Source organism: Fusarium tjaetaba (assembly GCF_013396195.1).
Source record: "Fusarium tjaetaba strain NRRL 66243 chromosome Unknown NRRL66243_c0000109, whole genome shotgun sequence".
Lineage (NCBI taxonomy): Eukaryota > Fungi > Ascomycota > Sordariomycetes > Hypocreales > Nectriaceae > Fusarium > Fusarium tjaetaba.
Window position 1 is genome coordinate 562,597 of NW_023501305.1, and position 60,857 is coordinate 623,453.

General features: G+C 49.9%; 14 protein-coding genes across 14 annotated transcripts; 6 read left to right on the top strand and 8 right to left on the bottom strand.

Annotated features, from left to right (window-relative positions):
• Positions 1 to 3,503: 3,503 nt before the first annotated feature.
• FTJAE_5791 (uncharacterized protein) lies at positions 3,504 to 3,905 on the bottom strand (the record flags this gene model as incomplete). The annotated part of the gene is made up of 1 exon (XM_037352336.1): positions 3,504 to 3,905. One exon carries the CDS (start codon positions 3,903 to 3,905, stop codon positions 3,504 to 3,506), a length of 402 nt encoding a protein of 133 aa, XP_037207284.1.
• Positions 3,906 to 4,792: 887 nt separating this feature from the next.
• On the bottom strand, positions 4,793 to 6,526 carry FTJAE_5792 (uncharacterized protein; the record flags this gene model as incomplete). Its single annotated transcript, XM_037352337.1, has 4 exons — positions 4,793 to 5,465; positions 5,516 to 5,966; positions 6,011 to 6,376; positions 6,436 to 6,526. The coding sequence occupies 4 exons, from the start codon at positions 6,524 to 6,526 to the stop codon at positions 4,793 to 4,795; spliced, it is 1,581 nt and encodes a 526-aa protein (XP_037207285.1).
• An 826-nt stretch (positions 6,527 to 7,352) lies between these two features.
• FTJAE_5793 (retinol dehydrogenase 11) lies at positions 7,353 to 8,422 on the top strand (the record flags this gene model as incomplete). The annotated part of the gene is made up of 2 exons (XM_037352338.1): positions 7,353 to 8,257; positions 8,308 to 8,422. 2 exons carry the CDS (start codon positions 7,353 to 7,355, stop codon positions 8,420 to 8,422), a joined length of 1,020 nt encoding a protein of 339 aa, XP_037207286.1.
• Positions 8,423 to 11,096: 2,674 nt separating this feature from the next.
• FTJAE_5794 (sexual differentiation process isp4) lies at positions 11,097 to 13,890 on the top strand (the record flags this gene model as incomplete). Its single annotated transcript, XM_037352339.1, has 3 exons — positions 11,097 to 11,228; positions 11,330 to 13,636; positions 13,687 to 13,890. The coding sequence occupies 3 exons, from the start codon at positions 11,097 to 11,099 to the stop codon at positions 13,888 to 13,890; spliced, it is 2,643 nt and encodes an 880-aa protein (XP_037207287.1).
• Positions 13,891 to 14,336: 446 nt separating this feature from the next.
• FTJAE_5795 (non-ribosomal peptide synthetase) lies at positions 14,337 to 21,793 on the bottom strand (the record flags this gene model as incomplete). The annotated part of the gene is made up of 2 exons (XM_037352340.1): positions 14,337 to 19,247; positions 19,295 to 21,793. The coding sequence occupies 2 exons, from the start codon at positions 21,791 to 21,793 to the stop codon at positions 14,337 to 14,339; spliced, it is 7,410 nt and encodes a 2,469-aa protein (XP_037207288.1).
• Positions 21,794 to 23,167: 1,374 nt separating this feature from the next.
• Positions 23,168 to 27,393, bottom strand: FTJAE_5796 (NPS3; the record flags this gene model as incomplete). The annotated part of the gene is made up of 4 exons (XM_037352341.1): positions 23,168 to 23,797; positions 24,287 to 25,180; positions 25,226 to 26,674; positions 26,728 to 27,393. 4 exons carry the CDS (start codon positions 27,391 to 27,393, stop codon positions 23,168 to 23,170), a joined length of 3,639 nt encoding a protein of 1,212 aa, XP_037207289.1.
• Positions 27,394 to 28,946: 1,553 nt separating this feature from the next.
• FTJAE_5797 (subtilisin-like serine protease) lies at positions 28,947 to 30,230 on the bottom strand (the record flags this gene model as incomplete). The annotated part of the gene is made up of 3 exons (XM_037352342.1): positions 28,947 to 29,498; positions 29,544 to 29,894; positions 29,943 to 30,230. The coding sequence occupies 3 exons, from the start codon at positions 30,228 to 30,230 to the stop codon at positions 28,947 to 28,949; spliced, it is 1,191 nt and encodes a 396-aa protein (XP_037207290.1).
• A 790-nt stretch (positions 30,231 to 31,020) lies between these two features.
• Positions 31,021 to 33,387, bottom strand: FTJAE_5798 (tuftelin-interacting 11; the record flags this gene model as incomplete). Its single annotated transcript, XM_037352343.1, has 1 exon — positions 31,021 to 33,387. The coding sequence occupies one exon, from the start codon at positions 33,385 to 33,387 to the stop codon at positions 31,021 to 31,023; it is 2,367 nt and encodes a 788-aa protein (XP_037207291.1).
• An 808-nt stretch (positions 33,388 to 34,195) lies between these two features.
• On the top strand, positions 34,196 to 34,639 carry FTJAE_5799 (40s ribosomal s22; the record flags this gene model as incomplete). The annotated part of the gene is made up of 2 exons (XM_037352344.1): positions 34,196 to 34,398; positions 34,450 to 34,639. 2 exons carry the CDS (start codon positions 34,196 to 34,198, stop codon positions 34,637 to 34,639), a joined length of 393 nt encoding a protein of 130 aa, XP_037207292.1.
• A 1,760-nt stretch (positions 34,640 to 36,399) lies between these two features.
• FTJAE_5800 (spindle pole body component alp14) lies at positions 36,400 to 39,088 on the top strand (the record flags this gene model as incomplete). The annotated part of the gene is made up of 2 exons (XM_037352347.1): positions 36,400 to 39,009; positions 39,062 to 39,088. The coding sequence occupies 2 exons, from the start codon at positions 36,400 to 36,402 to the stop codon at positions 39,086 to 39,088; spliced, it is 2,637 nt and encodes an 878-aa protein (XP_037207293.1).
• Positions 39,089 to 39,586: 498 nt separating this feature from the next.
• Positions 39,587 to 41,149, bottom strand: FTJAE_5801 (Halomucin; the record flags this gene model as incomplete). Its single annotated transcript, XM_037352348.1, has 3 exons — positions 39,587 to 40,453; positions 40,507 to 40,773; positions 40,826 to 41,149. 3 exons carry the CDS (start codon positions 41,147 to 41,149, stop codon positions 39,587 to 39,589), a joined length of 1,458 nt encoding a protein of 485 aa, XP_037207294.1.
• Positions 41,150 to 42,433: 1,284 nt separating this feature from the next.
• Positions 42,434 to 52,095, top strand: FTJAE_5802 (uncharacterized protein; the record flags this gene model as incomplete). The annotated part of the gene is made up of 2 exons (XM_037352349.1): positions 42,434 to 48,897; positions 48,945 to 52,095. 2 exons carry the CDS (start codon positions 42,434 to 42,436, stop codon positions 52,093 to 52,095), a joined length of 9,615 nt encoding a protein of 3,204 aa, XP_037207295.1.
• Positions 52,096 to 54,664: 2,569 nt separating this feature from the next.
• FTJAE_5803 (CNT family concentrative nucleoside transporter) lies at positions 54,665 to 56,669 on the top strand (the record flags this gene model as incomplete). The annotated part of the gene is made up of 2 exons (XM_037352350.1): positions 54,665 to 56,314; positions 56,367 to 56,669. 2 exons carry the CDS (start codon positions 54,665 to 54,667, stop codon positions 56,667 to 56,669), a joined length of 1,953 nt encoding a protein of 650 aa, XP_037207296.1.
• Positions 56,670 to 57,342: 673 nt separating this feature from the next.
• On the bottom strand, positions 57,343 to 59,605 carry FTJAE_5804 (AHMP1-like protein; the record flags this gene model as incomplete). Its single annotated transcript, XM_037352351.1, has 2 exons — positions 57,343 to 58,766; positions 58,822 to 59,605. 2 exons carry the CDS (start codon positions 59,603 to 59,605, stop codon positions 57,343 to 57,345), a joined length of 2,208 nt encoding a protein of 735 aa, XP_037207297.1.
• Between the last annotated feature and the right edge of the window lie 1,252 nt (positions 59,606 to 60,857).

The window sequence follows — 60,857 nt, forward strand, 5'->3', positions numbered from 1 at the left end:
CAACATTTGATCCACTCTATTGCGTTGAGCCGTTGACCTGAAAGGCATGTTCTGTGAACCATGAATGGCATCAACTCAGAGTCTGGACCTTGATAACACGGGTTTGAGTTGAAACTAGGTCTTTTCACATATCAACCAGGCAGTTTACTCGCAAGATTTGCCAAGTAGAGAAAAGAATGAGGATAATTGTCTGTTTGGCTATGGCGTATAAACACATGTCAACGAGATTATCTACCTGGCAGAACAGGATCATGATCCCTACCTGTCACCGGTAATAGGATGTTTTCACAAGCAATTCCTAACAAAACAAAACTCTCAGACTCTCCAAGTAATGAAGATCATATCAGATCATGCTTGTCCTGTCCTTTGCGTCGTCAAGTATCAGAATCTGGTGCCCACGGCCGAAGAAACCTTCTAGAACGGAGGTGGTTACCGTTCGCAGGACCTCCATCCGAGGGCCGAATTGGGTCGGAGGGGATTATGTGTGTTTTCCGACCATTCTTCTTTCTGACGTCGATAGTTTCTCCATATTCGTTAGTTTCACTCTAGTTTAGTCAATCCGCGATGCTAAGCTAGCTAGCTAGTCTAGCAAAGTGGTTCCTGGTCTAAAAGTGCCGTCCTTTTGACATTCCGTCAGCGGAACGGCAGTGCCTGTTGCATTCAACTGAACACCACTAACCGCAGAGTTCAGTTGTGACACTTTCTATCTGAAGTTTGTTGGTTTGTCATTCCTTATCAATTCTGCTACGCCGTCGCCTGTTAATTTTACTTGTGTCTCTCTCTATCTGCTTTGCCTCCCACTTGAAACTCTCTCTCTCCCTCCATATCACAGTGCCGTTCTCGACCTAAATAATCTCCGGCAGTGTTGCCTTTCTCCCTCTTCTTCTTCACGGAACGGATGTAACCTTGGGACCACAAACGCACCCCACTGCTGGTTCCGGAAACCGAGGCCGTGCCGCGCCGTCGTGAGGGGATCGTGGTCCCCCTCTTCCCCCTTGACATGCCTGGACCATTTAGCTTGTGGGGGTGTTCTTGCGATCGAACTTCAGGTTTGGGGCCAGGCGGTAAGGCAGGACAAGGGACGGAGTTTTGACATAATCGCCCTTGAAAGTCGGTACGACGAGCAGGGCCAAGCATGGTTGAACGTCATGAACCCACCGGGGCATTACAACCCACAGATAGATCATCTCCGAATTATAGATAGTTAGGTACAGTATATGGCATGGCTCCGGAGCATTTTGAAGCAAACATGATGCAGCTTGGTAGGGCTAGCCTTGAAGGACTCTATCAGAAACAGGAATGACCGCCGTTGACGAAGCTGCCTTATGCAAGTGAATGGATATTGATCAACAAGGAGCCTGCCCAAAGCAATCACAGGAGTGTCATTGTTGTCGTCCTCGTTTCACTTGTATTTCGGAGGTTTAGGCAGAATAGGGCACGGAAAGGACGGGAATTATGCTCCTGCGTGGTTGCAGAAGGGGGGAAATTTGCCTTGTAAACGGGCCGTTTATTACCAGACTGTCGGGTCTCGCTGATATGCATGCTTCGGAGGATTGAGGGATAAGCAGTCATGATGCTGCTTCTGGAAGGACTTATTACGCGAGGTGTTTGAGGTTCAGTCTCTGACTGACTCGGGCATGACTAGATGATGAATGGGAGATAGACTTGTGGAAAAGCAGTGCTGATGTAGTGTTGATATTGGGTCTCTGTGCTGTGGTCCCGGGTAATGACCGTGTAAGTCACGATGATGGACTCTCATGGCGATGGCAGAGGTGACTGTATACCCTTCGGTGCCCCTCACTCGATTCTCATCGTAGACGGGTCCCTGGCTGCTTGCAATCTTCTTATTGAGATCGTCGTTAGTGCTCGTCCATGTGGTATACTTATCTGTGCTTGAGACTCAGTCCTCAGCTGATCCTCGGATGCCACGGAGTAGGCACTCCATAGCCTTCTCGAAGCACGACGGAGAGAGACGGGTAACCAACTTTGAGCTTCGCCTTTGCCTGGTGATGCATGATGTTTGGGGGGGAGTAAAGGGCCGCCAAGTCGTAAGCCCGTCCGCGGCGTTCAGACTGAGTGTAGCATTGGTGGCATTGAGCAACTCAAGTCATCCACTAGATGATAAGAAGCACAACGGGGGTTCAGGTAACAGTCGCACCTCAGTCAAAGAGCTTCTATCTGGAGTGATTGCCCTCTGTATGGACGCATAAGCTCTCTCTCACATTCACCCACCTATCAATAGCGTACCTCGAGGCCGGGACTTGTTCTTAGTATAACTGGCAAAGCCCATTTCGATTCGAAAGCTGTAGCTATCCACGAGAAGCGTCTAGAGCATGAACCCTCAGACGCATAGGATAGACCGACCAAGGTTCTCGAGTGCTCATGATCCATCGTCCTTGTATCCATACCGCAACTCTACAGGGGGGCGCACTCGTCACTAGCTGTTTTCTCTCTCCAGTCCTCAATGTTGATTACATGACCTGCTGAGCATTGACTTATTGCAAAGTAACTTTTGGAAGACTTGATCAGTATGGTGCGATAGAACCGCGCTGCCACGTGGGATTCTCATAACCTTGAATCGAAAAGACACTACCTCCCAAACGTGAGCAGCGTATGGAATCATTAGACGCTCGATACTCGAGACATGGTACTGTCTGAATGTCGAACGAATAGCGACTCCTGTATAGAGCTTCAGTAGAAACAGGGGAGTTGTATCCTGATGATAAGACGGTGATCCACCAGAATTCGGATGACAATGAGAGAATACCCTGACACAAAGCCATCACTGTTGCCTCTTATATCGAGGGCATATGTATTCATTCAAGTGTGAGCAGAAAGCTCTCATAACAGCTAGTCCAAGCAATTGTACTAGATCACAGATCCAATGTGTAGAGCACAGAGGGAACTCATCCACATCTCAACGAGATTCAACTCCCAAGCCTTTCGATATGGCAGAACTGTAGGAAAATCATCTTTTTTTTTCTTACCTGTCTATAGTCTCTGACTCTCTGGCTGGGGAAGCGATACCAACGGAGCGTCACGTTACTCGACTATGACGCTGGCGATACCATCACAAGTAGGAAGCAAGCTGGTGAAGGTCGAATGACACTCTATTGCGAAAACGCACCTACAACTCTATCATAAATTTATGGACATTGCTTAGATATTCAGAAGTGAGGCCTGAGTGAACATGGATACTTCATGCCAGCGTTATCTCTTAAACCTGTCGTGCCATACCAGAGTAGAACTGCTCACAAGACAGGCCAAAGGCGATCACAAGAGATGAACTGTAGGTTTTTCCCCAGCAAAACCGTGTATTTATGCAATCTAGTACCCAACCGTCTATGTTTCCCAATTCCAAATAATGTAAAAGACTCAAATACACTAACCGTCCTATGCAGATCTCCGCCTTCTCCTAATTCCTTCATCGCATGTTCCCCCTGGGTTCTCCTCCCATTTGCTGCCACAAACCCTTACTCAATGCCGAAGAGTTCAAAGGCCTCCTAGCCACGGTGCTTCAAAACCCAAACCAAAAAAATCCCGTTTAAAAAACCCAAAACACCCAAAACACAGAACAACAAGGTTTGGTTGCGCCGCCGAGCTCTCTTCAAGTCCTCCTTTCGCAGACGAAGGATACCATTCATGTCCTCATGAATCTGAGTGATCTGACCAAATAGCTCACTGGTGGCCGCGTGGAGGCTGGCCCAGAGTTGGTTGGTGGCCACGTCCAGCTCCCACTGCTGGACGTTGCGCGAGTCGAAGATGACGATCTCACCCGTGGTAGTGTTCCTCATACCGTGGGCGATGAAGCGCATGCCATTTTCTGCGTTGTAGAGGGTCCCCGGAGGGGAGGTAGGGGCAGTCTCGTAAGGTGAAGAGGAATGGGTGGGGGAGTGGCCGGACATGGTGACGAGGATATGGTCACTTGGTTGAGTTGGTGGTATGAGAAACTGAGTTGTTTTGTATGATGAAACGAGGTAGTTGTGTGAGATGTCTGTAAGTGTTGGTTTGCTCTTGACTTGATTGAGTGTTGAGGAGAAGAGGTTGCGTTTGAGAAACTGAGTGATGGTCACAGACTGGTATTTATACCTCTCGAAATAGCTTCAATGATATAATCCGTCAATGTGATATATCGCTTGCTAGCCACTCCTATCTAAACTTCTAGAACTGTTTCTTTGTTCGCAGACATTCACCGCCAGACGAAAGCATAGCATTAAATAAACATCTAGACTCAACAGCAAGATACAAAGAATGAGACAGGTAATTGAGGCATAAGATAGCATGGTTATGACAAGTCATTGCGGACAGCTACGTAAATGTAGGAACCTACAGTAGTGAACGTGAAAGTTGTCCATAGCTCCATGCTTCTACCCGGAGAACAAAGAATACTGGCGCAGAAGGACTGAAGATTCAGCATTTCGACCAAGAGTAATTTAGGTTTATTCAATGAATATACCGGAATTGGCAGGCTGAGTCGTTAGATATTGCTTTTGCGTACATCTGGTTTGTTTGAACGGCGTGGTTCAATAACCTTCATTAGGCTCTTTGACGATGTTGTCATTCTATTCTTTTCCCAAGATGAGGTAGAAAACTGGCCTTTCATTGGTCATGTCTTTATGCAGCTCTTGGCTGAGAATGACCTGGGCCTTTGAAGTGACAGCTCGGCCCATCATTTGCTTCACAGAGAGTGTGTCTTCAAAGCTCGCCATAGCTTCTGCTCTCCATAGTTTCCCAAGGCCGAACTAGACACGAACTTTTGCACAAACAGCCTTTGTCACGCTTCGCTCCCACTTCATATATATGATTGCGCCTCTTCAAAGGCCTTCCGACCAGGGCCATCATGGATGACATCAATCCACATAACCTCCTTCACACGCTCCCGCACCTCCTCCCATCTCTGCCGTCCAACCAAACTATTTATCGACTGCACAAGCCAATCTTCACTGCTGTCAAAGACAATGATAGACCCTACCACAAGAAGCCAAAGCTTGATATTGGCCGTCGCCTCTCCTTGCACAGGCGTAGCCTGAATGGCATCGCGCAACTGTCGACTAAACGAATCAGACTTTAGCTTCGTGCCCTGTATTTGCAAGAAGATAGTCGACTCGTAAGCAAGCAGTCCAATACGCAGCGCTTCTTGTATCGGCGCTGGATCTTGCGAAAAGTCAAGCTGTAAAAGTCGATACTGTATTGACAGCATGATCTCCTGGAACGCTTCAGGTTTGAGCTTCTTGGCACTCGGGGAGTGTCTGTTCGCTAGTACGGAAAAGTCTCGAAGATCTTTGAAGGTGTTTTGTAATCTCCAGTCCCAGGTGTAGTAGACGTTCATGAAGTCTATGGATGGTTCTTGAATCTTGAAGGAGCAGGCTACGGTTCCAAAGGCTTCGAGGAGAGGTTCCCATGCTGGCTTGCCGTCATAGATCTCGGGTTTGCAGCCGTTTCTGATGGACCATCCGAGGTCGACACTGCATGATATTAGTGGGATTTTAATACCAGATCGGGAGGCAGAACTCACCGACAGAGTTTGATCTGTAGTTGTCGGTTATGTGTGTACCCTTGTAAACCACCTCTCATCTTGACAATCCGCCGAAGGCCATTTGAGTGAGCCTCAAAAGCCTGGGCGTCCTCCATAGCATCAGCCATCATGGCCAGCGATATGATGGTCGCTGTAGTTGCATCCTCGACTTGTTTGGCAGGGTCTTTCAGCCTTTCTTGTAAAAGTTTGATGGTATGCCGAAGCCGATTTCGTGTTGATGCTGAGAACTCTCCGCCCCATCCAGTCTCGTATTTCCCACGTCCCAGTAATGACTTCATGTTAATAAGGTCTTGAAACGCGCTGACCATAAAACAGATGCAGTGAAGGTAAGCCGGATCTTCGAGTAGCCAGCGGAACCAGCATGCCTTCTCACCGTCGGGGTCGAAACACCATTCTGCAGGGTACATAGTCTCCTTGATGGTAGTAAGAACTACAACATAAGCTTCATCACGGATCATAGGGCTGGAACCTTACATCTATAAATATAATACCTTGAATTTTTATCAAGAGGTGTAGCAAAAGTGAACAGATCGAGATCAGGCGGGGGCTTGACTAGTTGCGCCATAAGAGAAGGCGACTCAACCCAAGCTCTGTCTTGGCGAGCATGTGTATGGCCAACAGTCCACATGGCATCTGTACAGCGAGTGATCGCCAGGGGTGCAGGGCGATCTAGCTCCTCCACATCGTCACTAGTAGCATCGACTTCAACGTCCAATATGGGATGTCTTGGAGGTGACTTTTTCGTATTCTTGCCGCGCATTACATGGCTGCGGATGAACTTGCGAGATTCAGGTGCTGGTTTGCCAACTGGGCCTGAGGAAACAAACTCGAAAGTTTTAGCTACACTTGGTCAGTATCACTGAGTGATGCCCGTCATTTGTGATCCGGGGATAACTCACGACCCTGTTGACGAGGCTTTCGAGCTCGTGGCTTGGCCCGCACTGGGAGTGGTTCTGGGACGGAGACTGGCTGTAAGAAGGGCTCTAGCATGATGACTCGGATATAAGACAAAGGTATCCTCTTTCAAATTGATGACTGGTATAACGCTACAGGCTGTTGAACGAAGTTTAGAGTGATGAGTAAAGGTTTGAGTTGGGATGAGTTGAACCAGATGAGATTGTTAACTCTTTACGGAAAGCAATCGAGCTCCTGAGAGGACCTGTCAGCATCATCTTGCCAAGACATCGATTGTTTTCCTATTCCGGTTAGAGCACAGGGCTTAGTGTCGGGTTGGCGATTGAGCTTAAAGCCGATCGTTGGTGACAGAGGCTGACAGAATAATAGAGTCATCTTCGTCTCGAATTCTACCATCTCACTGCTGCCTGAGTTTTGTCTATCTCTCGCCCTAATGTTCATCCGAGATGCATCTGCCCCGCTTCCTCCATCGTACTCAAGCCAACAGCCTCGGGCATTGAGAGCCTGCCTGAACGTCGAATAGGACGTAGACAATGTCAAAGAGGCCCGCAAATGCAATGCTTCTTTCGATCCTTCCAGAGAGAAACTCTTGGCGTGAAATCTATTGCTTTCCTAAAGCGGTTTCCAATCTGCCTCTGTCATTGTCGTCAACGGTGGTTTGCGATACTACTCAAGACCTCATAGAGTTGACAACTGTTTCCCTTTTTGGTTTATTCGCGAATATGTGCTTCATCTCCATAAGGTTTAATCTAGTTGTAAAAGACATAAAAGAGATGGACGTCCACATCTTTATAGCATGTTCAGAACATCACAAACACAATCATCAGCTTTATAATAACAAGACTACAATACCAATCAACCATTACTACTCTTACTGTAACCCGCAATCAATATCCACACAATGGCTCCCAGGTCTCTTGAACTCGCCCCAGATAACTATCGCTTCTTCCGCTCCCAAACCACCAAGCCCGTCCCCATCCCCAAGGACATCTCCCTCTCCGACAGCACCATCATCATCACCGGCGCAAACACAGGCATTGGCTATGGCGCCGCAGAGCAGTTCCTCGCCATGAACCTCAAGCGTCTCATCATCGCCGTCCGAAGTATCTCCAAGGGTGAAACCGCCGCATCAACCCTCCGCGCCAAGCATCCCAAAGCCGAGATCCTCGTCTGGCAGGTCGACATGAACTTATACAAGAGCGTTCAAGACTTTGCGAAAAAGTGCGAGACGCTTGATCGTATTGATCTCGTCATTCTCAACGCTGGTATACAAATGACAAAGTTCGAGCTTAGTCCTGAGGGCCATGAGGTTTCTTTCCAGGTCAACTATCTCTCTACCGTTCTTCTCGCCACGCTGCTTCTTCCTACACTCAAGCAAAAAGCTCCAGCAGGTCAACCTGGACACCTCACCATCGTCAACTCCGGCACATCTCTTATGGCTGATTTCCCTAACGCCAAAGACGAGAACGTCATGGAGTTTTTTGACAAGGAAGCTTTTTTCACCGGCGGTGTGAATCCCCTTCCTACATATTCTAGAACCAAGGCCCTCGCGCACTTCTGGATCGTCAAGCTAGCTGAGCGCGTCAAAGCCGAGGATGTGATTGTCAACCTCGTTGATCCAGGTCTAGTCGGCGGAACTAGCTTGACACGAGGTCAGGGAAACATCATCATTCAGTACATCTTTGCTTTCGTCAACTGGATTGCTGCTCGGAACATCAAGAACGGAGCTAGTACATTTGTGCAAGCTGGTGTTGTCATGGGCAAGGAGACTCATGGGTCATACCTCCAGGATTGGAGGATTCACCAGTAAGTTCGGCGATACTATTTAGATGCCGTCAGTCACTAACGATTGGTAGTTATACTAAGTTCTTGTACACGAAAGAGGGTAAAGCTTTTGCGGACAAGGTGTGGTATGAGACGAACAAGCTACTGTCCTTTGCCAATGTCGATGGTATTTTAAACTCGCTCTAAGGAATGAAGTGATGCATATTTTGAAGGAGTTCTAAGGGGTTTTGTTATCTTGTTGGATATAAGCAGGACTGGGCATAGAGGAATAGATGGATAGACTAATAATTAATCTCGTTGCTTTGTTGTCACCTCACATTATAAATCGGAGATGAGTGTCAAACAGTATGTACATAAACTATTATAACCCAGACATTCTGAACTACTAGGATTTTAGTTTCCCTCTAAGACGGAATGCAACGGCCACTTTTGACGTGTGGAGTGGCTTCTGATACATGTGCAGAACCTCCACCGGGTAATTTACTCACGTCACTGACAGATACCGTAACTGAACTATCTGAGGACACATGGATAACTCTGGCTTTAGTTGTAGAGTCCCAGATCAAATCGCATTAGTTATCTGATTCAAGAAATGCTCTCCATTATCGCATGTGGAACTGTTAACTATATGCTACGACATGCCGAATCATGAGTGGTGTAGATGGAAACACATTCTACTACCTAAGCGGTTACTAGGTAAGTACTTAACTAAGCGTATACAGAACACTCTATTTAAACAAGAGTTCTCTGGCACTACATATCAACACATTTGACACAAGCTTATTATTAGTCTTCTGACCATTTGTGTAATTGATGGTGTCAAGTGAAGCAAGCGTACGAGTGGTTGTGATGTGAAGTCGGACAAAGCTACCCACCCTATACCACATGAGTCAGCTCAATGCTGATCAGCCGACAGACTAAAAGATCTACAACCAGGTCTTGGATGACTTATCGCCAAGAATACTGTCATGTCAGTCGGCATGGTCTTGCCATGCCTTGGTGTGCCGTTGTCGTACCATCCCATGGGCGCACATACGATGCAGCTCGTACCTCACATTGAGTCCTACCCCACAAGAATCACAATCACGACAATTGTGAGCAAACAAACAATTGAAGAGTCGTGCCGAGACCCGTGTTCTTTTTGAAGTTGTTGATGATCAGTGCAAAGAGACCAATGAGGAGCAAGGGGCATGTTTCGTTGATGTTACAAGTGGAAAGGAGACTGTAGATTTCGCTTGGGGTGGCTTGATGCCGGGTAATCGGCGTTAGAGGACAGCGAGCGAACGAGCGACAATCAATCGCTGTGAGAGCTGGAGAGGACAGGACAGCGCCGAGACGAAACAGGCCGGTAGCCGTGCCGTCAGTTCCGAGGAGGTACGTACCCGACATCTGTAACCACGACACAACAACAGCAGACACGACCAGGGGATATAAGTTGATCAAGACAGATATTCAGAGATTCAATTGATGATATCTGAGATTATAGATTATCTCAGATTGATCCTCTTCAGTCATCATCAACGGAGTGGCCGTGTAGTTTGCAGTTGGTGGTGGTGGCTTGTTCCACTTTGACGATAGCGCCAAGACATGGAGAAGGGGACCAACCAGGAGCCAAGGGGTAGTGACTGATTCCTCCCGCCTCATTCGCAGCCATTGCCAAGTCTGTCTCGACTGTCTTGTCTTTCAAGATCAAGGAACAGAACACAGTGGAAAGTAGATGCACAGTGGACAGTCAGTAGAACCAAGACAGAATTATAGTGAGCAGATACAGAGACCAGAGACATTACCTGCTGCTTGATGGAGAGGTACTGTACTGCATCCATATATCTCTCAGTGATACCTGGCAAGTATCTTCTGCCGTCTTTGCCGTTGGGTTGCTTGCTTTTGGACTACGGCTCCCTAGTTCCGAGCCCTAGCCTTTTTTTGGGGGGTTCTTTGCAAGCCCAAGCCCCCCGGCTCGTGTCTCTCCAGTCCAATCACATCTCACGTAGCCTCTCCCAGTTCCCCACCGAAAATCCTGACCTGCCCTGTCTTGCGTCTGTTCTGTCCAGGTCCCGCCACAGACCACTCACTCAATCCCCTAACGCTCCCCGTGTCTTCTCACTGTAACTCTCCTTCACTTCAGCGCCCTAGACTAGTCCAATTGCTTTGCGAATCTCGTCCATCCCGTCATTTCCATTTCGCTCACTCTCCCTCACGCACGCACGCACGCTTGACTTGGCTCTTTGCCGGACTCCGATCTTCTCCTCCCGTCCTCTCTTCTTCGTCACCTCTTTCGTACCCTTCACAGGCCTCTCTCCTCCTCGGCTTCGCTTCCATACTCTACTCTGCTGCGTCTTTCATTTCCCCTGGTCTTCCTTTTTTCGCGATACCTGCCAGCTGAGAGAGAGAGAGTCATCTACCGACGGCCAGCGCCACGCGTACCTTGTTCCACTCGTCTAGACTCGACTCGACTCTCGATCCGACCACCCACGCAACGTGCCTACGCTAGAATACCTGCTTTTTTTTACCACTCACTTCAACCCGTGCGTGGTAAAACGTATTCAATACCGGCTACCCCCGTTCTCGTTCTTCCGCGAGCCTTGTTCCGTCGCGCCATCTCGTCACTCTTTCGTTTCTTGCCAACCGCTACAATCATCGCCTCAATAGCACCATCACGACCACTTCGAGTTCCTTGACACGATTTGAATTAACGCATCGACGTTTTTTCGCTTGACCATCATCATCGCCTCAGCCAATTCTTCCGTTTCGCGCAATCGACTAAAGACGCACAAAGAGCGACCCCAGGTCGAGGGACTTTGGTACGGCTATTGAGATTGGTGGAATTCAAGATCCATTTGCCTAAAGGAGGCCTTCGGCCATGGCCGACAACGAAAAGAGGGTTTCCACTGGAGTGGCTCAAGAGATCCCTCTTGACCCATTGCCTCCGGCTCAGCACCAGCACCAGCACCTGCACAATGTCGCCAGCGATTCATCATCCGAGTTTGACGAGGTGAGTCTAGTTACATTGCCTTGCCTTGCTTTGGGCTACTTGCTTCATTTGGACATGCACCTACTGTGGATCAATTAGACTGACATATAGGACCTCAACAGTCTTTCTCCTACGATCAGGATGACATGCCCGACTTCCAAACAACCGAGCAGGACCTTCACGTAACCGAAGATGACCTACTCGAGGCTCGCGAACTGGCCTCAAAGTACACACTAGAAGATGTGCGCCACATAATGGCTCGCGTCTATCGCATCCACGAGAAGGACCCCAACTTCCCACTCGTAGTTATCCAGAAGATCAAGGCCTTCCTCGAGAACGATGAACTCTTTACACATCCCGAGAAGCACGAGAGCCTAGTGCAGGAGATGAAACTCGAGGCTGCTCTGATCACAAATAACAGCCCTTACGCCGAAGTTCGTGCCGTCGTCGAGAACAAGGATGATACTTCCATCCCTTCATCAACCATTCGAAGTTGGACAATTGGTCTCGTCTTTTCAATGCTTCTTGCTTTCACCAACCAGCTTTTCGATATTCGCCAACCTGCCATTCGCATCATGGCCAATGTCGCTCAGCTGCTCTCATATCCAATTGGCAAAGGTTTCGAAAGGTGGCTTCCCGACTATGGCATTACCCTCTTCGGTGTGCGCCATTCCCTCAACCCAGGTCCCTTCTCCAAGAAGGAGCATATGCTTATCACCATCATGGCCAACGTTGCGTATAACACTCCCTACACCAACTTGATCATCTGGGTCCAGTATCTGCCCCAGTACTTCAACCAGCCATATGCCTCCCACTTCGCCTACCAGATCTTGATCGCGATGAGCACCAACTTTATCGGCTATGGAATGGCTGGTGTCTGCCGTCGCTTCCTCGTTTATCCCTCGTACTGCGTTTGGCCTGCGTCTCTGGTTACTATTGCGCTCAACTCAGCTTTCCATACCGACAACAACTCCCCGGTGCAGGGTCCCTTTGGCAAGATCTGGCGCGTTTCTCGTATCAAGTTCTTTTATGTCATGTTCGGCGCTATGTTTGTCTGGTTTTGGTTCCCCAACTACATCTGGACCTCGCTCTCCAACTTCAGCTGGATGTCTTGGATTGATCCCTACAACCGCGACCTCAACACCATCACCGGTTTCAACAATGGTCTTGGCATCAACCCATTCCCAACCTGGGATTGGAACGTTCTCCTCTGGGATTCTGCTGACCCGCTCATGGTTCCTTTCTTCAGTACTTTCAACCGATTTATTGGCGCTTTCATCTCCATGTGGGTGGTTCTCGGCCTCTGGTACTCCAATATCTACAACACTGGATATCTTCCCATCAACACCAACCGTGTCTACGACCGATGGGGCGAGCTGTACAACGTCACTCGAGCCATCAACGACCGAGGACTCTTCGATGCCAAGAAATACGCCGACTATTCTCCTCCCTTCCTGGGTGCTGGAAATGTCGTCATCTACATTTTCTTCTTCGGTATCTATACTTCGACCCTTACCTATGCTCTTCTGTTCCATCGACGCGAAATCGTTACTGGCTTCAAGGGTCTTTTCAACAGCATGAGGAGGAAGTCAAAGCGCACTGAGGAAGTTCACGATCTCGATGTTCACACTCGTCTCATGAAGGCTTACCGTGAAGTTCCCGAGTGGTGGTACATGGTTTGCCTTGTTTGCGCTATTGCATTTGGTATTTCTGGTATTGCTGGCTGGGACACGCACACTTCACCTGGTGTCATCTTCTACGGTCTTGCGCTTTGCCTTGTGTTCGTCATTCCCGTCGGCATCATCAAGGCCATGACTGGTATCGAGGTCACCCTGACAGTCCTTGCCGAGTTCATTGGAGGTTCTTTCGTTGAAGGCAATGCCCTGGCCATGAACTACTTCAAGTCTTTCGGCTACGTCACTTGCGCCCACGCTGTCATGTTCTCCAACGATCTCAAGCTCGCTCACTACGTTAAGATTCCCCCTCGACACACCTTCTTTGCTCAGATCATTGCTACTTTCATCAGCACCTTTGTCTGCGTTGGTGTTCTCAACTTCCAGATGACCCAGATCGAGGGAGTCTGCACTGAGGATGCTCGATGGAAGATGACTTGCCCCAGTGTCAACACTTTCTTTACCGCTTCAGTTCTCTGGGGTACCGTTGGACCTAGCAAGATCTTTGGAAAGAACGGTCTCTACACTGAGGTCTTGATCGGTTTCCCTCTGGGTGTTGTGGTTGTTCTGGCTGTTTGGGCTATCAACAAGAGGTTCCCCAACTGGACCTGGACAAGACAGATTCACCCTGTTGCTATCATGTATGGAGGTATTGTTTGGGCACCCTACAACATGTCGTATGTCTGGCCTTCGGTCCCCATTGCATACTTTTCCTGGATTTATCTCAAGTCGCGCTACCTCGGCTTGTGGTCTAAAGTAAGTTCCTCTCTCATCAGAAACTCTCGAACCAATACTAACAGTTGCAGTACAACTTCGTGCTCTCTGCAGCCTGGTCCTGCGGTATCGCCATCGCAGCCATCATCATCTTCTTCTCCCTCCAGCTCGAAGGCACCGAGTTCAACTGGTGGGGCAACACAGTTGGCTACGTGGGATGCGAGGACGACGCCTGTCCTCTTCAACCCCTCGAGGGCACGGATTACTTCGGCCCTCGAGAGGGTGAATTCCACTAGCCGCCTCAACAAGGGCAATCACGATGAGATGATTTGGCGCAATGTATATGGGATTTTGAGCGTGCGTTTATTTGTATTGGGACATTTTTGAATTACCTGGAAGATTTATATACCCCGGTTGCATTGACATAGAGATTGTCTGTTGGGACAGATATTGTATAAAAAAACCAACAGGTTGTAGTCGAAGGACAATTTGTTTGCAAAGTTTTGGTGTTTGGCATGTGATATAGTGAAGCCGGGGATTAGCATGGTGTTAGTTGAATCAGTTCGTTCAAAATCAGTTTGGGCTCATTTACAAGTATGGTCATGGGGGTTTACAAGCGAGCTGGAGTTGGTTCAATGGGTATCCTTCATTATTATCTACATATTAACCAAAACTAAGAAATAAGACATCATCATCATTATCCATCAGGCTCAACAAAACATAAGAAATCACAACGTGTATATCATCTCGGTGACTTGTTTCCAAATGGTGATCGCCCTCTCATGGGCAGTTCAAACATACTTCCCCATGTCGACACCCTCCGTCCGGGACTCACTGGGCTAACGGGACTCATCAGACTTCCCTCTTCAGCTGTTCGCCACGATGATCCTCCGCTACTTCGTCTATCGCCGAGAATAGGACCGCCATCGAGTTCATACATTGGCCCGCTTGGACTAACGGGTGTATCTGAAGACCCAATCTCCGGAATCACAATCATCGGGATGGGCGAGAGGACTTGAACGGGTGCTTCAGATACTGTCTCTGGGATGACGGGAACAGGCTCATCGTCTGAATGCGCTGTTGAAGGGCGCTTATTCTTAATCCAGCTGCTTTTGAGACTTAGCATGCTATTTCTGTTCTTGAGATTTCGTAGGCCGTTGCGAAGTGCTGTTGTCGTTGAGCGCTCAGGACCAGATTTTGACTTTGGGCGGAGGAGAGATCCAGAGTCTGATTTGGGAGGGAGAAGACGTGTTACGAGCTCGAGTTGGGAGTGCATGCTTGGATGGGCTAGAACATCTTCTAGGGTGATGCTAACGGGGAGGACGTTGTTGAGTTCAGCTGTGAGAGTGTGTGCGGGGAGAATGCAGCCTGAGATGGTGTAGAATGGCGTCGTGGGGATTTTATCCTTGGGGATGCTTGTGGAAGAGGGTTTTATGACTTTATCCCAGGCCTTGACGATAGAGATTTGAAGATCCTTGCGTTGAGAGGCATCGAGTGATTCAACTGGTGGTCCTTGAGGGGATTGCTTTGCGGGTAAAGGGATCTGCCTCTGTGATCTCGAAATCTCATCTGACGAGTGAATCATCGGCTGATGAATTGTTTCGGGATGCGTGATAGTCTCCCAAGCCGCAACAAGCAGACTCAGGCAATTCTGCACAAAGGCAGCGGTAACTCGCTCCTCAGAGTACTTGATCTCCAGAGCAATACGATCATTCGCCTCTACGCTCGATCTTACAAAAAGATCTGGAAAATCCCTCGTCCACGCTTCCACCATCTTGTATGTAAACGTCGCACCGTCAATATTCATCGTCGACGATCCATCCTGCGGCCCAGGAATGTGATGCTGTACAACGGTGCTAAAGCGTGTGCAAGCACGCCAATTCGTGCACTTGTTGACAAGTTCTTGAAACCCAAATGTCTCAAACCGAGAGTGAGATTGGCGCTGGAGTTGGATGCAGTTCATGAGATCGAGGGGTGTGCTGTGACTAGAAGGGAACTGAACCCGTACAGGAAGAATGTTTGTCATGGGACCGACGATATCAGGCGTTGAAGTGTGGATTACTTCGCCGAAGAGAACGTCGTGGGAGGTTGAGAGTGTAGAGAGGACGATGGCCCATGATGCCTTTAGCGCTGCGTCGGGAGTCATGCCGTAGGAGGAGAGATGGCCTAGAGATGTTGTATGCTTTACCGTTCGGATCTCAGATAGAGATGCTGGAGCGACGGGGCGTGTGTGAGCGATGATTTTTGTCATCTTTGCGTTCTCAAGTTGAACATTCCAGTATTCTAAGCCTTGAGTACGAGTAACTCGTGAAGCGCGCGTGTAGTCAAGATATGAAGATCTCGGCACATCAGTAGTATCGTCTCCTTCGTAGAGAGAAATAAGTTCGTGAACGAGTAAATGAGCTGCTACATAGTCGATCTGAGAAGTACTCAGTCGAACAACCAAAGAGCCTTGTTGCTCTGCATTTAAGAATGTAAAGTTCGTAACAGGCGTTGTTGGATCAAAAGGTAGGGATTGATGTTCCTTGATGAGACTCTGCGTGACTTCCTCAAGAGAACCTGTACTGCAGGAAATAGTTGAGAACGGGGGCTTGAAAGAAGCGCAGTGGACTTGATACACGGTGTGTAAGTGAGTAATGAACGCTACGTTGAGAATAGCGTGCATGTCGCTCAGGCCTTTACAAGCTGTTTCGAGACGCGCTGTATCGATGGGACCGTTGAAACGAAGGGCGAGACAGACTATATCAGCTCTGTTTGGAAACATTCCTAGTTCAAGAGCGCGGATTTGTTGGGGGGATGCTTCAGCGAAGTCGAGAACATCAGGTGAAGAAACTCCAAGTTGTGGCGCGATGACTTCCTTAACGAATTTCGAGTCAATCTTTCTGGCGACTTGTTTTCGAGCGGAGGGTTTTTTGTTGGAGGATTCAGCGGAGCGACATATCTCGGTAAGTGTACGTTCACTCAAGAGATCGGGGAGTAAGATGTAAACACCACTTTTGCGAGCTGTGATGACGAGATGAGCAGCGAGGTATTCATTCCCGCCCACTGATGAGAAGGTACTTGAGCCTTTCACAGCTGAGACTGAGATACCGAGGGTATTTGCCCACATTTCTCTCATTGCTTCTTCAGGGCCTGTGAGGGGAAGAGGTTTCTGTGAGAGAGTTACACGTTGGATTTCGCCGGGGTTAGGAACATGCGACATGAGAAGAACATCGTGAGTCGAGAGATTAGCGACGTTGCGCTGAAGTTTTCGGCGGTTCACCTTCAGAGACGTTGACATTGGAAATGCTCTGACAGGAATAAACACTGCAGGGATAGAATGTCGTGGAAGACGGGGTGTGTTGGAAGTTGGGTTCTCGAGGGATGCTTCAAACATCTTCTTTGCAATATACGTCCGCTCTCTAGTCTCAGGAGTGAGATTGTGAAGATTCTCATTCGGTTGCATCGCGTGACCGAGTTGAAGAAACGCAGCGAGCAAAGGACCTGTGTCGCGCATGGTGACGGAGTCAACGACTACATCGATTCCTTGTCCTAGACAGCGGCGCATGAGTTGTTCGACTTGTGCAACGTCGACCATTAAACCGCCGACTCTGACCTCGTCGCGAACGCTAGAAATGAACTGGACGTTTCCATCGTCGAGATAGCGTACACGATGACCTGTTTTCAAGTATCGAGGTCTCTGTCGGTTATCGTCCAGATCTGGTGCAACGAGAGGTCTGTCTAGTGCAAAGCGATGAGGCGTGACGAGAGGACTGTCGATGGCCAATTCACCGATCGCACCGACAGGCATGAGCTTCTTGTGATTATCAGGATTAAGAACCCAGAAACGACCTGTAACCGGTGGTGTAATAACATCCAAACTGTTATCCTTCTCAACTTCTGTGACCGAAATACCAAGCGGACAAATATCCGGTGCGCCATACGCAAGAAGAATATCATGATCTTCCAGCCACGGCATATATGTATCAGGATCAAGTTTTCTCGTTCGAAAGCACAATGTTCGTAGACTTGGTACTGAATCTGGATGGATGCTCCTGGCGATAAGACTTGTCATGTAAGACCATGTAACGTCCATTCGAGCCATAGCACTAGCAATGTCGTTACTTCGTTCCTCAGGTGAGGGAATGCAGACACAACCGCCGTGAACTAACGTTCCGAGAATTTCCACCAGCGAAATGTCGACGTTGAAGGCTGAGAGTTGGAGAACGCGGCTTTCGCTGTTGAGTTTGAGCGCTGGGCCTTGGGCGAAGAACGCAGAGAGCAACGACGAATGCGTGAAGAAAATACTCCGCGATTTCTTGGGCGTGACAAATACACACGCTGCGTGGTCGGGACTAGCTTCTTGTCCCATAGTTGAAAGATACGGGGTAAGCATTGCAAAGAATGTATCGTTAACAATGACAAGGTTGATCGCCAACGAACTCAAATCCTTCCAAGCCGTCTCAGTCGCTAGAACGATATGAGGATTGAGGTAATCAATAGTCGACTTGACCGTACTCGCATCCTGCGAATCCAACGAAGCGAAACTAGCACCAGCTGAAAGAACAGCGAGGATTATAACAGGCGCCCAATGGTTCTTTTCAAGAACAACGGGGACTATAGTTCCAGGCCCGACGCCGAGATTGACGAGGTATGTCTTCAGTCGTGACACGAGCGTCGAGAGTTGCGCATATGTTATATCTCCATCCCAAGAACACACAGCTTCCGCATCCGGACGAAGAAGACTATGCTGAAGAATAATATCATGAAGACACGATGAGATTTTCTGAGATTGCGTGGTCCAGTCTTGAACCACGAGCTGGGCGTAGTCCCTATCTGTAAGAAGATCCGTCTCCACGATGAGCTTTTGCGGTGTAGTGAGGATTTGCGTCAAGGCTGAGTGAAAGCTATTCATTACACTCTGAATATGAGAAGTTGAAAGATGTCGCGATGTAAAGTTGACGTGTAACCGATCGTTGATAAACATAAGCGTAAGGGACACATCACAATCCGTCTTGCGGCCAGATGTCAAAAGCGCAGTAATCAACTCATCACCCGCGACGAGATTATTCTCCTCATGGAAGTAGAGACACGTGTTAAATAACCTCTTTTCCTTGAGCCCCAACGCATGCTGGACTTCAGACATAGTGAGATTATCATGCTTTCTCGCGTTAGCATATCCTTCACTCACGACAGCAAGACACTGTTCCAGAGAAGCAGGAGGCGGCATCTCAACATAACACGGTAAAGTCGTCGCGAAACTCCCGACCATTTCTTCAATCCCACAGAGGAGTTGTTCATCCCTTGCGGAGAATTGATACCCAAAAGTCACAGCGTCCATGCCTACAAAGGCACGGAGGACGAGAGCCCATGCAAGTTGGAATACAGCTTGAGCGTGGACTTGGTTCTGTTGGCAGAACATGCGCATCTGCATGGTTGGGATGTCGAGATCAAAGGGGACAGTGTGGAATGTATCCTTTGTATTTGTTGAGAGCGGTGGGAAAATACAGGGTCTTGCATATGAAAGACTCGTTTTCCAAACTTCAAGACTGTACGCTGTGTCGATGGAGGCTATTTGGTGGAGATATGTGTTATGCAGGGATGAATTGTCCTGCGGATCTTGACCGGAGTATACACGGCTTAGTTCCGTTATCAAGAGATGAAGACTCGGTAACTATCACGGTTAACATCTTACTTGACAGTATGTGAATGGGAACTTACATCGCAGAGTGCCTGGCTAGCATCAAGCCTCACAACCATCCCCTCAGGGTTATAACACACCGAGAGTCTATGTCTCGGCTCACAAAACCCCATATTCAACCCGGGCAGCGTGCCAATCGCTTCTCTCGGATCTCTCGTCTCAATGAACAAAAAATTCGGGGATATCTTCTTGAGCACAACTTGATCAAACAACCCCTCCCTCGAAACAGCATCGATGAAAATACTCCGTAACGCAGGTGTGTTTGCAACGATAACCTCCCACGCTGCACATAACCTTGTAACATCGATGATGTGGCTCAAGCCTGTGAGTTCATAAGACACGTGAACGTGGAAGGATTCGCTGTTTTGAGATTGTGCGATGAGGAGTTCTTGCTGGGCTGGTGTGATTGGTTGTATGGTCTCAATGTCTTTTATGTTGATTCTTCGATCTGACGTGAGGCGCTCAAGAGCTTGATAAGATGATTGGATCAGGGGGATATCGGAGAGTGTGAGTTGTGGTTCGTGGGATTCGAGCTTTGTGATGGCTTCGAGAAGTTGATACTCAAAGACTTGAATCCATGTTTGGATCTTATCCTGGAATCTGCATGTTTTATTGTACACCACATCGATCTGACCTCCAGCGTTATCCATCATTGCTGAGACTTCAAACAAAGCGATTCTTCCAACGTCGGGGCCGGTGGTAGATCTGAAATGAGATTGACCAGGTAAGGCGATAGGTTCTAATAGCCCGTTTTTTCGTTGAAGTTGTTTCGCAGTGTCAATTGTGCTGAAGATGATTTCGAGTGGGATATTCATCGCTGCGCCCTGCGAAGATGAAAACTCAGAGTTGAAGAACGGAACACCTGATCTTGGAATACTCCTCCTCGTATCCTTGATCAAAGTAATGGCGCCGATCAGATCCGTATCTGGATTAACAGACACGCCCATAGGACATAACGAAGCGAACCATCCAACTGTTTCCAAAATGTTGAAATCTCCCTTAGAAGCATCCCGTCCATTCTCCTGCTTCCACAACGTCGGTAGCACTCTATCAGGAAAAACCTGACAGAATGAGAGCAGTAAAGCAGCGAGTATGACATCTGCCGAATCGGTTCTCAAGACTTGCGCTGACGATTGCTCCAGAGAATACGCCTGTTCCGCAGTGAGTTGAAACGACACCCGGTCTGAGTTTCCGTAGGTATTCTCTTCCTGATCCAAGTCCCAATACTCTAGATCCGCAGAGAAGACATCAAACGGAAGTGTCGGCTCAAACAATCGCTGCTCCATCTCACGACCTTGGTATTCAATCCACAGCTGAAACGACACACTGCCCTCGGATAAAAGCGTGCCTTTTTGAAGCAACTCTTCCAAATCGCTGAGAATAATCCTCCAAGACAGAGAATCGAGGATGAGTTGGTGCGCGGCGAGATACAGCATCTGCTTGTCCTGGTTATGGACATACATCGCCGCAAAAACCGGTCCATCGAAGGGATCAATCGCTTCTTCGGTTTCGTTGATGAGCATGAGTATCTCATCATCCCCAACATCGACGTGATGCGAAAGAGTGTAAGAATTCGTGCCTTTGGGAGCAACACACTGCATCAACTCATCGCCCTTGACGAATCGTGCTCTGAGCATGTCATGCCTAGCGACGATGGCTTCAATCGCAGCGTCCACATCAGCTGGTTCCGCACCGCCTTTCACCCTAACCAATAAGCCCTTCGTCCACCTCCCACTCCCACTCTCATCTCCAGCAGCAGCAAGATAAATCCGCTGCATGGCACTCATCGGAAACGTCTCCAGATCCTCAGTCCCCACGCAGCCCACGTCCCTGCTCACCACCCGTCGTCGCAAAGGAATCTGAAGCCTCATGACCTCCTTGTAGGTAATCTCGTCCATGTTCTGCACCCATGTTTGCGCGCCACGTTTATCGTCGTCAAAGTCAAAGTCAGTAGGAATCCATATCCGGGGCTGCTGCACGGCCATGCGAAGTGAAGAAATCTCGTCCCTGACGAAATCAACAGGCAGACAAGAGCCGATCTTAATAAGAGCCACGAGTTGGCCGTCGAACGGGCCTGCTCTGGGGGAGACCATGCACACACTGCTGACGCTGGGAAATGACTGCAGTAAGCTCTCCAAATTAGGGTCCACCGCTGAACTCCCCCCTGCAGCCCTACCGCTAACAACCCCCCTAGCACTTGCGCTGGACGAGGACGAGGAATAAGACTCTACCGAGTTTGACCTGACGTTGGATTTCGGGGTGCATCTTGTCTGGAGCTCGGCTAGTGTTTGACACGCCATTATGTCGTCGCTTTTGATGTCGAAACCTCTGCTTTGACATGTTTGACGGACGAGTTCAGCTGCTTCTTCATCGCCGCCTAGTTCGGTGAATGAATCAAAGAGGAGAATGTCTTCGAGGGATATGGAGAGTGTTGAGGCTATGGCTTCTATGAGTTGGTCTGGTGAGTCGTGGGAGAAGTCGGTGATGAGCCTTGGTAGGCTTGGTCTTGTGGGAGACATTGTATTGAACTATGATTATCAAGAAGACCTGCTCAAAGAAGTATCAGTAGTTGAAGATGCGGTCCTCGAGTTCTTCTACTATTTGTCTGCTCTTGTTTTATGCGCTCTTCTATGACATGCCCTCCATCCTCAAACATCCCAAATCTTGAATCCTGTCTCCAACTCACAGCCCCCAAAAATGTCCCTTGTACACGCTACCCCCGACCCGCCCAGCTCAAGCAGACGACACAAGTACCCGCTACATAAGACCGCAGCGAATTGAGACCGTGATCAATACTCCATCACCACGCCATGACGTGCCGCAATGCGCGTCTGCTCCTATTTACTTGGCTTTGACTATCATCGAGATTGAGAGCCATTATACTCCGTAAAGTTAGAGAATTGAATTGAGTTGTTTCAAGTTGACAGTTTAAAATACTGATGTTCTTTGATCTTCACAATGATGTTACTCTCAGATCAATACGGCTGTTACGGAGTACTCTCGGACCTCTCAACTCCAAACTCTGTTAAAGTTCGTCATAGCACACTCGTATTGAAGGATCAAACCCCCAAATCTATTTATCGTAGCTGTTCCCCTTTTCCTGTCTATCAACCGCTGTGCATACATCCTTTGGCCCCCTCACATATGCAAGTCATGTATTCTAACCTGATACCCCCAAGTTAACCGACACTTCATATCTATCTATTATTATCAATCCCTACTCCTTACCTTAGCGAAAAGAAAAGAAAAAAACAGAACTTTGGTCCAGATCTGCAGGGCCAATTTACCGAGATTAAACATTCTACGGAGTAACAATAAGCTTTTTCCCTACACCACCCTGTCCCTCTTCATCCCGTCTCCTCTCCCGCTCTAAACATAAAACAAACTAACAAACCCTTCATCCCCCTATCAAAGAACAAAGATAATTGTTTGAATACGGAGTTTGATTTCCTCTTTTAAACAAGGACTTCCCGTGTTTCCGAGACGGGAGTGTCCCTCGGTTACAAGCGAGATAAGGCTATAAGCGAGATTGAGCTGGGGCCGTTTTAGTGCTCACGCTTTCAAGACTCGGACACGGACCGCGTCATGTCTAAGCGCCTGAGAGCTCGGCTATGATTCAGGGGATGCAATCCTGCTAACTTAAACGTTTTATGTATTTTTAATATTGTTGGGGGCTGGATCGAGAGCTGTGATAACACTTGGCACTGAGAGAAAGATGCTTCTATTCCTGGAAAGTCAACGCCGCGATGAAGCAGCACATCAGATGGAGCATCTACATCCATGAAAGCACACCACGTGTTGAAACAACTGTCTTGATGCAATTCTACATACACATATCCCATAGCAATTCTTATATTCATATCGTACACCATTAATCCCCCCATCTCAGGTATCTAAACCACAACCTCATCATCATCAGGATCCTCAATACTCGTTCTTCTCTTGGCCTCCTTCACTTCCACTGCCTTTACTTCATCATCCTTTCCCTCCTCAGCGGCCTGTCTACTCCCCTCCTTTTCTTTCTCCGCCTTGGACAGTCCAAACGGCCATAATCCACTCAATCCCCTCGTGGAAGCTGAGCCCTCCTTTGCAGGATTCACAGGTTGAGGTCTTATAACGTTTTGAGCATCGTCTTCTGGCATGGCGAAATCTCCAAACTCATCATCATCGTCGTCATCACGCTCGTCGTCTGATTCATTTCCATCTGGCTTGCCTCCACGATCCCGCACCACATCTCTCCACCATGCGCCCCTTTCATCACCTTGCGTCTGATCATCATCGTCAAAGTCCTCTTCTGTATCGGCAAACGGATCTGTAGGGTTCTCGTCATCGTCATCATCGTCGTTACTTAAATTTCCAGATGATTGTGCCTGGTTGTTCTTCTGATGCATCGCCAGTCGAGCCGCCAGTTGGAGTCTCGCCCTGGAAGGAGGGATGTTCAGCGGCGGGGGAGGTGGAGGTGGTGGGGGAATCGATGGAGGTTCCAATGATCCCGAGTTCAAGGGGTCCGTGTAAGCTCGGAACTAGAAATGTCTCGTCAGTACGAGGCGCTCATGAGTGAAATGATCAGTTGACACTAGGAGATGTGATAGATGAGATGAGATGAGTCGGAGGGAAAGGCGTCCTGAAAACACTGGCATCGAGGCTTGATCCCCCTTTCCATTTCGTTCCTTCGTAGCAGCGTGAACCCCTAACTCTTGTCTCCGTTGCCAATCATTATTCTATACAGATCCCAAACTAGGCCAATCCAGACCTTACATGATAATCCCTCCAGCCATCCATCCGCCCTTTCTATCCCAACGCCTGGTATAAATGTCTCAAAACCTCGGTGTCGTCAGCAGCTTCATGACCTCTCCAACCTCGACGTTCTCGAAGGTCTCAAGGTCGTCAAGTTGGAGCATCTCATGGCAACGCCTGTCTCGACTCTCTCGTCTGGTACGTGGACGATCAAGTGTTCCCCAGTAAGGTGCGTCCTCCTAAGGGTTGCTTTCTGGTTTTGAGACATCCTCAACCTGCTCAGCGTGCTGTTGCTCTTCATCTTGAGATGAGCGCTGATGGCGTGCTACAGTTTCGTCCAAGTCCATAGGAGACCCCCTCGTGACATCCTCCGGGTAATCCAAGTCAGGGAATTGGGATGCAAAAGTCTCAGGAGACCGCATAATCACATCCTCCAGTGTTTCTGCTATGCCAGGGTATCCAGGGATGTCGTGATCCGAACCATCGTCTTCAGCTTCAGCGGAAACACCACTCACCTCGGAATTGACATCCTCCTCGTTTTCGTCCCCATCTTCATCCTCCTCATCGCTGCTGCTGCCAAAGCCGGACATTAATGTGGCCCCACTGATAGTGAAAGGACCGATGCCATTTCCGCTGTCCTGGCTGAGCTCTATTCCCCCGTTAAGGCCAGCTTCCGCAAGTGCACTGGAACCACCACCGCCAGAGCCTCCGCTCAAGCCAGAAAGGCCGACGCCGCCAAGTCCACTGCCGCCCATTGACCGATTACCCATAGCTACCTCTGGTCGTACGCCACCAAGAATGGCATTGTCTCGCTCGCGTGTCTCGGCGAGTGATCCCTCAACGTAGCTGATCCATTCCTGGCTCATGACTCGGTCAAGAACAGTCTCCGAGAGGAGCTCCGGAGGGTGTCGCTCGGTGAACTTGACGACCTCCTCGGCAATGAGGGTAAGGTGACCCATGTATCCCATGCGGGTCTTGGTCTTGGCCTGGGACTCATCGCTGGCCTTTTGGCCGTTGATGATGGCACTTGTGATGTCGGCAGCTTCGAACAGTGAAACGGCCAGTGTGGGGTTGAAGCTGCGGTCCATGGGACCGTTGAAAACTTGTTGAACGATATCGTACACAACATTATGCAGAAAGTTGTTCCAGGGGTATGCAAAGAAGAAGTTCTGCCAATGTTAGATTGCAATCAGTGGAGGGCACGGCTGACTTACTAGAATAGTTGGAACAACACGGTGCTCAACGAATTGAAGCTTCAGGAAATCTCCAACAACAGGCTCCTCGGTAGCCTGACTGGCAGGCTGTTCCTCCTTAGGCTTGTCCTCCTTGGTCTCCTCAGTCTTTGTCTCCGTAGTAGAGGTCTCAGCTGTCGCAGCTTGGGCATCAACAGCTGCCTTTTCAGCCGCTTGTGGTGGGCGATCGGCTCCAGATTCCGGTGGAGGAGGAGCGGAGAAAAGAGGTGCAGGCATATCGTCCGGTTGGGGAGAGATACCTCGAGGCTGCTCTTCAACCTTGATGGAGGCATCCGTAGATTCAGCCTTGGACTCTGGCTCGGATGGGGCAGGAGTCAGGATAGCTGAAGAGTCAGAGGTGTCCTCCTTTGTGACATCCTCTTCTGTCGTCTTGGGCTTGGACTCTTCGATCTTTTCGCTGCTGGGTTCCTTGGGTTCAGGTTTCTCGGTTGAATCAGCCTTAACAGGCTCTGTAGGTGCGGGCTCAGCGGTCTTGATCTTTGTGGGCGACAACGGTGCAACCATCAAATCCGGCTCATCGAATCGTGTCTCATCACCCTTGGCACCCGTCTGAGGAGGGCTCAGCGGCTCGTCAACAAAGTCATCCTCGTCCTTGCTGAGCGATGTTGTAGAAGCGCCAGGAATGTCGTCCTCAGCCTTGACAAACTCATGAGAAGTATCCTCACTCATCTCCTTGCTGGGCTCAACCTCCTCGAAACCATCGTCGTCAGCGTTAGTGACCTCGAGGCGTCTCTTCTCTTCAGGTGCAGCGCTTCGCATGGTCAAGTCGTCGGTGGAGTGGTCCTCCTCCTTGACCGGTGCCAACTTGCCCTCGGTACGAAGACGTTGTCGCTCGATATCACGCTGAGCTGTTAGCTCCTCGGAACCCGGCTCGTTCAACAAGCCCATGTTACTGCAGTGCAACAACTCGGCCATAAGCTCGCATGTCTTAAATCGATCAAAGCCAAGGGGCTCGAGCTTGACGCCAAAGGTCGAGTCGATCTTCTCCTTCTTGGAGGGCACATCCATGATCAGGTTCATGAACTTGGGGACATTCTCGGCGAACATGCGAAGAAGGGTGCCCAGGTAGATGGGATCGCGGCTGGAAGGCGCAGCGCTCGCCTCAGTGCCCATATCGGGATCATAATCTGAGTTGTTCTTTCGAATTACTTCAATAATGATACCAACACCAACAGTCAGAGGGTTGCCGCCGCCAAGCATGTAACCAATAAGCTGCTCGATGCATGGCTTGGAAACGAGCTGACGAGTGAGCTCGTTAGGACCGATGCATTGTTGCTCATTCTGCGAGGCGTTGGCGGAGATGGTGATGATAGCCTTGATGAAGTCACCTGCGGCTGTTTGCACAACCCAGTTGTTCTCAGGGCTGAGGCATGAGAGGAGGCTCGGGATGATGTCCTTGGAGTACAACCACTAAAGCCATGATGTTAGCATAGATGCATTAGATTAGTGGGGAGATTTCGCACCTCGACCACACCCTGGCCACCCTCGTTTCGGTCCAGGGCAATGATTTTGAGCAGCAGGTCCATGACCATAGGACACTCGACATGCTTGAGTAAATTAGGGACAGCATCAGGAAGAGTCGTCAATAGTTCCATCATGTCCTCGGTCTTCTTCTCAAACAGAGACTCATTGACTTTTGTGAAGTAGCTCGCCTGGAGGGGATCGAGCGGGGCAGGGCGGGACAAGAAGTTCCAAAAATCGCGAATCAATTGTCTGTTCTCAGCCAAAGCCTCGTAGATGGACCAAGTATCGGAGCTGAGGATTTCGCAAGCTACAAAAGCGTAGCGATTGCGCTTCTTCTCCTGCTCCTCCTCATCGTCGCCCGGGTCGGTGGCGCGGGATGATGCGCGCGGTCGCGAGAGAGAGAGGAAACGGTTCTTGGCCTTGGCCTCTTGGTCGGTGGACTCGTCGGGAGACTCGACGGTCTCGAGCTTTGGAGCGACTACATATTCGAGCAGGTTATCGAGAACCTTGTCGCTTCGGAGGTATTCGATGAGCTTTGAGTTGTGCTGCTTGAGCTCCTGGATCAAGTCTGTCTCTTCGAGTAGCTCCTCGAGGGTAAAGTCTGGCTTATCGAGGATTGTGTCGATGGTGGAGATGTTGGCGTAACCGCCGAATCTCCAAAACATGGTGAAGGGTCGGTATTCGCTGTCGCTGTCGCTGTCGCGGGACCAGCGTTTGGCGGAGGGGGAAAGGTTGAAGATTGGATTGTGGAGGAGTCGAAATGGATCATGTAATCAGGTTTAATCGAATCGAGTTGAGTCAGGCAGACGTAGGCGGGTCAGGTCGGTGGGCGGAGGGTGAGTTTCAGCAGTCGTTGCGCACTCACTTGCCTCACCTCAGCAGGCAAACTTTGTAGCGGTACAGCTGAATAACAGGTAAAGAGTATAAGGTAATCAGGAGTCAGATTGTAACATTCCCGGAATGCCTAATCAATCAATAATCTGCCTTGGTTGTGGTAAGTAGAGAACCTGGAAGCAAAGCAATAGCAAGATGACGACTATCGCGTCGCATCACTCGTTGCCAAGAATATGGTAAAACACAGGCAAATAGTGGCCTGGAAAAATAGAAAAGCAAAAGACTCCGAAGTAGCCTCCGAAGAGTAATTCTAACAGACAGTTCGTGTCAGTTGCAGTGATGTCAGGCTCTCACGATGGAGGAGCTGGGAGTGGTTGATTGAGGAAGCACGGGCACGGGCACAATCAACAAGCGGGCAAACAGTAGGTGGCCAACCGCTGAGCACAGAAGGGCCTCCAGTGGTTTAGCGAGCGGCAGCGGCACATGGGAATTGATTCCATTCATGCAATGATTGTGGCGGCTGCAGCGGTTGAATTGATGAAGCTGATAGTGGGTGACATCTGGGCTTGCAGAAGCGTCTTTTTTTTCTCACGATCGAATTGATATACGATACCTATTCTATCTGAATCAACAATAGTTTATCTGGTTATATTATTGTCTTGTGTTTATTGTTTGTTGTCTCTACCAATACCATGCCCATACGATGTATGCGTCTGGCTTATGTGGAGAAAGCAGGCCTCGAATCAAAACAGGAAAAGGGGCCAACGCAAGCAGAAGGATCTGAATGTAATTTATGCTGCATGATGACAGCAGCTAATCTCACAGTTCAACTCATCTAGCAGGTTATACAACGTGGTCATACTGTTACACAGGTTCCTCAACCATTTTTCTCTACTGGACAGTATGTGACATTACTGGCGAGCTATAAGATCCCCCCCGGAACCGGCTATCTCATCACGGGCCTCCTCTTTTCCTCTTTCATCATCCCAACCCTGCCCTGCCACGTTTTCTGTACTCGCACCATTAACACCGACACCCTCATTTAATTCTGCGTGGCTTGATAATTCAACCAATTAATAGGCAAGAAATCGAGACACAGCTTGAACACTAACCTCGAGGGAAGCATGAAACAGTGAATCACATGGCTTTTTAGTTTCCTGATGATGGTCACCGCCTGCGTGCTTACCCTATACCCCTGCATCCAAGTTGTATCACAAGGACAGTGAACGAATGATACAGTGACGAATCGTATAATATTGTCAGAAAAGCATGTCTAAAGCATAGAATATTCAAACGAATGTATCTAATAAATGAACGAGTGTCCTGTTATACCCCAATCGTTTATGTCTATCACCATCTCAAACACCAAACCCACATCCTCAGTCTAACTCGGCGGAGCTCCATTGTAAGCCAACAAGTTTGGACTTCCATTGCCAGCATTTTGAACAACTCCAGTCGTGGCCAACTCCTTTAATCTTCGCGCCACACTCTCGGGTGTCGTCAAACCCTCCTTGGCTCTCAAATACAGAGACAAACCAGCAACATGAGGACATGCCATACTGGTACCGCTGATGGTCTTGGTAGCACTGTTGGTTGTATTCCAAGCACTCTTGATGTTCACGCCCGGCGCGAACAAGTCAACAAGCGCGCCGTAATTGGAGAAGCTGGCTCGGTTATTATCGATGTCGATTGCGCCTACAGTCGTGGCGTTGGGGGCCGAGGCGGGTGAGTAGTTATAAGCGTCCTTGCCGTCGTTTCCTGCTGCGACCACGGTATGGACCCCGGCGCTGTAGGCGGCTTGGACGGCGGCGTTGAAGGCAACTGAGCGACCACCGCCAAGGGACATGGATATAACAGCCTGTTCTTTGCGACCTGGAGTGTTGGTGATGTTGGTCACAGCCCAGTTGTACCCATCAAGCACAATATCAGTCCGAGACTGTAACTGTCAGCAGGACGAAAGATATGGGAGTGGAAGACTTACACTGCCCAAGTGGAACACCTTGACTGCAATCAAGTTTGCTCTCTTGGCCACGCCGTACTCTTTACCAGCAATAGTACCAGCACAATGCGTCCCGTGACCATTAGCATCGACAAAGTCAGAGTCAGGATAAGCATTGTATCCCAAAGCCGCCCGGCCCTGGAACTCGTCATGCGCGATATTGATACCAGTATCAACAACATACGCATACGTTCCAGCTCCAGCAGATGAATCATAAATGTAATCGTTGAAATGAGGAGTGCGATGCGAGATAGAGCCAAGACCCCAGGTCGATTTCTGCTGAGTGACAGTCTCGTAAAGATTGATCTTGCGAACAGGCTCAACAGCAAGGACCTGGTAAAATCAGTATCAAGAATCAGCAGTAGAAGGGAGGTGACCTACATCTTTGCTCTTCTTAATCTCCTTGATAGTCTGCTTATCAAAGTCGCCAGAGTAACCCTTATAGGTAGTCTCATTCCAGACCAGTTTGACACCATCGTCAGTACGACGGAAAACACTTCCGTTATGGATGCCGTCAACCCAATCGATGTGCTGCTCGACTTTTTTCTCGTCAAGTTTCTGCTTCAGAGTGACGATGTAGGCGCCTTCGATAATATCATCATCGTCTGTCACGGTTGGAGCAGCGATGATGGCAGGCAGAAGAGCGAGGAGGAGCTTCAGATAATGCATCTTGAACGAGAGGAGCGCGATGAGGATGATGATTACAACAAGAGGGAAAAAGGCTTCTTCTTATAGGATTTTGATATCATTTTGCTCTTCTGTCTTCGGAGTCGGCGATCTGAATTTCTGAGTCTTCAGGACCCTGTGCACCATTCTGCAACTCAATGTCTTTGATTCAACTTGCACATTAATCTCTATCAACCGACAGGAAGAACAATATCTTATAACGGATATTTTCATGAAGATCTGTCTAAATCTGAAACTTCATCTTCTCAATGTCACACCGAAATATTGTATTGCTGATAGAGAAAGCGTCTTGTGATGAAAGACCTTCGAGAACGAGTGGCAATTGAGACAGCCACGCTTATGGACTCGCACATATTCTGTCTATATTGTAGATCATTGCGTTGGAGATGGAAAAGCTATAGTTTTGTATCAATTCAGAATATGAACGAGGGAGAGATGGACACTGAGGTTACTACGTCTCTGTTCGTAGGGTCACTTCACAGAGGCATCTGATGCATACCAGCTACTCCCGAGCTCCTTTGGAAACTTGATCAGGATCTCTGACCAGCAAGTGCTCTGGCTTAGGGGTATCAGACAATAAACAAGACCCTTACATCACTCACGGGACAACCGAAGCTGAGGAAAATCAGGGTTGAGACACAACCGACAACGTGACCCATATATCCAGATGGCCATATGATTCATTTCTAAAGACCCCTATTCAAATCTATATTCCCACGCTACATTATCGCCGCTCAGCCGAGACACTCTATCCTTGTATCTCCGTCCATCATCACGCCCCTGCCACCGCCCTCGCCATGACCTTCAACCCCGTATCAAACTCCGCCTTCACACCCCTGACCTCCATAACATCCTCCGGCAACAACCCCCTCCACCAGGCATACCAATCCGCCACCTCGCCCAAGTCAACCTCGTCAAGCGACAGCCACTCCGTCAGCGTCTTGTGCCACTTGGGGAACAAGTGCTGTATCAGCACCTCGGCAATAACCCTTCGGCCGAGCGCGGGCGTCCATTTCAGAATACCCCTGAGCACAGGAAGACTCTGTTCCTGATCTGCTGGCTCGACTGCAAAGTTTCGCTGCAGATATTTGCCCATCGACGGGAGGACGTGGGACATTACGAGCGGTCGCCATTGATCGCCGAGGATGCGCTCCCATTTTGTAAGACCGGGTAAGCGACCATCCTTGAAATCCCATACGTCGATGAGCTGTCTGAACTTTCTCTTTACGTCTGCTACGAGACCTGTTCCCTTGGGGTCGAGATGGTACGAGGGGAGGTATTGAAGCCATGGGAATAGCCATATGTGCGGTAGACTGTGATGCTGACGTCTGTTCTTGGGATTCCAGTCTGACACTGCTGTTTCCAACTTCCGAGCGATGTTGTCGATGAATTGCGCGCGGACAAACGATGGTAGGAGGTCATCCCAGGCCTCCATGACTCTGAGCATTTGTTCCGGTTCGAAGACATCCCATGACCGAACAGCTGCGAGTGCTTTGGATAGCCAATTCTTGTACATCATGCTTTCGTATGGTGTCGTGGATTTGTGATGACGGCGGTAGATGTCGTCTGTATTGACTGCTGCCGAGGAATCCCATTTGCCAACAGACTTGCCATTTGTTGTCGATGGCATGAGCAGTGATTTTAGTTCCTTAAGATCTGATGCGAAACGTGTTGGTTCTTTCAAGAGATCCCAGTCTCCTTCTCGAAGGAAAGGATGGATAGCTGCAACAGCAATGTCGGCAATTTCTGATGTCGTGGCTTTTAGTTCGAGAGCCTTCTTCAGACACCTAATGACTTGATCCCAGTCGGCTGTTGCAAGTTCTCCGCTGACCAACTCGGAAAAGACCTGTAATCTCTTGAAATCCGATCGTAAATCATCCATCTCTTGCTCCTTTTCCTTGAGCTCGAGGTCTATCCACGTCTTCCTCTCTTGCAAGCTCTTCCATTCATCAGAAAAGGCTAACAAATCTGCTTGCGCTCTCTTGACAAGTTTCCTCGCCTCTATCACTTCTGTCGATTCTGGTGTGGCAGTTCCTGTCGTCGGTGTCATGATGCCACTCGTAGATGTGAGCATTTTACTTCCTGGTCCTGTCATATCAAGAATGGGGGCAAATGCATCTGGGATATGAAGGCCGGGAGCCGCAGCCTTGAGCTCCTCTGCCGTAAGGTATTTCGGTTTCTGTCGTCTTGGTGTACTCGTTGCGCTGTCGAATGCAGCCCCCAAGGACTTCTTCTTCGCCTTCTTTCGTTTCTTCTTTTCCTCTTCGTCCGAATCTATAACCTCTTCTCCACGTAGTTTTGCTTGCCGCTTCTCTTCCTTTCGTTCTTGTTCAGACTTCTCTTTCACAGCACCCAGACCAATACCCTGCGGTCGGAGGTTCGCTTCGATAATGACGTTTCGACCCTGGCCTTCCTTACCAAGACCTTGTCCCTCTTGGTAGCCCATCTTTGCCATCATTCGGGCACCGAAAGACTTGGGGTTTGTCTTGCCCTTTGCGCCAAAGGCACTCGGTTGTGGCTTATTACGTGGTGTTGGAGAGCCCTCGTCGCGCGGGTTCTTGAGGACAGGATCGTTTGCTGATGATGGGACAAAGCCCATGCCGAGAGGGTTCTTGCCATCGAATCGGGTTCGAAATGATGGTCGAGATGTTGCTTCAGCGCTTGCGCTTCGACTTGAGTTTTGGGTGTCGTTCTGTGCAAAGCCGCGTGCAACACCGCCGAAGCCTAGTCCTACTCCAGCATTGCCCTCATCTTCCTCCTCGTCCTCCTCGTCCTGTTCCATTGCGCTTCCAAGCATCGGCCGATTATCGTCGGAATCTTCATCGCCATCTTCTTTATCGCTTCCTGCGCCTGTTGACACAAAGTTCATGCCTTTATTTCTCAAGGTTGTCCTTTTCCACTTTCTAGCAGGGCCATCGTCTTCGCTATCGGAGCCAAAGATGCCCAGCGCAGCCTTCTCTTTGTTATTACCACCGACACGACGTCTCTTCCGGGGGTTAAAGTCACCGAAGTCGTTGTCGGCATCGAGACCTGGCGCGAGATGCTCGTCTTCAGATTCGGATGCTGATGAAGAATATTCGGCCGCAGCGGCTTTGGTGAGGCGCGAGGGGTCAAAGGATGGGCGCGATGAACCGTTCATCTTGCGAGTGTTACAGAGAACTCTCTATACGTTGTTTGCGAGTTTAGCGTGCGAAAGCGCACTTGAAGCATGGGGAAGCAATACTTGCGACGCGACAGGCAGACCTAGAAATAAACTGGAAGCTTTGGGCATGACGATATTGGAGAGTCTTATCTTATCGTCACGTGATAACGAATGACCTGGAAATCCTACAGGTGCTATGAGACCAGTTGCAGAATGGCGTTCCATTCTCTATAATTTATCTACACACTTTTCATGGGCGAATACGATTTGCTGTTAATCTGATAACCTTTCTAGGTCATTCCATCATCTTTGCGAGTTTGGTTCCTGGACCAGGCGAAGCAATAAACGCAAGCAGTTAGTTCTGCTTACATGATAAAAAGACTCAGACAGGCTCAGCCTAGATCTTGGTGTCTATAAGCGCTCTTTGGTGAGTTTATTTTGGCAACCTCCTTGTAAGTCGAAGGCCCATCCTGCGGAGACACTTATCACCACGTGATCCGTTGTGCGAAGACTTTCCCCTCCACCAACTCAACAACTTACCAACTTTCGCCCACTTCATCCGGATAGGTAGGTGATAGATTTCCCCAGGACCCCCCGCGATCATGGACTCATTCGGGTGATGGCTTTGCCATCCGTTGCAGGTACCTTCAGACTACGATCCTATCGTCTCTGAAGAACCTGCCGCACACCGATATCGATCGACAACAAGCATTAAACAACAGCCGCTGCAAACTTCCAAACAACCGCCCTCGTGAGTACTTCGACAGCCAGGATTTGACGTTCATCTCCTAACCTGTCGAATCAGATGGTCCGAACTAGTGTTCTTAGCGATGCTCTGAAGAGCATCAACAACGCCGAGAAGCAGGGCAAGCGCCAGGTCATCCTCCGCCCTTCCTCCAAGGTCATTGTCAAGTTCCTTGAGCTCATGCAGCGTCATGGGCTTGCATCTGAATTTGAAGAGGTAGATGATCACCGTGGAGGCAAAATTGTCGTCCAACTCACCGGCCGGTTAGTTGGGACCCTTACTCTGCGACTCCCATGTGTCTAACTTGATTTCAGTCTGAACAAGTGTGGCGTCATCAGCCCTCGTTTCAACGTTCGCCTGGGAGACCTTGAGAAGTGGGTTGTTCGACTTCTCCCCGCCCGTCAGTTCGGGCACCTCGTCCTCACCACTTCCGCTGGTATCATGGATCATGAACAGGCTCGTCGCAAGCACGTCTCTGGCAAGATCATCGGTTACTTTTACTAGATGCCCTCCTGCGGCAATTCGGGACCTTGTCGGGTGTGAGAGACTTGGCGAATGATACGGCACATTGGGTTCTGATGTTGAAGGCTCTTGGTAGAAATACGTAGAGAAGAATGACAGAACCACACGAGATTCTTTTTGAATCTCCCTATACACTGATTTGCCATCCTCAAGTGACTTGTTTACCCTGCTTCTTTGAGTAGACCATAAAGTGAACATACACTGATGCATCTGTGAGCACCATGTTTGACGCTCAACTTAAAGGCAATTTCGGAAATGGCAACTCAATTTTCTCCGTAGACCAGTCATGACGGGGCCTTCTAGTGCATTTTTGAGAGTTTGCCATGTCCAGAATTACCCCTCAATCAATATCTTGGATTCCGTCCAAGCTTGCTGAAGAATGTGGATAGCACACCAACGCACATCAGTCCTTAGTTTATAGCATGCATGACACGTCAGTAGCTTACTAGAAGGTTCGTTACTACGCAATGAAAAGCAAGGCGAACTTCAGTAGGGCAGATTGAATGCTTTGATCAAATGTAAGGAACATTTCATGGCGTTGGAGCTTTGACCCTGCAGTTGAGCTGAAGGCTTGCAGCTACAGTTGGAATGTAAGAGCAGTCCCTTGCGCGTGACATCTGTTCTTCTCAATCTGAAGGGAGTATTTTTCAAAAAAGACAGATTTGTGGCTGATGATTTGACGTTAGAAATAATTTGAAGTAATTCTTGATTTTTGATAGTGTTTTGTCCCGTGTTAATTAATTCTGAACTATTTCTTGGCTGTAGGTGTTGATCTTCATGCGTTTTGATGTTGGTGTGGCTGCAGTCTGTTTCTGGGGCAATGGCGCAGATTGGGCGTCAATAAAGAGAACCGGGCCGCTCGAATGACAACACACCACAAGAGTCATAAGCCAGGAACGTCTATCTTGGAGGGTCTGTGGCACAGCATCTAAACCCATTTAACTCTGGATATAACTCTTGTCTTTCCCAATTCGACAAAACACCTGCACTACCTATACCTATCAATCTCTCGTACAGACAAACAAACTGTAAGTAAGGTCCCTGAAAATCAGACCCCATATTTCTGTTCTGTCCCGCCGTCATTTCAGGCACTTCAATTTCAACCCCTGCAAATCAGGTGACGGGGCGCTTGTTGACTTTCAGTCTGTCCCCCCTCCAAAAAAACGAACATGACCATTTGATCGTCCCTCACCCAAACCAAACAAACAAGGATCTGGGAACAAATAGAGTCCCTTGCCTGTTCTTACCTCACACTGCCCTGCCCTGCTTCCTTAGTTATTTTGGCAGTTGCTTCTTTGTTGCCCATGCTTGTTCCTCTGCAGATTTGGATTGGATTCACTAACCTTGCGCTGGGCTCTGCTTTATAGAAAGAACGACGCACTTCTGCTTTGTTTCCTCTTGAACATCCACCCATTGCCCTTCACTCACGCGACAAAGCCTCTTCCCTCTATTTGATACCCGCAGTTCAATCCGCTGCTTTAAAACTCTGGTACGTTCAACTCACATTCCCTCGATCATCATCAAGTCAGTTCTTGCTCCTGTAGAGCGTCTCGCGCGCTTATGAGAGCCCAACTAGAGCTATATATATGATGGATCCTCCTCGCCGCTCTCGTTTATTTCATAAGCTAATTACCCGCTTAGTCCGCTGCATAAAGCACAACAAGAAGAAACAACATCATCCACTCGAAAGATACCCCGTCTCGAGCTCTCCAGAATACACATTTTCACCCTCAAACATTACCATGGCTGAAGAAGAAGATTTTAGCTCCATACCCTTGGCGGACCGCTTCACTCACAAGGTCTGGAAGGTTAGAAAAGGAGCATATGAAGAAGCAACCAAGCAGTTCGAAAAGTCTCCCGACGAGTCCGATCCTTGTTTCCGACCTTTTTTGAACGAGCCCGGCCTGTGGAACAAAGCAGTTCTCGATTCAAATGTCGCCGCTCAACAAGAAGCCGTCACCGCCCTATGCGCATTCCTCAAATATGGTGGACGAGACTGCTGTCTACGGACGCGAAATCAGACCATTACACCTATGGTCGAGAAGTGTCTATCCTCCACACGTGCCGCAATCAAGCAAAATTCCATCGAAGCTTTGCTTTTGTATATTGAGCTCGATGTCGCTGGACCGGTCATTGAGGACATGCTGCCCGGTCTTTCCAACAAGGTTCCCAAGAACGTTGCTGCGACACTGAACGCCCTTACACAAATCTTCCACAACTATGGCTGCAAGGTTGTCGATCCCAAACCTGTGCTCAAAGCGCTCCCCAAAGCCTTCGGTGCTGCCGACAAGAACGTCCGTGCTGAGGCAACGAACTTGACAGTCGAACTTTACAGATGGCTCAGGGAGGCTATGAAGCCCATGTTCTGGGGCGAACTCAAGCCTACCCAGCAGACCGATTTGGAAGCGCAGTTTGAGAAGATCAAGGCCGAAGGCCCTCCTAAGCAAGAACGACTCCTCCGATCGCAACAAGAAGCTCTCGACGCTGCTCCCGAAGGTGGCGAGGAGGGTGAGGAAGGCGAAGCAGAGGGCGATGAGGTTGGCGAGGTGGACGCTTTCGATTTGGCTGAACCCCAGGACGTTAGCAAGAAGATCCCGCCCAACTTCAGTGACCTGCTCGCCTCCTCGAAGTGGAAAGACCGAAAAGAAGCAGTCGACGGTCTCCACCAGGCGCTCAACGTTCCTCGCATCAAGGAAACCGATTTCAACGAAGTTTGTCGCGGATTGGCCAAATGCATGAAGGACGCCAACGTTGCCGTCGTCACTCAAGCTGCTCTCTGTATCGAGGCTCTCGCCAAGGGCTTGCGAAAGGCCTTTGCCAAGTATCGCAGTATTGTGATGCAGCCCATCATGGATCGACTCAAGGAGAAGAAGGCTTCTGTTGCGGATGCTCTCGGCGCCGCTCTCGACGCTGCTTTCGCCTCCACTGATTTGACTGAGTGTCTTGAGGACATTACCACATACCTTGGAAACAAGAACCCTCAGGTAAAGGAGGGTACCATGAAGTTCTTGATTCGCTGCCTACGAAACACCCGAGATGTGCCCAGCAAGCCCGAGCAAGCTACCATCTGCGAGGCTGGAAAGAAGCTCCTCTCTGAGTCAAGCCCTGCTCTTCGAGATGGCGGTGCTGAGATTCTTGGTACCATCATGAAGATTATTGGTGAGCGTGCTATGACCCCTAACTTGGAAGGCCTGGATGACATCCGCAAGAACAAGGTCAAGGAATTCTTCGAGGCCGCCGAAGTCAAGGCAAAGGAGAAGCCGAAGCCCAAGGCGGCACCTGCACCTAAAGCGGCGCCTCCCAAGAAAGTCATGGGTGGAAAGAAGCCTATGGCCAAGAAGGCTGCTCCCGCTGCCGCTGCGGCTCCAGTCATGCCAGACGATACTCCTCCCACTCCTCAGCCAGCCGCTCGACCTGCTGCTGGCAAGCTCGGAAAGCCTACACTTGGAGGATTGAAGGGTCCTCAGAAGAGGACGCTTGGAGCTCCGGCACCTGGCTCTCCTCGCCGAGCGCCCGCTGCCCCTGTCATGCCAGATGACGAGCCTGCGCCACCCGCTCAACCTCGTCTTGGTCTCTCTCGTGGACTTGCCGGACGCTCTCTCGCCAAACCTACTGCACCCTCACCCCCAGTTGCACCAGCCTCGCCGCCTCCATCTAGCGGTCTCACTGCTGTGGAGCGTGCCGAGATTGAGGAGCTTAGAGCAGCCAACGACCGGCTAACCCGTCAAGTTGATGATATGCGACAGGAACGTAGCAAGTTCATGTCAGAGATTCAAGAGCTCAAGAACCAGAATGCTGGCCTGATTGAAGACCACACCCGAGACGTCTTGAGCATCAAGGCCAAGGAGACACAATTGGTCCGCGCGAGAAGCGATGCAGAGGCTACGGAACAGACCAATGACCGCCTGCGGCGCGAGCTAGAAAGACTTAAGAAGGCTTTGAGCCGCGCTGAAGGATTGGGTAGCTCTGGAAATGGTATGAACAGCCCAGGTCTTGCTTCTCCCACACACGATGATGTCTACCGAGACCATGGACCTCCCTCGGTGAGCCGCCATAGAATGAGCGTCACCAGCAGTATGTCTGAAGAGAAGGAAAATGGCGAGCAGATGATTCCTCGCAACAAACTTAGCCCTGAGATGCGATATGCCGGTAGCGCAAGCTCGTCCGGACGTGGATCTCCCGCACGAGGCTTTAGAAGTGCTGCATCATATCGCGACGACGATCATGCACCAGCACCTTCTCAACGGCCTATGTCTTCGCTGCCACAGCCTACTGGAGGTAATGGTGCCGAGAGCTGGAGAAGGGCAGCAGAGGTAACGAGTCAGCTGAAGGCCCGAATTGAACAGATGAAGGTATGTCAATCCAAGACTGACGTTTGATATGACGGAGACTGACCATCCACAGGCCAAGCAAGGGCTCGCTCGACCTTAGGAGCATTGTTAGAAACTCGGCGTGCAACGATTGTTTGTTCTAGTACTTTAACGATGATGATTTTTGGGAGGTTTACGGCGGAAAAGCTGGATGGGTACTCCTGGGACTGACACAGACGGTCCTGGTCAGGTTGCATTTTCACGGCGTTGGAAGTTGTGCCACCATCTGTCTTGAGTGTTTTCGCTTCTCTTCGAGGGTCTGATAGAATTACACATGGGCCAAGGCTGTGTTTGAGATTTTGCGAAGCAATGCCCGCGGCGGGTCAGAGATACCTAGTTTTTTTAATGCATCGGGTTGGTGATTTGCTTCATATTACATACAGTACAGTATTCATTTCAAGCGTGATATCAGTCTTTGTCAAGTCAGGTTTTCGATTTAAACGTAGTATCTTGTGACATCAACTCATTAACCGACTAGTAGGAAATAAATACAGTAAATCCCGGAACTCCGTTATGATCGCTAAGCGCTTTAGCTCAACTTGGTCATTGCGACAGCAAGTTATTCCTTCTTGTCCTTCTTACCCTCAGATTTAGCATCCTTCTTCTCATCGGAGTTGTCCTCCTTCTTGCCTTCAGACTTGTCCTTCTTATCATCCTTCTTGTCGGACTCTTGCTTGGAGTCGTCCTTTGACTCCTTGTCAGACTTCTCTTCACCGGATTCGGACTTCTTGTCCTCGTCCTTGGACTCATCCTTTGAGTCGGACTCCTTCTTGTCATCCTTGGAATCACCTTCGTCCTTCGACTCAGAGCCCTTGTCTTCATCCTTGCCATCATCCTTCTTCTCAGCATCCTTGTCCTTACTCTCGCTCTTCTCCTCGCCCTTCTTATCACCCTCCTCAGAAGCCTTATTCTTGTCGTCACCCCTCTTGGCCTTGTCATCGCCCTTGCTATCCTTCTTCTTACCCTTCTTCTCCTCTTCCTTCTTCTTCTTCTCTTCCTCCTTAGCCTTCTTCTCTTCCTCCTCCTTTTGCTTTCGTCGGCGAGCCTTCTCCTCAGCCTCTAGCTTCTCCCAGTTGGTGCTGTGATCAGCAATACCAGATCTGGCAAAGTTGTCGCTCAGACCCTTGGCAGTGATGGCATCGCCTTGCTTGATCTTGGCGCGGCCGATGAGGGAGATGAAGATCGCAAAGCCGACCATAGCTGTGAGAAGGAAGCGGTATGAGCCGTACCATCGAGGTGCCCATCCCTTTGTCGCAGCGCGGGAATCGGCAAAGTACAGAGCGACGAAAGCCATGAATTGAGATGTGAGTGCGTACTCTACGGGGAGCATCAGAGTTGGCCATGCGACAATAGAAGCTGCAAGGCCCATGCCGTAGCGGAAACGGGTTCGTTCACGAAGGGGTTGCTTCTCAGCATACTCGAGACCCTGATGACAAGCGATTAGCTAAATGCGTAGTTATTGGGAAGCTTCCGACCTACCCAATGAATAGCGCCGAGGAAAGAGATGATGACAGCACCATATCCAAGCTGGATAGGCTCGAGAGCGTCAAGCAGGTATTTTGCCGTGTCGTGATCGATCATGATAGCATCGTAGAAGGAATTGCCTGTAGGAATGGGCTTGTTCAAGTCCCAAGCGAGGAAGACAGTCGACAGCGACGTTCCCAGGTAGGGCAGGGTACCAGCCAAACCGAGAATCCTCGACTCGCGCGGCACATCTGTGAAGGTAAAGGTATCTTTGACAACTTCCTTTGAACCGTTAGAATTTTCAAATTAGGTGCTACGTTTGGTTGAAACTTACAATATCATGCTTGAGCTCGCTAGTCATGTCCTGATCAGCGCTCTTGGAGCCCTGAGCTGTAGACGCAGCATTGGCAACCGAACTCTTAGATGAAACAACACTTGGGTTGGACTGGAGGAGCTCTTGTCCCCGCTTGCGCTCAGCTTCAATGTCAATGGGCTGCTTGGGAGGAGGAGGATTTTCGTCATCGGATTTGCTAGAGTATACGGCGCGTTGCTGACGCAAAAGAGGCGCAATTGATGCGCGGGGGAGGAATAGCGAAGCTCGATTGGAGGAAGCTCTCGAGGCAATGCCCCAAAGGGAGCGAGAAGAGGTACGGAACATTGTCAATGTGATGGAGTAGAGTTCAATTAGAAGCAGGCGAGGAACTGCTGCAACCAGACCAAGCTGATTTCATCTGATGACCGAAAAGGTATAAAAAGAGAAAATAGTTGGAATGAGAGGACCAACTAAAACTGAAATACTGTGAGGATCGGTGTTTCAATGGAGACAGCACAATCATGGAAGCTTCCTGTTATTCCAAGATCTTGGAGCTATCTACGTAATGGCTTGTTTGCTACGGTTTCCTTAGTAATTGTTTGTACCTGGAACTGGAAATTGGGGAAACAGAATTTCTGCTTGTCACACGTAGAGACAGTCCCGTCCGGCCCGGGAAAGGAGACCAAGCCGTTCATGGATGTGCCCATTTTGTTCAGCTTTTGTTGTCACGCCTACATCATCGCGATGGACGTGAAGCTATGTCGTGACGTCATGAGAGTTGTATTCGGTGGAATAGCTCTAGACCTCAGGTGGGCAGCCATTCATATAAACACCAATCAGAAGTAGACCTTGAAAGTGAGAATGGCTTCTGGAATCGGTAATGATGAGACGATAAAATGCACAGATAGCCAAACCTTCTATCGTATTGTCGATATCGATAAAATAGTCATGATGTTTTACAGTTCAACTCTGCCAAGTCATTGTCCAGAAGATCTTCCATGATGCCCTACCACAAGTGCCCTGTGCTTTGATGTGCTCCAGGGCCAGGTCCAGCTGTTGGCAGCTCTAAATTCTGCGGTAGGTACCCGACCACGTTGGAACGTAAAAAATAAAGCCACCGTCGATTCGAAGCCAATTCGGTACTTGATCCTCCACCACAATCATCACCAAATGACAAGTACCTCTGACAGCATCGTCATACACGCCACACCATTCCCCAAAACCGCTGCTTCCCACTTTTGCTCCGGGCCCAGCTGCGTCGCTCACTCACAGCCCGACACGAAACCCACCTTTTCAATATCTCCTCCATCACCGAGTTTCGTCCATCTTTTGTTACTCCAGAGGCATAATCGATAATACCCTCATCCACCGAATCCCGCTTTTCCCCTCTATTCCACCCAAAACCTCAAGGGGAAATCCCTTCGATACTGCCTCGAGTATAACCCCGCTCTACAAAGTCCTAGACCTCACACACGTTCATGCCCGAGGATAGCAGTCGCTTCACCGATCGAGCCTCGCATGGCACCCGTGTCAATAGCCACACGCCGACAGATGAGTCCTCGATAAAACAAATAACACGAACCCTACCTTTCCCTCCCCGGCCCGGGTTACGGCCACAACACCGCCAGAATGCTCGAAGGTCTCGTCGCTGGCCTGCTTAACCGGTTCCTGGGCATGTATGTCAAGAACTTCGACCCAACCCAGTTGAAAGTCGGTATCTGGTCCGGCGATGTCAAGCTCCGCAACCTCGAGCTGCGCCGCGAGGCACTTGACCAGCTCAAGCTTCCCATAAATGTCATGGAGGGTCACCTCGGCGAGCTTACACTCGTCATTCCCTGGTCAAACCTGCGCGGTGCACCTGTCAAGGTCTTTATCCAGGATGTCTTTCTTCTTGCCAGCCCGAAGGAAGAGGCTGAGTATGATCAGGACGAGGAAGATCGCAGGAAACAGCGCCTCAAGATGGAGAAGCTTGACAGTGCTGAGTTGCTCAAGGAGAGGAACCAGGAAGGCTTAAGTCAGGAGGAGCAGAAGAAGAGCCAGAGTTTTACACAGAGCCTGGTGACAAAGATCGTGGACAATCTCCAAGTCACGGTCAAGAACATACACATTCGATACGAAGACTCTATCTCAGCACCAGGGCACCCATTCGCCCTTGGTGTCACTCTTGAGGAGTTCAGTGCCGTCAGTACTGATGGTCAGTGGAAGCCTACTTTTATCCAAGACTCTAACACAGTCACCCACAAGCTGGCTACCTTGGGTGCTTTGGCTGTGTACTGGAATACCGATTCCACTCTTCTCGGAACTGGCCGAGAAGCTTCAACCTCTTCGGAAGAATTAATGCCACATGATGAAATGGTAGCAAAGTTTAGAGAAATGATTGGCAAAGACGCGCAAGAGAATGCAAACCATCAGTTCATCCTCAGGCCCGTCAATGGCCAAGCAAAGATCGAGCTCGACAAGTCGGGAGATATCAAGGTACCCAAGTTCAAGGCCAACTTACTTTTCGAGGAAATTGGTCTTGTTCTCGATGACGACCAATATCGAGATGCTTTGATGATGGTCGATTTATTCCATTACTTCGTTCGACACCAAGAATACAAGCGCCTACAACCAAAGAATGTCCGACCCAAGGAAGATCCCCGTGCTTGGCTCGAGTTTGCAGGTAACGCTGTGTTATCGAAGATTCACGAACGCAACCGTAAATGGTCATGGGACTACTTCCGCGAGCGGCGAGACGATCGAAAACGATATATCGAGCTGTTCAAGAAGAGAAAACAAGGCCATCAGATGTCTGCCGAGGAAACTGATGAGATCAATGCTCTCGAATGGAAGCTTACATACGAGGATCTGCGATTCTGGCGATCCTTGGCCCGCAACCAGCTCAAGAAGGAGAATGCTGAAGCTCTCAAGAACCAACCCCAACAACAGCAACAGCAACAGCAAGGCTGGATTTCGTGGGTCTGGGGCTCGAAGCCTCAAGAGAAGATTGAACAGAATGAAGAGAACACACAGATGACCGAGGAGCAGCGACAAGAACTCTATGAGGCCATCGATTGGGACGAGAAGAACGCTATCGCCGATGAAGTCGATGTCCCTCGTGAGGCTATCAAGATGTGCATCGAGACGTCCCTTAGCACAGGTAGCTTCACACTCAAGAAGAGCCCTCACGATCACGCAGCGGACCTCCTCAGTCTGCACTTTGATGTGTTCAAAGCCAAGATGCTACAGAGAAAGGACTCAGTGCTTGCTAATGTCAGCCTTGGTGGCCTTCGCGTCAACGATGGCACAACACCAGACTCAGTCTACCCTGAGATTGTCCGAGTCAAGGATGCACCGACTGACAAGCAGCGTAAGCGACTGTCGTTGGCCGAACTCGAGCAGCCAGAGGAAGACCCTTTCTTCCAGTTTGAGTTTGAGCAGAACCCCATCGAGCGTGAGGGTGATATTGCCGTTGTCGGAAAGATGAAGCCTCTTGAGGTTATCTGGAACCCCAACTTTGTTGTTGGTATCGCCGACTTCTTCAGACCGCCTGAGCGTCACATGGAGTCTATCACCGCCCTCATGGAGAGTGCTGGTGCGACTGTTGAGAGCATTCGTGAGCAGACTCGAGCGGGTCTCGAGTTCGCCCTGGAGGAGCACAAGACGATCAATGCTGAGTTGGATCTTCAAGCACCTCTGATCATTGTGCCTGTCAGCATCACCACCGAGAACTCTACATGTTTGATTGTAGACGCTGGTCACATCCACGTCAACAGTGAACTGGTAGACCAAAGCACAATGAAGGAGATCCAGTCGAAACAAAAGCAGGCATACAGCGACGAAGATCTCAAGCGACTCGAGTCTGTCATGTACGACAAGTTTATTGTCAAGCTGACATCGACCCAAGTCCTCATCGGACCCTCAGTTGAGGACACCAAAGCTCAATTGGTCGAGAAGACAGATGAAGCTCATCTCCATGTTGTTGAGCGAATCAATGTGGACTTCATTGTCGAGACCTCCATTCTACCAAAGGCTCCCAATTTGACCAAGTTCAAGGTCTCGGGACATCTGCCAATGCTTCACGCCACCGTCTCCGACACCAAGTATAAGAATCTCATGAAGGTTATTGATGTGGCTATTCCCAAGTTTGGCGGGCCTGCACCAAGATTGGAGGAACGCAAGGAGCCATCTCGTCCCCGTCTTAAGAGCAACTCATCCAACCGATCACGAAGAAAGTCTCAACGCGAGCGAAGACAGTCCACTCCTTTCCCATTTATGCAATCGGAATCCGCTGTCGTGCTTGAAGATATGGATGAAGACGACGATGATTTTGAGGATGCTCCAGATGGCGGTGATGCTGAGCAACTCCGAGTTCAGCAACGTATCTTTGAGTTCAAGTTCAAGGTTGATACCCTCAAGGGTTCACTTTACCGAAGTGATCCTGATGGACAGAAGCCTGATGCATTGCTTGTCGAATTAGTGGCCGAGAGATTCGACCTGGAGTTTTACACCAGACCCTTCGACATGGTAGCTGATGTTTCACTTGGCTCAGTCACCGTCGATGACTTTGTGGACAACCCATCTGCTGAATTCAAGTCGATAATCTCGTCTGGTGACAGTGAGGATCTCAAAGAGGGCCGCAGCTTGGTTCACGTCAAGTTTGTCAAGGTCAACCCCTTGTCTCCCGAGTTCATGCCCGTGTACGAGGGAGTAGAGACCAATATCAACGCTGTCATATCCACAATCAACTTGGTCGTTACCCGAAAGACACTGCTCACGCTACTGGACTTTATCCTCATCACTTTTACGAATAACGAAGACGAGTCGAATAATAACAAGGCTATAATGGATGACGACGACGATTCGGAAAGCGTTGATACTGCTGTAGCGGTCGTCAATGCGCCCTCCGTAAACTCCAACACAGGATCTATTCGCGTCAAGGTTGACTTGAAGAGTATTAGGCTGATCCTCAATAACGATGGAATCCGTCTCGCTACGTTGTCCTTCAACAAGGCTGACGCCGGCATCTTCCTCCGAGGCAAGACTATGCGTATTTCGGCTCGACTTGGCGATCTTTCGCTCGTTGACGACGTCAATCTCGGCGTCTCTGAGGATTCACACCTTCGAAAGCTCGTGACCATCCAGGGGGATGACTTGGCAGACTTCCGTTACGAGACTTTCGACTCTTCCAACCCTAAGGCCTACCCAGGGTATGACAGCTCGGTCTTCCTCCGTGCTGGTTCCGTCAAGGTAAACTTTGTGGAGGAGCCATTCCGCAAGATCATTGACTTCTTGGTCAAGTTTGGCAAGATGCAGGCTCTTTATAATGCCGCACGCCAAGCTGCTATGAACCAGGCCAATCAGTTACAACAGAGCCCAAGTCGCTTCAAGTTCGACGTTGTTGTCAACACTCCCATCGTTGTGTTCCCTCGAGTGCAACAGCCAGGTCAGACTGAGAGAGATGTCATCACTGCCTACCTTGGTGAGATCTACGCTCAGAACAAATTCACCCCTCTGGACGACAGCGAGAACTCCGATATTGCCATGAAGTTGTCTGCTGGTATTCGCAACATCAGGCTCACCTCTGACTTCCACTACGCCGGTGGAGATTCAGAGGAGCTCGAGATGATTGACCATGTCGACCTCGGCTTCAACATCACATATGCTGAGCACAAGTCTGGTGTCAAGAGACCAGAGACCGAAATAGAAGGAACGATGTCTGACTTTAATCTACGACTCACTCAGTACCAAGTCAAGTTCCTTCTAGAGATCTCCAGGTCTGTGCCTGCAGCATTTGCCGGCGAAGGTAACGACAACGAAGAAGAGGCTGCCAAGGCCGTTGACGAGGGTACTCTACAGCGCGCTCGCACAATCAACAGCGATGACAAGTCTGGCGAAGACCAGAGCCTGATTGATCTTGGGCCTGAGCTTGGCTCCGTTGACAAAGAATGGACTAAACTTGACCTTGTTTTCCGAGTCAACACTATTGGTCTCGAATTGATCAATGCACCGGAGAATGAGCCCGTTCACGACATTGCGAGGTGCAGCCTGTCTCGATTCTCGCTCGATGACACAAAGGTCAAGACGAGGATGCTCTCCGATGGTTCACTTGAGGCAGAGCTACTTATCCGATCTTTCACGATCTATGATAGTCGACCACGGGAGACAAACAAATTCCGCCGCATCATGTCATCGATGAACAAGGACGTTCAACAACTGATGGCCAGCGTCACGATGTCCGGCGGCAAGGAAAAGAGCTTGATTGCCATGGCTACCATCGATAGTCCACGAGTGATCTTTGCTCTCGACTATCTCTTCGCTATCGGGGGATTCGCCACGGCAGCCTTGGCAGTTGACGAGGGTAGCCCAATGGATGACGAGAGTATCGCTGAGACGACACCTGACGAATCCGACACCGAGTCCATGCAAGTCTCTTATGCCGGTAACGCCTCGCGTCCCCGGTCACAAATCTCACGACAACAGAGCGGAGAGGTCACTCAAAAACAAGAGAAGAAGGAGTCTGCGATGAGCATTGCTTTCCGCGTCAACCTCGTTGACGCACAGGTCATTCTGATCGCCAATCCCTTGACATCAAGCTCCGAGGCGATTGTCCTGTCTATTCGACAGATGCTTCTCTCAAAACAGCATGCCTTGACCTTCCAGATTTCCGAAATCGGCATGTTCCTGTGTAGAATGGACAAGTTCGAGACGTCTCGTCTTCGCATCATTGATGACTTTTCAGTCCAATTGAGCATGGATAGCTCCAAGCCTCAAACTACCGACATCCACGTGGACATTGAACCACTTGTCTTGCGAGTATCACTCCGCGATATCCTCCTTGTTAGTCGGATTGTTACCAGAGCGGGCGAGCTGTCTGGCAATGAGCCTAAACAAATTAAAGAGACTCCTGCTGAGCAGAAGGCAAGAGAACTGCGCCACGCTGGGATGAAGCAACGATCTGCCAGTGGACGAGGCCAGTCTACCATCGCTGGACGAAGCAAGGTGACGGCAACTTCTCACGCTGTTACCCAGCCCGATAACAAGGGGAAAACTCCAGAGCAAGTTGCCCAAAAGAACTACGAGACGCTGTCCGCAACTGTGGATGGCATCCGTGTTGTTCTCATTGGTGACGTACACGAACTTCCGATCCTTGACTTGGGCATCAAGAACTTTACTGCTTCAGCTGAGAATTGGTCGTCGAACCTCAAGGCTGAGACTGCCATTGACATGTACACCAATGTCTACAACTTTGCCAAGTCCAGTTGGGAACCTCTTCTCGAGCCATGGCAAGTTGGCTTCGGGGTAGCCAAGGATCCTATCTCAGGACTGTTGTCCGTCGATGTCGCTTCCAAGAAAGTCTTCGATGTGACCATTACGACTGCTTCAATTGCTCTAGGTTCCAAGACGTACCAGTACCTTACATCCAATGAGGATGTGCTGGACAAGCCACGTGGCGTTGAATCACCTTACCGCATCCGAAACTACACTGGCTTCGATGTTGTCGTGCACTCTAAGAGTCCTACCAGCGACGAGCCTATCAATCTCCGCTTGGAGGATGGCAAGGAAGCCCCCTGGAGTTTTGAGCATTGGGAGAAGATGCGTGAGAACCTCCTCACTGAATCGAACCAGAACTATGTCTCTATTCAGTTGGAGGGCAGTGGTTTCGATCCTGTTAAGAACGTGAGAATCAACCGAGAAGGAGAATCCCTGTATGGTCTCCGCCCCAAGGCTGATGTTCTCCATCGTCTCTGTGTTGAGGTCGAATTGGGCACCGATAACATCAAGTATGTGACCTTCAGATCTCCACTCCTCGTGGAAAATGCTACAGAGATCCCAGTCGAGCTCGGTATCTTTGATGTACAGGAAGGCCACCTGCTCAAAATTGAGAAGATTGACCCTGGTGACGCTCGACCCGCTCCTGTGGGTGCGGTGTTTGAGAAGCAAGTCATTATCCGACCGGATGGTGGTTTCGGCTATCAGTGGAGTACCGACCATCTGTTCTGGAGAGACATGCTTAAGAGGCCTACCAAGCAGGTTGTGTGTAAGGGGGAGAATGGCGATCCGTTCTACTTCCAGGTCCATGCCCGTTTTGACAAGGGCAACCCATTGACGAAGTGAGTTTTCTTACCCCCGATGGATGCAACGATACTGACAAATGCAGGCAATACCCATACATGAAGGTCAAGCTCTCTGCACCAGTCACGCTCGAGAATCTGCTTCCATACGACTTTAAGTATCGCATTTATGATAAGAACACCAAGAAAGACTGGACCAACTTCTTACGAAAGGGAGGTGTCAGCCCCGTCCATGTTGTTGAACTTTCACATCTTCTGCTCCTCAGCGTCGACATGCAAGATACAGTGTTCAAGGCGAGCGATTTTGCTATCATCAACTCAGGCACGAATGAAGAGTTTCGCAAGGAGTACAAGCTTGTGGTCAAGGATGACAAGGGACTGCCACTACATCTTTCACTGCATCACTTCAAGATCCCTAACAGTGGAGGTGCTTCCAAGATCACGGTGTTCAGCCCGTACGTTGTGTTAAATAAGACTGGCGTCGACGTCCAGGTCCGCGCCAAGAGCTTCTTGCAACAAGCCAAACCAGCGGCGGGCCAATTCCCTCTTATGGATACATCTGATAGAGAGCGACCTAAGGCTCTGCCCTTCATGTTTTCGTATGGCAATGATGACCACCGAAATCGAGCTCTTCTCAAGATTGCCGACTCGGAATGGAGCAAGCCTCAAAGTTTCGACGCTATCGGCAGTACCACTGAGGTTGTGTTGAATTCGGCAACTAAGGATAAGGAGATTCATGTTGGCGTTACTGTCGAGTCTGGTGAAGGCAAGTACAAGCTCACCAAGGTTGTTACGATTGCTCCTCGTTTCGTTCTACACAATAAGATGGATGGAGAGATTCTTGTTCGAGAATCGAGCTCCTCTGGCTATCTCACTCTTAGCGATGGTGCTCTGCAGCCTCTGCACTTCATGCAAAAGTCCAAGGTCAAGCAATTGTGTCTCTGTTATCCTGGCGTCAACAACCAATGGACATCTCCATTCAATATTGCGGACATTGGTACAACTTATGTCAAGATCGCCAAGGCAGGACAGCGACAGAACCTTGTCAAGGTCGAGGTTCTGATGGAGAACTCTACAGTCTTCTTGAACCTCAGCATGGAGAAGAAGAACTGGCCATACTCGATGCGCAACGAGAGTGATGTCGAGTTCATGTTCTGGCAAGCCAATCCCAGTGTTGACGAAGATGGCGATGAGGACCGCAGTGGATGGCGCTTGATAAGATATCGCCTCCCTCCTCGCAGCATCATGCCATATGCATGGGATTTCCCTGCTGCCAAGTTCCGCGAGATTATCATATCTGCGAATGGTAAGGAGCGCCATGTCAAGCTGGCTGAGATTGGTAACCAGATCCCGATGAAGTTCCATACTTCATCTGGGGCTCCCAAGATTGTCGACATCAACGTTGCTGCCGATGGACCGAAGCAGACCCTGATTCTCAGCAACTTCCGAGCCAGCAAGAGTATGTACAAGCCCAAGGCATTGGCTAGGACCAATACCGGCCCTGAGGCTTTCGAGGTCAAGGATCAAGATACAGGTGCTACATTCCGCGCGCAACTCAAGCTGGCCGGTATTGGTGTTTCCCTGGTGAACGCTCAAATGAAGGAACTTGCCTACTTGACTTTCCGCGATGTCCAACTGCGATACAGCGACTCGCCTTTGATCCAGACCATCTCGATGGCTATCAAGTGGATCCAGATTGACAATCAATTGTATGGTGGCATCTTCCCAATGGTCCTTTACCCCAGCGTTGTGCCTAAGAAGGCGCAGGAGGTTGAGGCTCATCCATCGCTGCACGCCATGGTCAGTCGTGTCAAGGACGATTCGTATGGTGTGCTGTATGTCAAATACGCGACCATTCTGCTGCAGGAAATGACCATTGATCTGGACGAGGACTTTGTGTTTGCTTTGCTTGACTTCTCAAACGTGCCTGGTGCTAGCTGGACAGAGGTTGACGCTTCTGGCAAGCTGTGCGACGAGGATCTTGACATTCCTGAGCCATCAGGCCAGCCAGCTGGTCAAGATATCTACTTTGAGGTTCTCAACATCCAGCCCATGCAGCTCAACTTGAGTTTCATGCGCACAGAACGTGTCAATGCTGAGGACAAGACTTCATCGCGCAACCCCATCATGTTCTTCTTGAACGTCATGACCATGGCTGTCGGAAACGTCAACGACGCACCACTTCGGTTCAATGCGCTTATTCTGGACAACGTGAGAGTGACTACAGCGGTACTTATCCAGAACTTCTCCAGCCACTACAGCCAGGAGGTGATGTATCAGATCCACAAGATTCTGGGATCTGCCGATTTCCTCGGAAACCCTGTGGGTCTGTTCAACAGTATCTCGTCGGGTGTGACAGACGTGTTCTACGAACCGTACCAGGGCTTGATCTTGTCGGATAAGCCAGAAGAGTTTGGTCTGGGCATCGCCAAGGGTGCCGCTTCATTTGCCAAGAAGACGGTGTTTGGCTTCAGTGACAGTTTCTCCAAGTTTACAGGCAGTCTCAGTAAGGGACTTGCCGCGGCGTCACTGGACAAACAATTCCAGGATCGCCGTCGTATCACAAGAGCTCGCAACAGGCCAAAGCATGCCTTGTACGGTGTGACTGCTGGCGCGAACAGCTTCATCACAAGTGTTGCGTCAGGCGTTGGTGGCCTTGCACGCAAGCCCCTAGAGGGCGCCGAACAGGAGGGTGCTCTAGGCTTCTTCAAGGGTGTCGGTAAGGGCATGATTGGACTGGCTACCAAGCCGGCGGTTGGTGTACTTGACATGGCAAGCAATGTCAGTGAGGGTATTCGCAACACAACAACAGTGTTTGACGGTCAAGAATTGGATCGCACACGATATCCACGATACATTCCACAAGATGGCATCGTGCGCCCTTACAACCCGCGGGAAGCTCTCGGCCAATACTGGCTGAAGCAAGTTGACAACGGGCGATACTTTGACGAGCAGTACATTGGACATCTCGAGCTACCCAAGGAAGATATGGTCGTCATGGTCACATATGCTCGGATCTTGCTGATCCGATCGCGACGTCTGACGAGCGAGTGGGACGTCCCTCTGAAGGATGTCCAGACCATCGCAAAGGAGCGGACGGGTGTGAGCCTGGCTTTGAGGGGAGGAGCTAATGGGCCGTTTATTCCTATTGGCGAGGGCAGTGAGAGGGGATTCTTGTACAAGATGATTGGGGTTGCGGTTGAAGAGTTTAATAGGAGGTTTAGAAGTGGAGAGTAAAAGGAGGATACATTGTATGAGGGCTGTTGTTGTAATAGGCAGTAGTGCGATGGAGTTTGGAGTATTGACAGATTGTATTTAATAAGAACACGAGGTACATGAATGAAGCATCGCGATGTTTACAATTGTGACGGATCGGAATGCCTAAACAGGTCCAATCCATGACACATCAACGAAGCGGCCAGCATGTGAGAGGCCGCCGAGATGCGCGGTCAAACTGGCGCTGTCCAAGCATATTGGTCACTACGTCCGATTCCATCACGCCTGCGAATTGACACTCGTTGATCCAGGAAAGCATATCTTAGCACTTCGAAGTTCATCGTCTGAAAGGGAGATTGAGCGGATAAAGAGCCGAGACGAGATGCGATGGTCGTCTTTGACATACACGGCCAGTCCCGACGCGACATATCAAGCTTATTTACACGAACTGTAGCGACCGAGATAACCGCGAATGAGGCCGGGCCGTCGCTCTCTCTCGGCTGCGCTTAGTAATGGCACATCGGCCAGACAGATTGTTTTGGGCCGATGAACCGGCGAGAGAGACGGTATCGGGAGAGGACAAGGTGATGCTATCGTTAACGGTTGGTTTAGTTTGTTGTAATGAATCGGAGTAGTCAAGGCTGGCGCGACACTCGGGAGCGAGAGTGGGATAGCCTGTTATCAGTGTCGCCAAAGTCAAAAAGAGGTCATCGTGATCTCACATGCGAAGTGCAACTCGGCAAAGTTGGGATGGAAGAGCAGAGGAGAGGAAGGGAGATAGGGAGATGCCATATAAGGCAAGGACAAAATAGACATGTGATGTATGGAGAGAAGCGATTAGCAGATTAACGAAAGATGAAGTAGATCCAGATTAACAGTGCATGCACTCTCGAAATTGAGGGGAAGTGTCACTGTCAGTGTCAAACCCAAGACAACGGTCGTCTTTGATAGAGGGTGACGGGCGGGCCAGACCGAGATATCAACGGAGATGGCCGACAATCACTGCGACATGCAAAACGACTATATCTTTCACGGAAGGAGACGAAGGAGTTGATCCATGTCTATCTCGCTGACATGTGTGCGTGTGTGTGCTACAGTATTATTTGCAGATACATACCATACCCCAGGCCCTCGGAAGATGGTGTGAAGGGGAGGGGAAGGGGGCCCGGCGTTAGCTGAAGCTGGGGAAAGGGAGAGGTAGGCTATCAGAATCCCTGTCTATGCATGTCGATAAGCTCAAGTAACAAGCTGGGGGTTAGTGACAAGAGGAGATGAGTGGTTGTTGTTGTTACATAACGAGGCGGGCGGCTCTTTTGGAGCTGTAAGCCAAGAAGAGAATGACCTACCTAAAGAGTGATAGTGCCATTTCGGAGTGTAAAGGTAAAACTGAATTTGGATTTGGATTTAGAGAACGGGTGTGGCTTTGGGTGGAGAGAGATCGGAGATTCAGACAAGAAACAGGCTTGGTCTTGAGGTCTAGACATTTAGACAGATATCAGCTCTTACATACCAACACTCTTATCTTGGGTAAGCATAGATAGGGTCAAGTCTGTATCAGATACAGCCCGGGGAACAATATCCAAATGGTCGACCGAGAAGGCCAAGCTACACAAGTTCCCTGTAATGAATCGAGCAATTGGGTCTGATTGGGCAATGAGAGAGCGGGTGGTGGGCAAAGGGACCTCCGAGCTATGCCAATAACGAGCGTCTTGTCCGTTTGTGGGGACTACGTCAGTGGAGAAGACGAACCTGAGCTTTTGCAAACGTTCCAGCAACCTTCTAGATTAGGGATAGTACACGCCGAGGTTTAGGCCGGGGGGTGGCGACTGTAGATACTCTCAGAGGATGAAGATACATACATACAAAGAGATAGAGGGCTTCAGTTACAGAAGGATACTGAGATATAGAGGATGAAAGAGTCAATGAGAAGAGGTACATCTGTGTTACAGTTACAGTTGCAGTACAATAATGTAGTGCATCTCTATTCTTCCGATCGTGCAACACCAATACTGAGTAGATGTAAAGGCATCTCCGAAATATATGGACCCCAACTGATAAGCTCACAGTCCAGAATCCAGATCCCTCGACATCCTTGTTCTCGTTCTTGTCCTCGTGCTCACCTCCTCAAAAAAGATCGTCGTCTGAACAAACATTGGCCAAGCTACCTAGTCTGGGGTTTAATTGAACCAACAGACCAATCTACATGCCTCTGTAGATAATGAACCATGCACGCCCCCTTCTAAACTCTAGTGTAACACTCCCTGGAGGCAAAAAAAAAAATAAAGATGGGTTCAAAAAGTCAAGGCATCCCCAGATAAAAAAAAAATTGTTGGTCGACCCACGAAGATCGTGTCTTCAGTTCCATCGTCTGACTCCATTCTCAAGCCGGTCTCCAGTTTTGAGGGCTAGACTTACGTTTTCTTGCTGAACAAAAGCCCTTGTCTCCTCAGGGTCCTTTGGTTCTCTTGCTTCTTTTCTCTTGTGCTTCACTGCTCAAGCTGTTGAAGCTCCGAGGTCTCACCTCTAATTCATACCCTTTTTTATACCCCAATTATAGCGCCTGAGTTGAGATTCAGTGAGAGAAGTCACAATGGCCGACTCAAACATCCACCATAATCCAGACCCAGCTCTCGAGCCCTCCCACCAACATCACCACCAACATCATCACCACTCTCCCCGCGTCGACACCCCCGGCCACGATGATCCCGTCTACACAACCGGCACCACAGACGCGCCCGGCGTAGTCCCTCCCCAGCGCCACTCCCACGAGAAAGAAAAAACTGGCGTGCATACTCCTCCTGACTACAGCGACCACGAGAAGCACGAAGCTGGCGTCGTCGACGAATCCGCCCGCGCAAACTCCCACTCTCACTCTGACAGCCCCGCTGTCGTCGGCTGGCGCAGGCGTCTCGGCCCTGTATATCGCTACCGCCGCCCTATAATCCACCTCATTATCTTCTGCCTCTTCACCGGCTGGTGGATCGCTTCTCTCGTCCTGCACCGCGACGACAAGAACTGGGTCGTTCCCTTTCTCTTGTGGCTCGCCATCACCCTGCGTCTCATCTTCTTCCACGTCCCCAGCCGTCATGTCTCCAACGTCATCAAGAAGGTCTGGCTCAACACCGCTGTCAGGGTGTACGACCTCATCCCCGCTCATCTGCGCACCCTCGCTGGCGCTACCGTCACTGTAGCTGCTATCCTCATCGGCGCTTTTGTCTCGGAGGAGGTCGCTGACAACACCCGTGAGAACCGCGCCGTTAGCCTTTTCGGCATGGCGGTGTTTCTGTTCATCCTCTGGGCTACGAGCAAGGATCGCAAGCGCATCAACTGGCGCACTGTCATTGGCGGCATGCTCACGCAGTATGTCATCGGTCTGTTTGTTCTGCGAACGACGGTTGGATACGACATTTTCCGCTTCATCGCCGACCGCGCCGCTGATCTTCTGGGCTTTGCTAAAGCTGGTGTTGCGTTCCTGACGAGCGAGGATGTCGCCAACACGGGCAACTTCTTCTTCGGCGTCATCCCCGCCATCATCTTCTTCATCTCTCTTGTGCAGGTCCTCTACTACATCGGTTTCGTCCAGTGGTTCATCGTCAAGTTCGCTACCTTTGTCTTCTGGGGTCTCGGAGTCTCGGGCGCTGAGGCCGTCGTCGCTGCTGCTACACCCTTCATCGGCCAGGGAGAGTCAGCTATGCTTGTCCGCCCCTTCGTTCCTCACATGACCAAGGCCGAGCTTCACCAGATCATGACCTGTGGTTTCGCTACAATCTCCGGATCCGTGCTTGTCGGCTACATTGGTCTCGGTCTTAACCGTGAAGCTCTCGTGTCATCCTGCATCATGTCCATCCCCGCTTCTCTGGCCATTTCCAAGATGCGATATCCCGAGACTGAGGAGACTCTCACAGCTGGTCGTGTAGTCATCCCTGATGATGATGAGCACAAGGCTGAGAACGCCCTCCACGCCTTCGCCAACGGTGCTTGGCTCGGAATCAAGATCGCCGGTACCATCGTCTGCTCTCTTCTCTGCATTATTGCTCTGGTCGCTTTCATCAACGGTCTCTTGACCTGGTGGGGACGATACCTCAACATCAACGATCCCACTCCTCTCACTCTCCAGCTCATTCTCGGATATCTTCTCTTCCCCGTGTCTTTCCTCCTCGGTGTATCCCGCACCAACGGAACCAACAGCACTGGTGACATTCTCCCCGTCGCCAAGCTCATTGCCGAGAAGATCATCACCGTACGTTTCCCCTCCCCCTCCCATTCTCCCATCAGATACTAACACATTCTAGAACGAGTACAAGGCCTTCTCCCTCCTCACAAACCCCTCCCCCGACAACAACGAATTCTACGGCCTCTCCCCCCGCTCTCAGCTCATCGCCACCTACGCCCTCTGCGGCTTCGGCAACATTGGCTCTCTCGGTATCCAGATCGGTATCCTCAGCCAGCTCGCCCCCTCTCGCGGTGGTGACGTTGCCAAGCTTGCTGTCTCGGCTCTCGTCTCTGGTGTTCTCGCCACTCTCACCTCTGCCAGTGTCGCTGGTCTCGTCGTCACCAACCAGCTCTCAAGTTTCGGCCAGAACGCTTCCTCATAGTTGGATTTTATGATGATGAAAATGTAAGAGAATGAGGAAAGATGTGTGTGTAAGAGAAAAATGTTTGAAGGGTCGATGATTATGTCGATATGCTATACTATACTATACTATTTACAAATGCTATATTGAAGACCACGAGATGGTACTAATTCACATCACTCTCTGCCGTGATCTCACTCCGAATCTGCTACACTCGTTTTCACTACACCATACCCAGTCTCACATTTCAACTGTCCTACTCACTTACATCGTCACTCATAACTGAAAACTTTGACGACATCACTGGACCACAGTCGTCCGCGGCACAGGCCATTTCATCGCACCACAAAACACCAAGCGGGGTCATCAACAGAATTTTCGCAGATCTATCATGGTATGAGAATAATCAGATACGGTTACCGAAGTCAGTGCATTGGCCCATCATCGTCTGATCGACAGATAAGCGGACCGAACTACCGGAGACGTCGACTCCCAGTGGGTTGGTACTCTATAAGCGACATAGGGGTGTCTATAGTCGACGTGGTTATAGCTGATGACATGCATGAAGAAACTGAGGGTGTGATACAAGTATCCGTGTTCGTGATCTATTTAAATTAAGGTGGTATCAGCTATTTATTAACCGTAATCATCATATCCACATATATCCTCATCCTCATCCTCGTCCTTCACCCCCCTAACTATTCTGCTTCACCAACTTTTTAAACTCCTTCGACGTCCTACTACTGGATCCATCACCCCTACTCGACTCCCCATCCTTATCCGACCCCCTCTCCTTCTCTTTCTCCTTCTCCTCCTCCTCCTTCTTCTTCTTCATATGCTTTATAGCATCCTGCGTCAACTCCTGTCTGTCCAACAGCTCCCACACGTCCTTCTTTCGCGTCTTGCGGTCGCCGATGCTGATGAGCAGACCGGCTGTGATGTTGCAGGTTATGCTCACACAGAGGATCACGGTGGTCAGCGCGAAGGGGCGTGTGTGGTAGTCTATGCCCCAGGTACATGCGCCGAGGGATATTTGCAGACACGAGTGGCAGTCGAGGAGGATGACGATGGCGATGAGGTATCTTTGGGGGAAGGCGAAGTGGGTGAATGTCTCGTTGGGTTTGTAGAAACTGTGTGACTTGGCCATTTTCTTCTGGTGGTGCTGCAGACTCTTGAACTGAGCGAACGTCAGAGCTGGCATGTCTGAATCGGGGCTGTTGGACTTGGCGCCTTCTAGATCAACAGTCTCAGGACTTTCAGGTTGTGGTTGTGGTTGGTTATCGATCGTGCCGACCGTTCCGTCTCTCTCGGGCTTATAGTCCTGAGCTTCGAGGAGAGCACGAGCCTGATGGCCCGTCAAGTGCGAATGCTCCGGATTCGTAGACACGCCCGGCGGAACACGCTTCTTCTGTAATCTATTCCTCGGTTTCTTTCCCTGCTCAGCTCTCTTGATCAATCGCGAGAAGCGCCAGATGAAGAACATGTGGTATGTATCCACAGCTCGGAAGGGCGCGAGACCATCACCCATGACGGCGAAGAGCGCGACGAGAACGCTGTCGATGACGTGGATCGCGTAGACTTGCTTCTCGCCGACGTAGATCCAGCCGATGAGGAAGAGAACCCAAGCCAGACCGAAGAGCGTGATAAGTGTTGCGTAGAGTGTGACGAGGAAGCCGAGGGGACGTCTGACGTATTGGCCGAAACCTTTCATGCGACGCTTGAAGCGCGCACGGCGAGAGTGCAGCATGTGTCGAACGTGATCATCCAACTCGGCCTTTTCCTCTGGTGTCCAGCCATCGAGGTTCGTTCCATGCGGGAGCGCCGCGTAGTGCGAGTCTGTCAAACGTGATGTTATAGTGTTGCTTCGCTGCGGAAGACGGGGTTGGTCTTCGTCTTCTGCTTCGGCTTCTGCAATCGGTGGTATCATAGCGGTCTCTTGTGCCTCCAGTGCAGCTTCGCGACGTCGTTCTTGTTCAACGGCGCCTCGGGCCCAGTCTGCTTGGGGATCGTGGCGGGATAGAGCGTAGGTCGGTCGACGGTTGACCCATTTTCCGAGATCGGGAACGAAGAGGGAGTTTTGGACGTTTGTGAGTGTTGAGAGTGTTTGGACTTCGGGGTCTGTGATTGTTAGATTTGATGTCGATAGGGTGGATGTGGGTGTGGATGTTCTTACCGATGACATCGAGCCAGTCCACAAGTTCCTGGTCGTACTCATCATCGCGAGGATCGTCATATCGCTGCCCCATAGGCACAGCCATTTGATCCTCGCCAGATTGCCGACGATGCCCAGGCCATAAGAACCGACTCGCCCGTCGCAGGCGACCAAGCCCGCCCCTTCCATTTGTATTCTCCTCAGGAAGCGAAGCCGTCGGCGACAACGGAGTAGCCTGATCATCGTTGTTGATCCCTAGCTCAGCCAGACTCGGTCTTCCTCCCTCCTCTGTAAGTCGCGGCATCGCCACCTGCGGAACCCGCCTGGAATGACGAGCAAGTCCATCCGAGACCCTCGCGCGCTCAGGCTGCGATATGCTCCTCGGTCGCCCATCATCGCTGAAGCCATCGAATTGGCTCGTCACACTATGATTCGAGTAGACCGACCCGTTTGAATTTCGGCGGATGCGGATACTAGGCTGTCTAGCCTGATCGACCGGCGGTCTTCGTCTCGTCTGTTGCTGTGGATAATTCGACGACTCCTGGTACGATGGAAATGCCGAGAGGGATGTTTGCGATGGAAAGCGCGGGAATGATGATAGCGATGTCTGCGATTGTGCTGAGGGCGCTTGGCTCAGCGGGTTGAAGTAATCCGATGCTGTTTCTTCGATGGGCCCTGGACTTCCGGGATCGGGAGGCACGGGACGTGAGGACGAGGGACTTGGGGATCGTCGATTGTTGAAGTGGCCCGTTGGGTTGAGATGGCCCGAGGGCTGAAGGCGGTTATTATTGGAAGCCATGCCCATGAAGATGCATGGCAGAAGAGAAGCCGTGGAAAATAAAATAAATTTAAAAAAGGGAGTCTAGATGAGGTGAGGTGAGAAAAGTAAACTTGGGAGTGATACTGGAATTAGTCAGTCGTCACAGCATGAGCAATTCGGGTTTAGTTTCCAGGCCTTGATTAACCGCTTGTCAGTGAAGATCAGCCACTTAATTCTTCAAAACAAGAAAAGTTTATCCGTATAGCGTCCCCCCCTACGTAAAGGTCGTTAATCAGGTCGTGCCGTGGTGGGTACCCCTACGTCACAAGTCGATGCCGCTATGGCCAGTAATCTCCAGCCCCGATAAAAAGGTTTGGCGCCCAGGGGTTGTTTAGTGCCGGGACATCCGCGATATCCATAATAAGCCTCTCTCTACAGAGTAAAAAAATGCTACTGTATATCCGCGGGAATATAACAAAGCATTATTCATGATGACTGTGAGAATAGTCTGCTGATGCATCAGACATTTACGGAAATAACGTGATATTATGGATATGATAGATGAAGAGCCTTCTGTAGTCACCAGCCAACGCCACTAGATTACCACCCGCAATAATTACATCACAGCTTCTCCAGATAAAGACAAGGACAGCCGTTTCATCTACACTGAACCACAGGCTGAGAACACAGCTTGGCGAATACTTTGGAGGGTAAATCTCTTGGCCTTGTGAACCCTTGTTTTTCCAAATCAGGATTCTGTTAATTTTTAAGCTTATTTTTCCTGTGCAGAGGCCGTGAGTGCAGGCATCTCCATGTTTGATGAACCACCCTACACCTGGATGATATTGGACAACGCATCAACGCAGCGCTATTGTTTGAGGTTTGAGGGAGAGTGAGTAGGTTGTGCTCTAGGCGGTAGGCCATGACGTGAATTTCGATATTTACTTCTGAGTTGTGGGATTGATGCGTGCCAGACATTACTCGCTCCAAGACAAAATGATGATAGGCGACTTGTGTTGTTGTGCTACGTAGCACCATGGAGACTTGCTTTTCTGAGCATCTCGAATCTCGATCGATCAGCAACATGTTCCAGATTTTCGTTTAAACAATTCTCGAAATTTAACTGCAAATCAATTATGCCACAAATTATAATCGTCTTGTTTTCTCATGGGAACAATTGTTAGATCTGCGCGACAAGCGTGTCTGTGTCTGTCCAGATCCAAATCATAGACGCATTCCAGCCGTCTACCCGTAACGAATCATTAACCAATGATAGGGCTTATGGTCTAGGGGTATG